The 60,948-nt window shown below is 48.7% G+C and overlaps 1 protein-coding gene across 1 annotated transcript; it reads right to left on the bottom strand.

The window, feature by feature from the left end:
* Window positions 1-13,934: 13,934 nt before the first annotated feature.
* On the bottom strand, window positions 13,935-43,804 carry LOC137901266 (complement component C6-like). Its single transcript, XM_068745282.1, has 18 exons — window positions 43,691-43,804; window positions 43,095-43,268; window positions 42,829-42,988; window positions 25,025-25,169; window positions 24,758-24,899; window positions 23,629-23,767; window positions 22,852-23,058; window positions 22,469-22,712; window positions 19,613-19,735; window positions 19,350-19,516; window positions 19,023-19,248; window positions 18,270-18,438; window positions 18,046-18,157; window positions 17,616-17,748; window positions 17,307-17,501; window positions 17,107-17,194; window positions 16,750-16,994; window positions 13,935-14,719 (listed from the first exon to the last, which is right to left on the bottom strand). Exons 1-18 carry the CDS (start codon window positions 43,693-43,695, stop codon window positions 14,538-14,540), a joined length of 2,856 nt encoding a protein of 951 aa, XP_068601383.1. The 5' UTR covers window positions 43,696-43,804; the 3' UTR covers window positions 13,935-14,537.
* Window positions 43,805-60,948: the final 17,144 nt, after the last annotated feature.

Here is a 60,948-nt window from a genome sequence, read left to right as displayed (position 1 = left end):
TTAATGGAGTGGACTTTCTCCTCCAGAGTGCTAATGCCCTCACCACCCAGCTTGTGGCCCAGGAACTCCACCACCCTCCTCATGAAGTGACATTTGTCTGGGTGTAGCTTGAGGCCTGCTGCAGCCACTCTCCCCAGCACCTGCTTCAGGGACTGCAGAGCAGCATCAAATGAGGCCCCGTGCACCAAGAGGTCATCCAGGTAGACCAGGCACTGTTGCCGTGGGACCCCAGACAGCACAGAGTCCATAAGATGCTCAAATGTGGCCGGAGCGTTACACAGACCAAAGCTCAGGACCCGGAACTGCCACAGCCCTCTGGTGGTGTAAAATGCTGTCTTGGGCCTGGACTCTGGGGACAGCGGGACCTGCCAGTATCCACTTCGCAGGTCCAGGGAGGAGAACCAAGAGGACCCCGCCACCAAGTCAAGAGACTCATCGATTCTGGGGAGGGGGTAAGAGTCCTTTATAGTGACTTTATTCAGTGACCTATAGTCCACACAGAAGCGCATCTTTGAACTATTCTTCTTAGGCACCATCACCACAGCAGAGGCCCACGGGCTGTCAGATGGCTCTATGATGCCTGCCTGCAACATTCCATCCAGCTCTCTGTCCGCAGTCTCCTGATAAGCCAGAGGGAGGCGGCGGGGCCGTACTTTAATAGGGTGAGCATCGCCGGTGTCGATGGCGTGCTCAACCAGGTGTGTCAGACCCACCTCACTCTCTTTATGGGCAAAAATATCTTTGTACTCCAGCAGCACCTGCCAGAGACTCTCCTGCTGCTGATGGGTCAGCCCCTCACAGTTTCTGGACCAGATGTCCTTCAGTGCAGACATCCTCTCGTCCTCTTCCGCTGTTGGTGCTGCAGGAATCTCTGAGGATTTAACAGCTATCGTGGTGGCTGCTGAGTGTGATACGGCAGGGGTTAACTGAATCTGTTCTCCGCTGGGGAGTATCAGCAGGTCTTTACCCATGTCCAGGACACCGCATATGGTACACAAAAAATCCCTCCCGAGGATGCAGGGGTCCTGTACATCAGCCACCCAAGCAGCATGGGACACAGTGAGCTTTCCCACCTTGAACTGGAACACTCCCCGACCTCTTATGGGGGCCAGCTGACCGGTCACTGTCCTCAGCTGCACCTCAGTTAGCTCCACTGCAGCCCCAGCAGGAATGATGTTGGACCCCGTGTCCAGAAGCGCTGTGCAGGGCACCCCGCAGACTGTCGCTGGAATGTGGCAGAAGTCACCAACCTGGGTCCAGCCCACAGCGATGACCAGGCCCGGTGCAGTTGGTGATGGTGTGGGGGTGTTTGTCTCATCAGCCCGTGCATTCCCACCTACACGGGCCTCTGGCCGTTTCCCTGCACTGCTGCAATCCTGGGGCACTGCCTGATGAGGTGTCCTGCCTGCCCACATCCCCAGCAGCTCTGTGGTTGACGCCGTGGACCCGCCCGATGAGCAGGTGACTGGATGGCAGCCGTCTGAGTCACACTGTGTGGCCCCACTGAGCTCTGCTGCTGCTCGATGGGGGCTGACATCGCCCTCACCACCGGCACATCTTCAGCCCCGCCGGTGGCTCCGCTCAGCATTTCTCTCTCCAATGCTAGCTCCAGAGCTGAGCTCAGAGTGGTCGGATGGGCCAGCTGGACCTGCACACGGAGCTCTTTAGGACTGAGGGCCTGCAGAAACTGGTCCCGAGCAAGCTCCGTTTGCACTGCAAGCGGCATGTTGTCATAAGCACGCCGGCAGAGACACTAGATGTCATGAGCCAGGATGCGGAGGGACTCCCCAGGCCGCCTGCGTCTGTTGTGGAACTCAGAGCGCAGCAGCACAGACTGGTTGTACTGGCCAAAGCGCAGCTGAAGTGCCCCGGCCAGCGCGTCATAGTCTCTCCTCTCCTCTCTGTTCAGCAGCAGCAAACACTCCGCTGCATCCTCACACAGACACAGAGCTAGCTGCAACGCTTTATGCTGCTCTGACCAGCCAGCAGCCGCTCAAACTGAGCAATAAACACTTCCCAAGATGTCTTCCCATTGAATTTGGGTGTTTTAATGTTTGCTGGAGCTTGGGCGCCGCCACGCTCATTCACGCTGCGTGCTGCCGTGTCACGTGACGTAGGCTCTGCCTCTCTGCCCTCATGGCGCCGGGCATGCTTCTGCCTAGCAAGGCCGGGAGGGAATCCTGCCTCCGCACACAGCTGCAGTGTCGTCTCCCTCACTTTCTGTGCGGGTGAGAGCGCGCAGACGTCCATCTCCTCTCCCTCCTCCTTAAACTTCGCTGTGAACATGCCGTGCGTGTCGTCGGCGGCAGATAGCAGCGGCTAACGGCGCTAACGGCGCTAACAGCGGCTAACAAGACTCCGACGTCGGTTCGTTGTTAAGCTTCTGACACGAGTGTAACGTCGGTGCGAACCATGAAGCAGGAGAGGAGGATTCATTACCAGGATTTATTCCAGCACTCATAGAGCAGTTAACAGGGTCACTGTTACAGCCGAAACCCACGCCAACTCTAACTCACGTCTGGAACCTTCTGCTGCAGCGGCTACTCTCCGCTCTCGGCTCTCTCTCACTTCCCACTCTGCGCGCGCACATAACGCGTAATTTAAAGGAACAGTACAACACAAACTCTATAATGATAATCCCCTAAGGATCATTACAATACTTTACTCCGTTTTTTATTGTGTTTTTTGGCAAAGAACGGAGGAAATAAATGTTAGCACAAGGTGCTACGGAGACAAAAAAAGTTGCGCACTCACTTAAATTAGAAATCAGAAGCGCCAAAATCTATTGACTTTGTTCTTGTCAAGCAGGATAACAATGAATTAAAAAATTAAGTTTTTGGTTGCATTATGCATAAATTATGTAATTTATGCATTATGCATAAAGTACATAAATGTACAGTAGCATATTTGTGTGACGAGAACTGTGCAGCCGCCTTCGCCCAAGATTCAAGATACTTTATTGTCATTATGCGAACATAATAAAATCGTATGAAGGCCCACGGCTTAAGGCACACATCATAACATAAACTAAATTCTCTCTCTTCTGAAACAATATATATACACACAGAGAGAGTGACAACCACAGGCAGTAGTGCAAAATAGCAACAACAGGGCCGGCATAAAGCGTCCCAGATCGCTACAAGGGAACGACTGCTTTCACAGCTCGGGGGAAGAAGCTGTTCCTGAGCCTCGCTGTGCTGCTTCTTATTGTCCTGAACCGCTTCCCTGATGGAAGCGGGACAAACAGTTTGTGGCCCGGGTGGGTGGGGTCTGTGGGCGGGACAAACAGTCTGTGGCCCGGGTGGGTGGGGTCTGTGGCGATGCGTCTGGCCCTCCTCTGGACTCTGGAGGTGTAGACAGAGTCCAAATCAGGCAGACGGTGACCCACAATCCCCTGAGCTGTCCTCACCACCCGGGATAGGTCCTTCCTGTCCTGCGCCGTGCAGCTGCCGTACCACACGGTCGCACTGAGACACAGGATGCTCTCTATCGTGGCCCGGTAGAAGTTTGCAAGCAGAACAGAGGAGAGTCCAGCCCGCTTCAGCTTCCTGAGGAAGAAGAGCCGTTGCTGGGCCTTCTTCACCAGGTGTCTGGTGTTGAGTGTCCAGGAGAGGTCAGAGGAGATGTGGATGCCCAGGAATTTAATGTTCTCCACACGCTCCACTGCTTCCCCTCGTATGCACAGGGGGGCGTGTTCAGTCTTCCTGGACCTCCTGTAGTGTTTGTGGAGTGGATGCAGAGCAGTCGTGGGTGAAGAGGGTGAAGAGAGCAGGGCTGAGAACACAGCCCTGGGGGGTCCCAGTGTTCAGGATCAGAGGGATGGATGTGGTGTCTCCTATCCTCACCACCTGGGGCCAGTTGCTGAGGAAGTCTCTGACCTAGGAGCAGAGCGGTGGAGACAGTCCCAGGCTGTGGAGCTTCAGAGCCAGCATGTCCGGTGGGACGGTGTTAAAAGCTGAACTGAAGTCCACAAACAGCATCCTGACGTAGGTGTTAGGCTGCTCCAGGTGAGTCAGGGCTGAATGAAGTGTCAGCGAGATGCCGTCCTCCGTGGAGCGGTTCCCCCTGTAGGCGAACTGCAGGCTGTCCAAGCCAGCAGGGACGGCGTACTTGATGTGTTTAAGGAGGATCCTCTCGAAGCACTTCATCACGACGGGAGTCAGAGCAACAGGGCGGTAGTCGTTGAGGCAGACGATGGGTGATTTCTTGGGTATAGGCACAATGATGGAGGACTTAAGGCAGGCAGGGACGGTGGACAGCTGCAGGGACAGGTTGAAGATGTCCAGGAAAACCCCGGCCAGTTGGTCAGCACACGTCTTCAGTGTCCGGCCTGACACGCCATCTGGTCCCGCAGCCTTGTTGGTGTTGATCCTCCTCAGGCTGAGGAGACCTGGTGCAGCTGCAGGACGAGCGGCTGATGCTGCACCTCAGGCTGGGGCAGATCCACAGACCTTCTGCTGCTCGGAGAGTCGAAGCGTGAGAAGAATCTGTTCAGGGTGTCGGGCAGGGTGAAGTCGTGGCTGGCGTGCTGGTCCCTGCGTTTGTAGTCAGTCACAGCCCTGATGCCTTTCCACATGTCACGTGGGTTATTGTTCTCAAAGCGCTCCTCAATGCGCTGCTTGTATCTGTGCTTTGCCTGCTTGATGCCTCTTTTTAGCTCACTTCGTGCCCTGCTATAGGCCAGCTGGTCTCCAGCTCTGTAGGCTGCATCCCAGGCTTTGAGCAGAAGCCGCACAGTGCTGTCCACCCACGGTTTCTGGTTAGGAAAAACCGTGATCGTCTTTGTGGGAAGGACAGCATCAGTGCAAAAGTGAACATAGGAAAGCACAGATGACGTGTACTCCTCAAAATCTGCATCCTCTTTGAATACCTCCCAGTCCGTGTGCTCAAAACAGTCCTGCAGGGCTGAGGAAGCCTCCTCAGTCCAGACCTGCACGGTTCTGATGGTGGGTTTAGTCCTGCAGATCAGTGGTTTATAAGCAGGTATCAGGTTCACTGAGATGTGATCAGTCATACCCAGGTGGGGGGCTGCTACAGCCTTGTAGGCTCCTGGGATGTTGCAGTAGACCTGATCCAAAATGTTGTTTTCTCTGGTGAACTCAAGACTACTCTCTCTGAAGCCCCAGTCTTGGCATACCCCAATGCTCAGCTGCCCTTTATTGTGGACACGGATGCTAGCAACGCCGACGTCGGGGCTGTCCTTGTCACGGCCTAGGGCAGGGTAGGACCCAAATGCGAGGCAGACGAGTGGAAATGCAAACACAGCTTGGATCTGGCGGGTAGGACAGGCAGGCAAACAGATCCGGGGGGGGGGGGGGCGGGGGGTTGGCACAAGGAAGGTCCAACGTCTGCAGCACCTGGACTCCCGAGGAACCTACGCCAGGATCCTGTTTGTGGACTTCAGCTCAGCTTTCAACACCATCCTCCCGGGACTGCTCCAGCTCGACGTGCCCGACTCCCTCTGCTGGTGGATCACCGACTTCCTGACGGAGCGGAGGCAGCATGTGCAGAATGTGACCGTAGACCGTGGGGTCTACGGTCTCGGACACCATGATTATCAGCACAGATCCCCCCAGGGCTGTGTACTTTCCCCCTGGCTCTTCTCCCTGTACACCAACTGCTGCACCTCCAGCCATCAGTCCGTCAAACTGATTAAGTTTGCGGACGACACCACCCTCATCGGGCTCATCTCGGACTGTGATGAGTCTACCTATAGGAGGGAGGTGGGCCGGCTGGTATCCTGGTGTAGCAGCAACAACCTGGAGCTGAACAGCCAGAAAACAGTGGAGATGATCGTTGACTTCAGGAAAGTCACAGCCCCACCGTCCCCCCTCTCCCTCACAGACTCCCCTACCCCCATCTCCAACGTGAACTTTTTCCGCTTCCTGGGCACCACCATCACTCAAGACCTTAGTGGGAGCCGACCATCAGCTCCCTCAACAAGAAGGCTCAGCAGAGGATGTACTTCCTGCGGCAGCTGAGGAAACTCAAGCTGCCAACCCAGATGTTGGTGCAGTTCTACACCTCCATCGTGGAGTCCGTCCTCACCTCCTCCATCACCGTGTGGTACGCTGGCGCCACCACCAGGGACAGACACAGAGTGCAGCGCATTGTACGTGCTGCGGAGAAGGTGATCGGCTGCAAGCTGCCATTGCTCCAGGACCTGTATGTCTCCAGGACTCGGAGGCGTGCGGGTTGGATCACCATTCTCACCCTGGACATGGATTCTTTGACCCTCTCCCCTCAGGCAGGAGGCTACGGTCCATCCGGACCAGAACCTCCCGCCACAAGAACAGCTTCTTCCCCTCGGCCGTAAGACTCATGAACACTTAATAATTCTGTTGCGGACTCCTGAACATTTCATAACTGATAACTTGCACTGTTCCATTTGCAATGCGTGATTACGCTAGTTTACTGCTGCTAGTACACATCTGTGTATCCACTACTGCTGCTGCTGATGTGTCTGTACTTGTACGTTTTTTGTATTTTGTCATTACAGTTAGATGTAGCACGACTTCACAGAGAAACATTCCTTGTCTGTGAACCGTCACTGACAATGGCAAGAAACTATTTCTGATTCTGATTCAACAGACAGGCAAAGGTCGGTACACCGGGTGGTCAGGAAGGTCAGGCAGACAGGTCCGAGGGGGCAGGCACAAGGAAGGTCCAAGAGACAGGCAGGGGTCACAAACCGGGGAGTCCAGGCAGGCAGGCAGACGGATCACAAGGGGCAGGCGAAGAGACAGGGTCCGGGAAGCAGGTAGGGTCGGTACACGGGAGGTCGGGTTGAAGTGCTGGAGAGCAGGTAACATTACTGACAATCTGGCAGTGAGGTGTGGCATGAACAGGGTCTAAATAGGGCGCTGGCTGATTGGAGATGGGTTGCAGGTGCTGACAGGAACACAGGTGCCGGGAATGAACTGATTGGCAAGAGGACTGTGAGGTGAAGACAGGGAGAGACAGTGAGGGAATGACCCCGCCCCGCCTCGAGGCATGACAGTTCTCTCCCAGCAGGGGGAAGAAGGGGAGCGTCTGGTTGCCTACTTCAGTCGAGTGCTGAGCAGAGCAGAGAAGAACTACTGCGTCACCCATCGGGAGCTGCTGGCGGTGGTGATGGCCCTGCGGCAGTTCCGACCGTACCTGCTTGGGAGCCACTTCCTGCACCGTACTGACCACGCTTTGCTCACCTGGCTTCTGAACTTTAAGAACCCTGAAGACCATGTGGCCCGCTGGCTGGAGGTCCTCCAGGGATATGACTGACATCCAGCATCATGGGCGGTGACTTCATGGCAATGCTGATGCGCTCTCCCGGTGTCCATGTGAGGCAGTCGAGTGTCGCTACTGCTGGCGGCAGGAGGAACGGAGCCAAACGACACCAAGCGTGGCCAGCGCCAGCCCCTCCAATGATACAGAAGGGTGGCTCCCGCTGAGCAGCTCAAGCAGCAGCTCAAGCAGCAGCAGGAGGCTGATGTGACTCTTGCATTGGTGGGGGGCTGGCTGGAGGCCGGAAGCCGTCCAAAGTGGGCCGAGGTGTCTGCCCTGGGACCTAAAGTGAAGGCTTACCACTCAGTGGGGCAACTTCGTGGTCCCAGACCACCAGAGAGGCTGGTGGTCTGGGATGTTTGCCCATTTCGGGGTCCCCAACGAGCTCCATAGTGACCAGGGACGGAACTTTGAGTCCCAGGCCTTTGGGGTGATCTGCTGACGACTGGGGGTGAGTAAGACAAGGACAACTCCGCTCCACCCGCAAAGTGACGGGCTGGTGGAGCAGTTTAACCGAACTCTGGCCACCCAGCTTGCCATTCTCTCCAGTCAGAAAGACTGGGACCGTCGCTTGCCACTGGTCCTGTGCTCCTATTGGTCTGCTGTTCAGGAGTCCAGCCAGTGCATGCCTGCTGCTCTTATGTTTGGGAGAGAGCTCCGGACACCGGTGGACTTGGTGTTTGGTGCCCCACCAGAGCCGGAAATGGAGATGGACTACTTTTGCAGACTGAGAGAGCGCCTGCTTGTGGTGCACAACTACACCCGCCAGGCCCAGGCGAACTCTGGCATTCGGCAGAAGAGGGGCTACGATGTCCGTTGCAGAGGATGGGTGTTCATGCCAGGGGATAAGGCGTGGGTCTACTACACTGTCCGCAAAAAAAGGGGATTTCTCCTAAGATTTGCAGCCACTGGCAAGGCCCCTGTGAAGTCATGGACCGCTTGTCTGAGGTGGTGTATCGACTGCGGATGTCCTGCAAGGGCCGCATGGTGGTACTGCTCCAAGACAGACTCTCGCCGTACCGTCCCCTCGCCCCGGATGCTGCTGGGGAGGTGGGTGTTGGCGGTAATCCGTGTGCCGGCCCCTGTGACGCTCCACTTGTGTTTGGTTATGATGAATATATTTATTAGATAGAATGTTAGGGTACAAGTACAGTCACACAGTAGCATGTATCCATCCATCGTCACCCGCTTATCCGGGGCCGGGTCGCGGGGGCAGCAGCCTAAGCAGGGAAGTCCAGACTTCCCTCTCCCTGGCCACGTCCTCTAACTCTTCCGGCGGGACCCCGAGGCATTCCCAGGCCAGCAGAGAGACAGTCTCTCCAGCGTGTCCTGGGTCGTCCCCGTGGTCTCCTACCGGTGGGACGTTCCCTGAACACCTCACCAGGGAGGCGTCCAGGAGGCATCCTAAATAGGTGCTCAAGCCACCTCATCTGGCTCCTCTCAATGCGGAGGAGTAGCGGATCTACTCCGAGTTCCTCCCGGATGACTGAGCTTCTCACCCTATCTCTAAGGGAGAGCCCAGCCCCCCTACGGAGGAAGCTCATTTCAGCCGCTTGTACCCGCAATCTTGTTCTTTCGGTCACTACCCAAAGCTCGTGACCATAGGTGAGGGTAGGAACGGAGATCAACCGGTAAATCAAGAGCTTCGCCTTTCGGCTCAGCTCTCTCTTCATCATGACGGATCTGTGCAGAGTCCGCATCACTGTAGACGCTGCACCGATCCGTCTGTCGATCTCCCGCTCCATCCTTCCCTCACTCATGAACAAGACCCCGAGGTACTTGAACTCCTCCACTTGGGGCGCAGGATTTCCTCCCCGACCTGGAGGGTGCACTCCACTCTTTTTCAGTTGAGAACCATGGCCTCGGATTTAGAGGTGCTGATTCTCATCCCGGCCGCTTCACATGCGGCAGCGAACTGATCCAGTGAGAGCTGGAGTGCACGGCCTGATGAAGCCAACAGGATCACGTCGTCTGCAAAAAGCAGCAATCCAATCCTGAGGTCACCAAACCGATCCCCCTCAACGCCCTGGCTGTACCTAGAAATTCTGTGCATAAAAGTTACGAACAGCCCTGACGGAGTCCAACCCGCACTGGAAATAGGTCCGACTTATTGCCGGCAATGCGGGCCAAGCTCTGGCACCGGTCATATAGGGAGCGGACACCCCGTATCAGGGGGTCCGACACCCCATACTCCCGGAGCACCCCCCACAGGACTCCCCAAGGGACACGGTCAAATTCCTTCTCCAAATCCACAAAACACATGTGGACTGGTTGGGCAAACTCCCATGCACCCTCAAGGACCCTGCTGAGGGTGTAGAGATGGTCCACGGTTCCACGGCCAGGACAAAAACCACATTGATCCTCCTGAATCCGAGGTTCGACTATTCGGCGGACGCTCCTCTCCAGTACCCCTGAATAGACCTTACCGGGGAGGCTGAGGAGTGTGATCCCTCTATAGTTGGAACACACCCTCCAGTCCCACCACCCCGGTCTGCCAATCCAAAGGCACTACCCCCGATGTCCATGCGATGTTGCAGATTCGTGTCAACCATGACAGCCCTACAACATCCAGAGCCTTAAGCGACTCCGGGCAGATCTCGTCCACCCCTGGGGCCTTGCCACCGAGGAGCTTTTTAACTACCTCGGCAACCTCGGCCCCAGAGATGGAAGAGCTCAACCACGAGTCCCCAGGCCCCGCTTCCTCACTGGAAGGCATGTCGGTGGGATTGAGGAGGTCTTTGAAGTAGTCCCTCCACCAATCCACAATCATACACAGTGTTGACCGTGCACTGCTTTCCGCTCCTGAGATGCCGGACGGTGGTCCAGAACCTCTTCGAAGCCATCCGGAAGTCGTTTTCCATGGCTTCACCGAACCCCTCCTATGCCCGGGTTTTTGCCTCAGCAACCGCGGTAGCTGCGCCCTGCTTGGTATGTCGATACCTGTCAGCTGCCTCCGGAGTCCCACAGGCCAAAAAGGCCTGATAGGACTCTCTCACCACCGGTGTCCACCAAGAGGTTTTGGAATTGCCGCCACGACAGGCACCGACCACCTTACGGCCACAGTAGCATGTATTACAGTACAAATACAGTCACACAGTAGCATGTATTACAGTACAAATACAGTCAAACAGTAGCATGTATTACAGTACAAGTACAGTCACACAGTAGCATGTATTACAGTACAAGTACAGTCAAACAGTAGCATGTATTACAGTACAAATACAGTCAAACAGTAGCATGTATTACAGTACAAGTACAGTCACACAGTAGCATGTATTACAGTACAAATACAGTCAAACAGTAGCATGTATTACAGTACAAGTACAGTCACACAGTAGCATGTATTACAGTACAAGTACAGTCAAACAGTAGCATGTATTACAGTACAAGTACAGTCACACAGTAGCATGTATTACAGTACAAATACAGTCAAACAGTAGCATGTATTACAGTACAAGTACAGTCACACAGTAGCATGTATTACAGTACAAGTACAGTCACACAGTAGCATGTATTACAGTACAAGTACAGTCAAACAGTAGCATGTATTACAGTACAAGTACAATCACACAGTAGTATGTATTACAGTACAAGTACAGTCACACAGTAGCATGTATTACAGTACAAGTACAGTCAAACAGTAGCATGTATTACAGTACAAGTACAATCACACAGTAGTATGTATTACAGTACAAGTACAGTCACACATCCTGTCTCAGAGGAGCATTTCTAAAAAGCCCTTGCGGTCTTGTTTCCGTTGAAAGTCCTTCGTACATAAACATCGACATTTAACAATGGGCTGATGGGGTCGCCGGTGACGACTGACCCCTCAGCTGGGGGCTATGTAGCGATCATTGGGCCGGTCGCTAATTTGGACTGTGATGTGCAATTCACCGTGGGAGTTTACTGTTTTGTGTTGTTGGCACCATGAGTGAGGGGTATGTTGCGCTGGGTATCCTCTGGGCAATGTACGTGTCTTGTTGTGTGTGTGTTCCAGTGTCAAATTGAAAGCACCTGCGGGAGGTAGCGTGCATAACTGACATGAGTTCGACCCCAGCGTGGTTCTTCTCCTTGAGCTCCCTACAATATTGTAGGCTGGTGAAATGTGAGTGACAAAAGACACCAAACTACAGATAAAAGGTTATTTTATTTCTTGACTGCTGGATGTATTCCAAATGAAGAGCAGTGTTGATAATTGTGGGTTGGTAGGTTAACAGAGTTTAGTAACCAGGTTTCTCTGCAAGTGTGCATCAACCGGTGCATAAAAGGAGAAACACAATGAAAGGACAAGTGCACAAAAATAACGGCAGTGGGTTGGGTTCCGTACTAGCTTGTGGGTTACAGGGATGTGCGGCAGCTTGAACTGTGCAGGCCCAAGTCAAACAACTTGACTGTGACATTCAAAATACAGATTTAACCTAAAGTTGTATTCATAACAGAAAGAGAAATAACAAAAGAATATCACCTGTGTAGGGATTTCTAATCTCTCTTCCGGTTCTTGTTCTCCGTAGTGGGTGTGTAGTCAATGAGGAGAATGTGGGTTAAGATTAAGACATTTATATAATTAACAGATCAGTACAAGTTAGTTCAGATTATCAGCGCTGGATTCCACCACATTTCTCGTGGCTGCCTCATGGTGGAATGAAGACATTTCCTGCTTCGTCAACACGTCATTCTATCGCCTGAAGGTGGGATTTTGCCCCAGCCAATCTAAGCCCATGTTTATCCGTGTTGTGTGTGACGTCACTGTCGTGAGATGTTCCCTCCCCCTGGGAGCTTGCCATTACTTCCAGGACACGTGGACGTCCATCCCAGGAAACTCAGGTTGAACTCATAAACCGGTGCAAAGGCGTGTCGTGCAACAAAGTGGAAAAATCTAAACATTTACAATGCCTATAACGTATAAGCGTGGGCTAGCCTCACCTACGACGTCCATAAGGGACACTAAAAACCCTACAAGACAGAGATCCAAAGATCCCCACAAGAAAACTAAACTCAATTATCATTACCTCTCCCTGTGCACAGTCACCATGTGTTAGCCTTAGCAACAGTGTGTCATGTAGCATGCAAACCCGACTATAGATGATGTTCTTCTTCCTCATCCTCAGAACCGCTGGGAACATGAACGCCACGTCTCAGGCATTCCCTCAGGTTCCCTCCGGCTCCTCCTTCCTTGGAGCCCCGTTCCAGCCGGGCCTCCTGCTCCATCATCAGGTCGGCGGGGGCATGGCAGCCTCCCCCACCGCTCGATCGATACACCTGATCATAGCTGCCGTATACATAGTACACAACAGCCTCCACCCGTCATAAACATTCCCACAACTGTATCATTAAACCAAAACCCCATCAAACCAAAAGCATTCAAACACATTAATATCCTATAATTCCATTGTTATTCGCTCTAAAATCCTGAAAAGTCTCCGTCTAGAACAACCAGATTAAACATGCAGCGTTCTGTAACAGAACATTAACTTTACCAGCTAGTGATGAATCTCTAAATGTTAGTAGTTTAATGTGTATTATGAGAAGTGCCTGCAACTAGTGATGAACTGACTTAACCCCTGGTAGGATTAGTAAACATCGATCATTTTATTGCACACAACTGATCCGATCATTTTTACTGGATGCTCTCTGAACAATGTTATCCCCCTTCAGGTTAGTTTGTCAGTTAGTTTTATGGATCTGGTTCTCACGTATGGTATTGATATTGATCGATTAATCGTATTTCCACTGAACCCTTTTTTATCAGACCACAAGTTCATCACTTTTACGTTTGTATTATTGGACTACGTTCCATCAAACAGAACAGCCTTGACTAGATGTCTGTCTGATGGTGCTATTGCTAAATTCAAAGAAGTGATCCCATCAGCATTAAACTCTTTATCAAGCCTTAACATTACTGAGGAGTCGTGTGGTAACTTTAGCCCCTCCCACATAGATCATCTTTAGGTGGTGCTGGGGACTTGATGCGCACGACGCTTGACTCCATCGCCCCCTTAAGAATTAAAAAACTAAAACCAAGAAGGAAAGCTCTGTGGTTCAATTCTGAGATTAGATTGTTAAAGCGAACAGCCAGAAGGGACTGGAGAGAAGGTGGAGCTCCACTAAATTGGAGGAGTCTTGTTTAATCTGAAAAAACTGCCTCATTTACAGGACGACGCTCAGCCACGATGCGCTTGCCTTCTATGAACCCAAACGGGCCCCTCAGGGGTCCTGACACCACCTAAGTCATCCCGGGCCCAACAACGGCAGCACGAGCCCCCCAGGTCACCCCAAGCTGCCACAGCACCACAAGAACGACCCCCGGGGCCCCACCAGAGCCACCCGCAGAAGAACCAGCCCAGGGCCCGAGAGCGACACTCACCAACACAGCCGACGGAAGCAGCAGTACGGTGCATAGCAGGCCGGCCCGGTGCCCCACCTGCACCCAACACCTCACCCCCCACAACCGCCCGCCTCCCCTCCCCTGGTGACAGAAACTGGGTTCCTCAGTGACAACAAAAACAAGATAAGTCATGCAAAAAAAAATTAAGAAGCATTATAATTTACATCGTTGTGGTGGCTTTCGCTAGCAGGCAGAATCAGGTTGCAATATTTATATTTAATGATTTAATAAAAGGAGACCAACTTTCTGTAAAATATTTCAAATATTTTTTATTTATTTTTTGGAAGCAGAGATTTTCTCCATTGATATGTGTTCTATGAGGAGATTCAACCAATGGTTGATGTTTAAAGACTGTTTATTTTTCCAGTTAACGAGGATTGTTTACTTGGCGATGGCGAGGGCTGCGAGTGTGGGGTGCGTATGTTTCTTAGAAATAACGATTTCTGCTAAGTCACCGAGTAGACAAGTGATCGGAGATAAAGGGAACGTACAATCCAAGATGGACGACAGTCTATGTGATACTGCGACCCAGAAATCCTGGACGGGTGAGCACAACCATAGGGCATGGAAATAAGTGTCAGCAGTATTTTGGGAGCATTGAGAACCCATTTTCTTCATCATATACTGAGTAATGTGTGTTCTATGAAGGATCTTATACTGGATGAGTTGAAGATTTCTGTGTTTTGTTTTCACAGTTTTTTTTCTCCTTTAATGACAAATCTGTTATTTTTTCACACAACTTTATTTATTTTTTTATGTGACTATTATAAAAGCACATACAGGTTTTTATTTATTGCTTTTAACTTGGGTTGTTCAATCTTTACTGACTTCTCATTCTATTATTTCAAACATAACACCAAGACATGAAGCAAGGCTGAGTTTCTCAGGATCATTCGGACTCACACACACCTTCGTTCACAGCCTCAAACTGATAGTTTACACATTTGAGGGCAGCCATAGAACAAAGGCCAAAGCTCCGAGGCCTCTGGGACTGGGCCAGCTTCACACAGAACATGTGCTGCTCCACTCTGGGGCAGTCCCGAGCAGCTCTGCACTCACACCTCTTTGATGCTGAGGACAGATGAGTTTACATCAATACAATAACTCCATATTCAGTATGATAATATGTCAGACAGACATCTGACAGCATCATCTTAGTGAGAACTGGATTAGATGAATGCTGACATCAACTATATATACTGCATATGTATGTCTATGTATATATACATATATAAAACTTACTACAGCCAAGGAATGGTTAGAATAGTTGAGGTAAGCTACGTCTGGTCCTTGAATATGTCCTCTGAACTAGATGGTGGACTCAAGTACGGCTCTCTGATTTAGCAAAATGAGTTAACATCGGAGATGGTCGCAGGTTCGTCTCCGACTTGTGCCCGTTCTGTGAGGAGTTTGCATGTTCTCCCCGTGTCTGCGTGGGTTCTCTCTGGGTTCTCCCCGTGTCTGCGTGGGTTCTCTCCGGGTTCTCCCCGTGTCTGCGTGGGTTCTCTCCGGGTTCTCCCCGTGTCTGCGTGGGTTCTCTCCGGGTTCTCCCCGTGTCTGCGTGGGTTCTCTCCGGGTTCTCCCCGTGTCTGCGTGGGTTCTCTCTGGGTTCTCCCCGTGTCTGCGTGGGTTCTCTCCGGGTTCTCCCCGTGTCTGCGTGGGTTCTCTCCGGGTTCTCCCCGTGTCTGCGTGGGTTCTCTCCGGGTTCTCCCCGTGTCTGCGTGGGTTCTCTCTGGGTTCTCCCCGTGTCTGCGTGGGTTCTCTCTGGGTTCTCCCCGTGTCTGCGTGGGTTCTCTCCGGGTTCTCCCCGTGTCTGCGTGGGTTCTCTCCGGGTTCTCCCCGTGTCTGCGTGGGTTCTCTCCGGGTTCTCCCCGTGTCTGCGTGGGTTCTCTCCGGGTTCTCTCCCTGTCTGCGTGGGTTCTCTCCGGGTTCTCCCCGTGTCTGCGTGGGTTCTCTCCGGGTTCTCTCCGTGTCTGCGTGGGTTCTCTCCGGGTTCTCTCCGTGTCTGCGTGGGTTCTTTCTGGGTTCTCCCCGTGTCTGCGTGGGTTCTCTCCGGGTTCTCCCCGTGTCTGCGTGGGTTCTCTCTGGGTTCTCCCCGTGTCTGCGTGGGTTCTCTCTGGGTTCTCCCCGTGTCTGCGTGGGTTCTCTCCGGGTTCTCCCCGTGTCTGCGTGGGTTCTCTCCGGGTTCTCCCCGTGTCTGCGTGGGTTCTCTCCGGGTTCTCCCCGTGTCTGCGTGGGTTCTCTCCGGGTTCTCCCCGTGTCTGCGTGGGTTCTCTCCGGGTTCTCTCCGTGTCTGCGTGGGTTCTCTCCGGGTTCTCTCCGTGTCTGCGTGGGTTCTCTCTGGGTTCTCCCCGTGTCTGCGTGGGTTCTCTCCGGGTTCTCCCCGTGTCTGCGTGGGTTCTCTCTGGGTTCTCCCCGTGTCTGCGTGGGTTCTCTCTGGGTTCTCCGGCTTCCTCCCACCAAAGACATGCAGCCTAGGCTGATTGGTGACCCTAAATTGCCCGTAGGTGTGAGTGTGTGTGTGGCTGATTGTCTGTCTCTGTGTTGCCCTGCGATGAACTGGCGGCTTGTCCAGGGTGTAGCCCCGCCTCTCGCCCATTGACTGCTGGGATTGGCTCCAGCTTGGCCCGCGACCCGATAACGGGTTAAGCGGTTGGGACAATGAATGAGTTAACATCGTCAGAGATTTCCACCATGTTTTCACTGACAGGGGGCACTAACGACTTTGGGGAAAGTGTTTTATATATATATAAATATATAATAAAACCTCCATGTTTTAAAAATGGCTGTCTTTTTAATTGGGTGTATTTTATCAGCAGTGATATGCAAAACTTAATCAAACCTGCTACAACATTAATCTGCTTTAGAATGACTGCTGAGTGATTGTTTTGTAACATTGGAATGAAACCTTTTATATTCTTAAAACATATCAGAGAGTATTCGAGCAGCTCTGATCTAATCTGCAAAAATAAAAATTTTTGCTTTCCAAATTGTTCAAATTCATGTGCATTCACACACGTTTTCTTATGATTTCAATGATATCATTTTCCTGGAGATTTCTTTTCAGTGGACGTGCCCAAATAGTTTAACACCAAACTCACCTGAGCATGTCTCCCATTCATAGCAGGTGTCAAGGCCGCAGGGCTCCTGGACAGAGCTCTTAGAGGACATATTGGCTCTGAAGATGGCCCATTCCAGTGTGGCAGAGTCCTCTGGATCACACTTGCCTTCCTTTACAAAGAAGAGAGGATCTTTGTGACAACGGCCTGCATGGAAGGAGCAGAGCGACATCGGCACGGTGACTCCGACATCGATGTTCAGGACACACAGAGTCCCCAGCTGTGAACTGCATAAATACACACAGAGTGGTTTAGTCATCTTCTGGTAGCTTTTATGAATTAAATTCCCATGTATTCACTAACATTTCAAAAGATAATCAAATTAATTATAAATGTTACATGCAGCTTTCCCGTTGAATGCAAACACATTCAGAGTGCTGCAGTTCCTCTGCTGGACCGCACTGTCCATTGGCCACAAACGGCTCCTCTGAATGCAAGAGACAAGAGACACCACTGAGTTGTTTCCCACAAACCTGTCATTTGTAAGTAAAAGGAAGTTGTGTTTTCTTAATTTCTCGTGACTACTTAGTGTCCTGTACCATCTGTGCATCTTAGGTCAACAGGTACCGGGGGCTCCCAGGTGAGACTGGAGCTGCACTTGTAGCGGCCTGGTGGCAGCGGGAACAGGCCATTCTCCTTGCAGTTCAAGCCCACCAACTCGCCAACATTGTACTCATCTTTGTCAGGGAACAGTGTCATGCTGTCAGGGATTTCAGGAGGAAGACACAGTTTCCCTAAAGGAAGACAAAGGATTTTAAGCCAACAAAGGCTTCAGGTACAAATATTAACTGTGCTTGATGAGAAAGCTTCTCTGATCCTTGTTCCTTTGTCTGGTGTGAGAGACTTACTGATGCATCTTCCATTTGGCAGACTCCATGTCCCATCAGGAAGACAGGCGACGAACTGAAAACCCTCCAGCTCAAATCCAGAGAAGCACTGGAACTCCTCATCGTCACCAAAGGCATAATACTGCTTTGATTTCTGTAAGTTAATGCATTGAAAATAGTTCATAAGATAGGAAATGTCAACATTCCGCGAACACGCCATCCTCCTTCAAATCTTCTACACCCTTTGGTTTTTCCTTCTTTCTTCTTGCATTGCTAATACTTGGTTGTATGCTAATAAAGAAGAAATTCCATCATGAATAAACGGTTAAACCCATCCAGCCAATGGAGACTTGAATAACAGGAGACAAATTATTTTTAACTGCTCTTTTTGTAGCATATTATATGTTCTATCCCTGACTACATGGTGGTGGCTGGGGGGGTTGGTATTTACCCTGAGGAAACTGTTGGTGGGCCTCGGTGGCCTCGGACATCCCTGTACACCAGGAGGCAGCTCATCCGTCCAGCCTACAGTAAAGTCGTCATCATTGTCACATGTCTCCTGTCTACACACACAAATAAATTACAGGTGACGTCTGGAGATCAGCGGTCGCACAAATAAGCATATAATTGGTACCAACTTCAAAAAATGTCAAAATGTCAAAAGGTTCACCTTACTTTTCGAAGATGGAGATGTAACATGGTTCGTCTTGTCTGCCAGCACCCTCACACGGTTGGCCTCCTCTGAGAGGGGCGGGGTTGTTGCACTGCCTTGTTCGATGTCTCCTCATTGTGGCTGCACAGCGAGTCCATGGCCCCCAGCAACTCCAGTAACCATCCACAAGCTCTGTGTTGTTACACAGTAAACTAGTGAGAACACAACCAACCTCAACACAATCAGTGTCATCGTAGTATTAAATTAATGCCCATCGTCCCTCACAAATGGAACTGGCATACAAGAAGAGCAGGCAGCAGCCATTCTTCACACATCACACAGTCGTGTTTGAGTCATACTGGTGGATCTGCAAGTCTTAGAACATTCCAGCCAGTAATGGTGCGGATACAAGGAATGTCAGGGGGTCATTAAGAGCAAAAGGTGGGTACGAGTAGAAATCACGGCCTGCTGGTGGTGATACAGGAATATTTGGTGACAATCAAAATCATCAGGATTTATTCCATGCAGAGAAAATGTTGATCAAAAAAGCAGGTAAAAACAGCAGTGCGTGTGTCAGTCAGTAAAACAAAATGCTAGTAAACGTTTTTAGTTTCTAATAATTCTCAATAATAATAATAATTGTTTTTATACTCAGGAAACTGGAAAAATACTTCTGGAACTAGTAGCCCCTCCCCCTATCTTGCCTTAACAGTTTTCACATTCATCATCCACCTTCAACAATCACAATATTGTGCTCTGCAGATGTCCTGCTGTACCTGAAATGTAGTCAGGGGCTCGTTTCTCACAGTAAATGCCAAATGTTCCAGTTTGGCAAATACACTTGCATTCAGTGCCAGCGAGAACTGGCCTGGCATTGTTGGGGCAGGGAGCACACTTGCAGGTATCAAACTCGTCCGAGTACTGGAGCAGGGCCTTCCTCAGGTGTCGTCTCTTTGTAACAGCACATGGGATCCCCCGAACGAGATCTATGATGGAGTTTACCTGAGCACAGACACAGACAAAACCCCAACATCAGTTGGTCGGACCTTAATTTTTTAATTAAGTGCAGGAAGACATTGGCAACTACGCTTGATTTTTGAGACCTTGCTCTCAACCATAGCAGGGTTGTCAAGAACAGACTTGGCCCAGTTCTTGAAAGATGTACGATCGGGAGCTGGACCCTGCCTCTCCCAGGCCAAAGCTGCTGCCTCTCTTGTTCGACCTCCTTTCACCATAGAAAAAGACTTTTCTGCTGCCTGAATGTAAGAGCCTAGACCAAAGGGATGGGTAGACCAATGTAACGATAAGATCTTCGGTTCTTCGGTGTAATAGTAGCAACAGTGTAGAAGATGGATTTCCGCGGTACCTCGGTATTTCTCAGTTGTCCTTGTGTCAGTGCATCGCTCTACACTCCTGTGTTCCGTGTAGAGGATGATGCTCCAAGTGATGTCTTTAGCCAGGCAACCTTTGAAGTGCTCTTCTGTTTGACCTGTTGGTCAAAACATTGAAAAAGACTTATATGTGTGGTCATTGACAGTTTGAAGTAACTTGCATTCCAACAATGTCCCAAACAAACCATTTCAGTGTTGTCTTTGCTCATGATAAGATTCTCCATTATTTATTATTACACAAACTAAAAAATGAAACTAAAGTCACACAAAATGATTAGAGATTATAAAATGTTTGATGGCTTTTATTGTATTGTGCATGATTTATCTGTCATGGAAAATTTCCATTTGATATCTGATTAATGAAAAATACATCGCTCAAACTTTACCAGGAGAACATTTTTGCTTCATCTCTTCATTTAATTTTTTCTCCGGTGGACTCACCACCTGCTGAGGGAACCATAGGGGACAGGTGCATTGGGTGGCAGTCAACGACAGGGGGCTCTACGACCCGATCCACAGAAACAGAGACTAGCTCTCGGGACATTGAATGTCACCTCGCTGGGGGGCCGGAGCTTGTGAGGGAGGCTGAGAGATACCGTCTAGATCAGGGGTCGGCAACCCAAAATGTTGAAAGAGCCATATTGGACCAAAAAAACAAACAAAAAATATGTCTGGAGCCACAAAAAATTAAAAGCCTTATATAAGCCTTATAATCAAGGGAACACATGCTGTATCTATCTATATTAGCTATATTAGCCGACTATCAATATGACTAAGTTGGTTACGAATACATAATGAGCCTTCATGGTTAAATGTTCATTTTCCCTGCAGCGCATCCTGTGGAGAATGACGCATCAAGTTTAACGTCAGTACATTATTATTATCTCCCGGGATGCAACAACACTTGCAGCAGCAGTCGAGTTTGGAGATGCAATCCACTTTTTAAATCTATTTAAATCTATCAGCCTCAATTTGAGATTTTAAAGGTACAGTACACGCTGCAGGAGTCAATCAGCATGATCCATGCAGTGATGCGATCACACTTTTTCTCTCACTCCCAGCTGGCTACTCGGCTGCAAATGTAGCCTTTCCCTGGAAATGTCTTTCCACATGACTCTTTTCGTTATTTGACAACTTCTCGCTACAGAGCAAACATTCAGGCAATCCTTCCGCATTGGCAACGAATGCAAATGATTCGGTCCAAGAATCGTTGAATCCTCTGTTCTCCTCAGTTATTTTTCTCTTTTTACCCTCGCCGAAGAGGAGACGAGGGTATTGCAATTGTGTCATGTTTGTCCTCCTACAGAAACCATATTTTTTGCTTCCATTTTTCAATTTTAATTTTTCTTTGAAAAAGCACCAGGGAGCCACTAGGCGGCGCTAAAGAGCCACATGCGGCTCCAGAGCCACGGGTTGCCGACCCCTGGTCTAGATATAGTCAGCCTCACCTCCACCCAGAGCTTGGGCTCTGGAACCCAACCACTGGATAGGGGCTGGACTCCACATTTCTCTGTCGATGAACATGGTGAGAGGTGGCGGGCTGGTGTGGGCTTGCTATAGCGCCACAGCTCAGCCACCATGTGTTGGAGTTTACACCAGTGAACAAGAGGGTTGCTTGTCTGTGCCTTCGGGTAAGGGACAGGTGTCTCACTGTTGTTTTGGCCTATGGGCCCGAATGGCAGTGCATAGTAGCCGGCCTTCTTGGAGTCTTTGGGAGGGGTATTGGATGGTGCTCCGAGCCAGGACTCCATTGTTCTTCCTGGGGATTTCAACGCTCACATGGACAGTGACAGTAAGACGTCCAGGGGGTGGTTGGGATTAACTGCTTTCCCAATCTGAGGTCGAGTGGTGTTCTGTTGTTGGATTTCCGTGCTAGACAGTTTGCCCATAATGAACACCTTGGTCACGCACAGGGATGTCCATAAGTGCAAGTAACACCACAACACCCGAGGCTGGAGGGCAATGACCAACTTTATTGTTGTGTCATCATACCTCTGGCCACGTGTCTTGGACACTCGGGTGAAGAGAGGGACAGACCTGTTAACTGATCATTACCTGGTGGTGAATTGGATCTAGTGGCAGTGTAGGTATTAAGAGAGTGTTGGAAACATCTGGCAGAGCCCTCTGTCAGTGTGGTCTTTAACTCTCACCTCTGGGGGAACTTCTCCCCGATTCCAAAGGAGGCCAGGGACATTGAGTTTGAGTTGACCATGTTCCCACCTTGGAGCTGTGGTCCGTCAAGTTGAAGATGGAGTCTTATTGAGTTCTGTTGACTTGTGGAACTCCGGAGCCAGCTGACAGGTACAGACAGGCCAAGCGTACCGCAGCCCGACTGGTTGTGGAGGCAATAAATTGGGCCTGAGAGGAGTTTGTGTTGAGAGGAGCCAGATGAGGAGGCTCGGGCATCTATTCAGGATGCCTCCTGGACGCCTCCCTGGTGAGGTGTTCAGGGCACGTCCCACCGGGAGGAGACCACGGGGAAGACCCAGGACACGCTGGAGAGACTATGTCTGTCGGCTGGCCTGGGAACGCCTCGGGATCCCCCCGGAAGAGCTAGAGGAAGTGGCCGGGGAGACGGAAGTCTGGGCTTCCCTGCTTAGGCTGCTGCACCCGCGACCTGGCCCCGGATAAGCGGTGGAAAATGGATGGTGTTTGACTGTACTTGTACTGTAATACATACTATTGTTTGACTGTACTTGTACTCCTCAACATTCCAGCTAATAAATGTATTCATCATCATCATGGATGGATGGATATATGCTAAACCCTTTGCAAAGATTTGGCTTGAATCTACACTTTCATATTGTAACCAATTAGATATGTTGTTGTACCTGATTGGGTGATCTCCTCTCTTCTGTACTGGTATAACAGGTCATAGTGACCTCCCAGTTTCCCTGTGCTGTAATAGTGTGTCCCAAAGCGCTGGAAGATTTCCCTGTAGAGGGCATAGTTGTACTCAAGAGGAAGAGCATGAAGGAACTGCAGAAAAGGCTGTGACAGGACAAGGTCTCTTGGGTCCCTTACTTTGAATGTGGACACAGGAAGAACTTGGTGGACCCGAATAAACTTGGAATCCTACAGAAGGAAAAATTAGAACGAGAGGAGAACAATGAGGAAGGTGGCTGTTATTGTTTGGTCACATCTTTTTGTTAAAGGTTAGGTCTTCAAACATGCATCACTACAAATATGTGTCTGCAGACTTTGAGTTGCTCACCATTATTTTTGATGCTTCAAAAGCCTCCTTGTTAGATCTGACAAGTGTCATGGATCTCCCACTGGAGAAGAACATGGGCAGGAAAATGGGGATGAAGAAGTACTTTTCACTTTGTTGGCTGCGCTGGGATGGACTGGGCCTCATCACGGTGATGGACTCACTATGCAGTGGGTGGGGCTCGGTGCTGAAGTCCTCCAGCACACCAACCTTTACAACCAGAGGCACAGTTGTAAATACGGTACCTGTAAGATCTCAAACCACCAAGGCAGACAAACCCTTTCTTGAGCTGTTTGTCTATACTGGAGCATCACTCAGTGAACACAAGGACGACTTTGAAACACTGCAGAACCTGGACCTGTGGCCTCAGCGCTGATGTCCACGTCACTAGAATTAGCATTTTGTTTTTGTCTGCTCCTGCTCTGTCTCGCTATCACTTCCCTATCCATCTCCTTGACTCGTCTCCGACCTGCCATTCTCTCTCTCTCTCTCTCTCTCTCTCTCTCTCTCAACCCAGCCGGCCAGACAGATGGCCGTCCACCATGAGCCTAGGTTCTGTCCAAGGTTTCTGCCCGTTAAAAGGAAGTTTTTCCTTGCCTCCGTTGCTCTTGTGGGTCAAGTTGGGTTCTGTGTTTCCCTGCAGGTCTTTCCCTGCTAATCCTGTAAAGTGCCTTGAGATGACTTCATGTTGTGATCTGGCGCTATATAAATAAAACTGAATTGAACTGAATTGAACAGGTCTAAGATGTTTTCAGACCAAATTGAGGTTAATAATGCTACCTTAATGTCAAAGCTTTCAAAGTTGTGAGGGATCCGGTGGTAGAGCATTGTACTCTGAGGCCTCTTCAGTCTGCAACTTCCTCCCATGAACATGTTGTCCAGGACAGCTGCCCTGGGCTCCTCTGCCAGAGCGTCAAACCTTCAAACACAAATAAGTCAAAGGGTAGATCTCGCATTGTCTTTAGAAATAGCAAACACCCCATCATTGCATCAACAGACTAACCTCATTGGTTGAATAAAACTAATTAGAGAAACAGTAAAGAAGCAATGACAGGAGAACAATGAATGTTTTATTGGCAGCACTGAAATATAACACACCAATTACCTTTAATGTTGTTTAATGCATTTGATTCAGAATATCTTCAAAATCTGTCTTTTATTTACTTTTAGCCTTATTTTTTACAGTACATTATTTCTAAAGCTATTATATTAGAAGGGCATTTTCACATTACCTGCCGTGCTTACGGACCTAGAGCTACAGTGAGTTACAGCATTGGACAGTTCGGCTTGAGAGATATCTACCCTCTTCTTAAAATATGCATCTTGGAATACTGTATTTGAAAATGAGTGTTACAATGATAACAGTGAAAGCATGTCCCTCAGATGAACTTGACACCAGCAGGCCTCTCAAGCTTCATTCTGTGCAGCGATAAGGAACAATAATCGTTCTCAATCTTTGATTTGATTCACCAAAAGGAAGTCCATCATCTGACTGACTTCTATTCAAAATATGACTTTTTCTTATTTTGGGGTTCATTATTACTAATAATACATTTTATTTATACAGGACTTATTGAAATACTTTAATACATCTTTATCACCTTATAAATATTATTTCATCAGTTTATGGAATTAAAAAAAGCTGAAGGTAGTTGATGTATTTTTCTTGTTTTAAAGCATTTATTTTTAACAACTGATAAATCTCGAAATATCTAAAATGTACAGTCATAAAGCACTCAAAGACCATTTGTTCCATGTATGTTAAAAATAGAAATTATATGTCTTTTGGGAAAGGAACACTACAGTGCACGACAGAAAGGTCTAGGAACGCATTAGGAAGGAATGTCGGTCAGCTTGAGTGGAAACGGAAGCTGCAAACTCCGCAGGGACGCTTTGGCATCAAGCTTACCCGTTTCCCACCAGGTCAGCCCCAAAGGCGACTCTCTTCTCTGCCGGACACACAATTTTGAAGGCGTCACAGTGTCTCTCATCGGAGTTATCCACACAGTCGTTCTGTCTGTTGCACGTTAGGGTTGAGTTAATGCAGCGTCCTGCAGCAGAAAGGCGGTTCACTGGCTCATAACATGCTGATGCATGTCCTTATTTGGGCGTGTGTGGTGAGATTGGTCTGAGGCTGTTTGATTTTCTTCATTTAAAGAGTAACAAGTTTACTCACCATTGTCACACTTAAAGTCATCTTTGCAGTCGATGGGCGCCGACTGGCATTCTCTGGAGGGGTGACACGGCCTCTCCTCGGTCAGTTCCACGCTACAGGCCGATCCTCCAAACTGGGACGGCCTCAAAACAGAACGTGTTCGAAACTGTGGCAACGACATTTGATTTCACTCATTTTGATTACCAGCATTAAGCATGCACTTCCTGTACTGAATCAACTACTAACTGTGATGCTGATACAGGCGTGACAGAACATTTTGTGAAGTCATTTGTTTAGGTTTATTCATCGTGTGATAAGTTTATTCCTGTACTTTAACGTCAGAACAGTGAGAGCCTGATTCAAGTTAATAGTGTTACAAAACATCATATCTATATATAGCAGCATCGTATCTATATAAACCTGCATAATATCTATATAAACCTGCATGTGTATATAGTTTTCTTGTTGAAATCGGTCACAAAGTGTGTTAATGTTAATAACGGATCATTATCGCTCTGGAAGAAGAAGAAACTTTATTTGTCATGTGTACGAAATAGACACAAACAATGAAATGCTATTTTACTGTGGGCCCCTCTAACAACCAGCACACACACACATGGCTATGTAAACCTGTAGCATACAGAGCGGGTGTAGGGTGAGGGGGCTCGGTGCCTGGAGGTGAACTGGCCCCTCTAATGTCATTAATGTCTAGAAAATGTACCCGATTTTCTTATACTCTAAGATTTAGAAACCTGGAACATAGTAATTATTATTTTTGGATTTTGTCTGAGACAAGGATGCAGCCATCGCCAGCATCTGCTATAGAGCTCCTGGGACTGATATGCAATACCTGAATGACGTGTGTATGAATTGATAGTTACAGATGTGAATGGTGATATATGTTTACTTGGAAATATGAACATAGAACGTGGTTTTTGAATCAATGTCCAATGAAGCAAAAAATGGTATCTCAACTCCGATGGTCTCTCAACCGACCAGAGTCTTTACTAATAGGGCCGGCCATACTTCTGCCACTTGCTGTCACACCTTGAGGTGGGCCTGTATCCTTCCCCCACTAACTCTCCCTGTCTTCCCCTCTCCTCTGCTCCCGCAATCAGTTCATTCCCGTCACCTGTACTGCCATCAGTCATCAGCCCGGACTCTACATATACAGTAGTCCCTCATTTTCCGCGGGGGTTACGTTCTAAAAATAACCCACAATAAGTGAAATCCGCAATGTAGTCACAATGTTTTTTAATTTAATTTTCACTCCTTTACTTCTGTTTTTAGTAACGTATCAGGTAAAGCATGTAAATTCACTGGCGAGTGTTACGTTGGCAAAAATCCGGTCGTTTTTCAAAATAAAACACCTTTTAGACGCTAATAATCGATACAACGGAAATTGTATAAATTTGTTATTCTTTCTGTACGGACCGGTACCGGGCCGCGGCCCGGTGGTTGGGGACCACTGCTATATGTCATTTTCAAAAATTACTTACCAACAGTTTTGTGTAAATCAACTGTACAAATGTATGCCGATTATTCCACATCAGCTGAGTTAAATGTGGTTTTTATTGGATAACACAGAATAAGCTGGCACTGAACATCTCAAAAACCAAATCAATTATCATAGGATCGAGTCATATACTGTCTTCCACACCAAAAACTAGAAAACGACAATCAGAGATTGCAGACCCCGCCTCCAATAGACTATTTGATCTTGTGAGACAGTAAACAGGGCTTCCGGATCAGAGGGGCCAAACCTGCTCTAGCTTGCTGCTCCAGAACGTACTACAAGACTCCTTCTGGACTCTTTTTCCCCATCATGCCATTCGTGTCCCTCCCTCTTAAAGTGGCAGTTTACAGCACAGGCACAATTCCAGATGTAAAAATAATTCTAGAATCTGAATCCAGATCCGGATCAACGCCATTCTCGGGGAGGACCGAGCCACGGACAGAACCTTGCTTGTGTAAAAATTTCAAGTCGATTGGGTTACTAGTGTTTGAGTTATGCGCTCGGACAGACAAACAAACAAACAAATAAACAGACAGACAAACGCAACCAATTGCAATACCCTCGCCTCCGCTTCGGCGAGGGTAATGAGTTTGAGCTTGTCTGGGGAACCTATAGAACCGGTGAATAAAGTAAAATGACTGGGCACAATGATCGATAGCCAGCTGTCATGGGCTGAACACATCGATACCATAGTGAAAAAGATGGGTAGTGGTATCCATGGTGAGGAAATGTCTTTCTTATGTACCTAAACACATTGTGGGGCAGGTGGCTAAATGTTACAGATGTGAATGGTGATATATGTTTACTTGGAAATATGAACATAGAATGTGGTTTTTGAATCAATGTCCAATGAAGCAAAAAATGGTATCATTAATTGATGCTTGTAAACGGTCTCCGATGGTCTCTCAACATTAATTTTAATTTTATGTCACCTGGATTATTGTGCACCTGTATGGTCCTCTGCTTCCAAAGGTCAACTAGAAAACAACAATCAGAGATTGCAGACCCCGCCTCCAATAGACTATTCGATCTTGTGAGACAGTAAACAGGGCTTCCGGATCAGAGGGGCCAAGCCTGCTCTAGCTTGCTGCTCTGGAACGTACTATAAGCCATCTTCTGGACTCTTTTTCCCATCATGCCATTCGTGTCCCTCCCTCTTAAAGTGGCAGTTTACAGCACAGGCACAATTCCAGATGTAAAAATAATTCTAGAATCTGAATCCAGATCCGGATCAACGCCATTCTCGGGGAGGACCGAGCGACGGACAGAACCTTGCTTGTGTAAAAATTTCAAGTCGATTGGGTTACTAGTTTTTGAGTTATGCGCTCGGACAGACAAACAAACAAACAAACAAACAGACAGACAAACGCAACCAATTGCAATTCCCTCGCCTCCGCTTCGGCGAGGGTAATGAGTTTGAGCTTGTCTGGGGAACCTATAGAACCGGTGAATAAAGTAAAATGACTGGGCACAATGATTGATAGCCAGCTGTCATGGGCTGAACACATCGATACCATAGTGAAAAAGATGGGTAGCGGTATCCATGGTGAGGAGATGTCTTTCTTATGTACCTAAACACAGACAAACAAACAAACAAACAGACAGACAAACAAACGCACCCAATTGCAATACCCTCACCTCCTCTTCGGCGAGGGTAACTAAAGAAATAGCAAACTGTCCAGAACAGAGCTGCCAGGTTAGTCTTGCACTGTCCCATAACAACAAACACTGTTAGAAAGCACCATCAACTCTCACGGTTAACGGTTGAGAAGAGGCTGGCTTTCAATACGTCTAGATTTTTCTGGAACACTGTTTTTTTGTCAGGTTTATTCTCATTTTACTAGGTCAGCTGATGATGGCTAGATTATTTTACCACGTCCAAAGACAAATGATTTGAAGTGGACTGTTGTTTATCGCTTTGGAATAATTGCACACTGAACATCCGTGAATTGAATAGCAAAGTATTTTTGAAGTACCACCCAAGGCAGTGTTTCCCAACCTTTTTTGAGCCGCAGCACATGTTTTACATTTACAAAATCCTGCGGCACAGCACCAACCAAATGAACACAAAATGACACTCACACACAGTCCATATTAGATTAGATGACTTTTACTATAATACATATCGTTAATAATATAGTTTTCCTTTTAAACTGACCAGAGTTCCTTTCCTCGGATAATCCGCTCCGTTTGGGCCAGTGTGAACGCGCATCTGGACTCTGGAGATCAAAAAAGTCCGCCTGAAAATGAGGGTCTTGGTTCCTTTTGGCGGAGCAAAGGCAGGATCAGCTGTACGTAGTAAATGGACTGGTAAATGGACTGCACTTATACTCCAGTGGGCGAGTGCTGCCAGACCCACTGGGAGCAATTTGGGGTTCAGTGTCTTGCCCAAGGACACTTCGACATGTGGACATGTGTCGAACCACCGATTTACTGATCACTGGACGACCCACTCTACCAACTGAGCCACAGCCACCCGTAGTAATGCTATGCGGTGCGTCTCCGGTAGAGGAAGTACAGCGCACACTCCAAGCTGCTCTGCAGGGGAAGCTCAGTTACCAGAAAAACTAAAAGTGGCGAAATATGTACCGCTGTGTGTAGATTTAATTTACCAAATATGCGTTATAATATTTTAATCTTTTGTTCAGCAGCTCCACAGCGCTTTAACAGTCCAGCGCGGAGCGGAGAATCAGCTGTTCAGCAGCGCAACAGTTTTTCATTCCGTTGTTCTGAACTGAGCCGAAGACTTTACGGATCCCCAGCGACTTTGTCTTTGTTAACGACTAGCGTTGTGTAACATTTATGATTTAAGCCAGAACTAAATGAGATTCTCTCCTTGAACGAGTAGCCGCAACCGCGCACTCAAAAAAAAAAAAAAAAAATTCCAATCGACGAGCGCCCTTTTCAGCCATGCGACGCTGCTCCGAAAGTTCGTTTTGTGAAGAAATCACAGTGGGAATGCAGACCTTTCAAATAATTATAAATGCAGGAATTTGCTCCCAAAGGAACCGGGTCCTCTTGGCGCAGTGGGAAAGCACACTAAGACTGATGATGTGATCCATTTAGTTCAGGAGGCATCCTGAATAGATGCCCAAGCCACCTCATCTGGCTCCTGTCAACGCAAACTCCTCTCAGGCCCAATTTATTGCCTCCACAACCAGTCGGGCTGCGGTATGCTTGGCCTGTCTGTACCTGTCAGCTGCCTCCGGAGTTCCACAAGTCAACAGGACTGAATAAGACTCCATTTTCAACTTGACGGACCACAGCTCCGAGGTGGGAACATGGTCCACTCAAACTCAATGTCCCTGGCCTCCTTTGGAATCGGGGAGAAATTCCCCCAGAGGTGCATGTTTTGAGGGCAGGAGTCAAACAGTTCCACCCTTAGGGGGCAGTACTATAAAAAGATGATTTACCCATGTTGGTCATATAGGAGGGGGTAATCAGGTTGTTGTTTGAGCTCCCTCTAGTGTTGTGGCTGTGAGTGCCACTAAATCTGTGGAGGTGTTTATTCAGGTATGCAGGGATTGAGGGGACTGAGGGCAGAGCTGCATTGACTATTTTAAATGCCAATCCCATTTTGAGTTGTTTAACCCTGTCTTCCTGAGCCATTTTAGGCTAGCAAAATGTCCAGGAAGAAGGTGGGTCATGGGCCCCAGATTGAGGAGTAGCCGAATGAGTTTGTTTGCATCCCCGGTGAAAGTAAATCCAAATGAAAGATAGCTTTCGCAGTATTTCCTCGAGTTCACCATCTTTTCTTCTTTCTTTTGTCGACCACTCATACAAGGGTCTGAATTTTGTCCAGGGTCCTGTCGGCATTTACATTTTCTCTTCTCAAAAACTTCTTCATCACTGTCAATCCTCGTCTTGCTGTGATCCCAAACTGCCACTGAGGATGACCCTCCTCAAAGGGGAACCGAAGCGCTCACAAAGTGTATAGTAGGCAAAAGCCAAAGCATGAAAAACTGGTTTTTAGGAAATATTTGTTTTCTGTTTGTTAATAAATGCAGTTTTTTTAATCTGCCACACTGTAAATGCAGCGCAGTTGCGTGACGTTTATTTTGAAGTGTGTGCTCTTATTTTGTAGTGCAAGGAGGAGTTGCTGTACTAGAGTTAGCGGCAGATAGGAACAGAGCAACACCGTGCTGTTCCCGTGCAAAAGGTTGATACATCGTCCACTTACCGTATATGCGTCAAATGGACAATGTATCAACCTTTTTGACAAAATACTGTGTCCAAAGGGTCAATAATCTGTCCATATGATATATATACGGTAATTGGACAATGTAACAACCCTTTGGACACAGTATTTTGTCCAAAGCGTTAATACATTGTCCAATTACCGTATACGTGTCAAAGTGGTCCATATTGTGTACTGTATATGAGCCTCCAATTCGGTCGGAAAGGTCTATATTCTGTCATATTACCCAATATGTGTCCGAAAGGTCGTTACTTTTTCAACTCACTGGATACAAACTAAATCTGGGGTTGCCTGTGTCCAAAGGGTCTGTACTTTGTCCACTCACCGGATACGAGCCAAATCAATGGTGTCCAGAGTGTCAATATCATGTCCACTCACCGGATATGAGCCAAATCAATGGGTGTCCAGAGGGTCAATATCATGTCAACTCACCGGATACGAGCCAAAACAATGGTGTCCAGAGGGTCAATATCATGTCCACTCACCGGATACGAGCCAAATCAATGGGTGTCCAGAGGGTCAATATCGTTTCCACTTACCTCACATGTCCAAAATCAATGGGTGTCCAAAGGGTCAATATCTTGCCCACTCTTGACCTTTGTGACACGGGCGACCCCCATTGATTTGGGTATATGAGGTAAGTGGACAAGATATTGACCTTTCTGACCGCCCCCCCAAGTGACCACCCCACCAAGACCCATTGATTTGGGTATATGAGGTAAGTTGGCAAGATATTGACCTTTATGACACACGTGACACGCTCCACGTGACCCCCACCACCAAGCCCCATTGGTTTGGGTATATGAGGTAAGTTGACAGGATATTGACCTTTATGACCGCCCCCCAAGTGACCCCCCCACCAAGACCCATTGATTTGGGTATATGAGGTAAGTGGGCAAGATATTGACCTTTCCTCATCATCATCATCATCATCATCATCGGTGTTCTCTCGTAGTCGAGCATGACTCTCCTCCTTCTTGGTCCTTGTGGGTCTTCAGGTGGGCATATAGGCCTATCCTGGACCCAATTATTCTGGTGCAGTGTGGACAGGGGAATGTAGTGGTGGTGGGTTTGGGTTGGGCCTGTTTGGTGGTTGCTCTCTCCTTTCCGAGTCCGCGCTTCTCTTGCGCAGCATGGCGGAGGTCATCGTTGTACTGTGCAGCACCCTCACAAACAAGGTTTCTCCAGGTCGCCCTGACTGTTGCTGTGTCTTACCAAGATTTAAGGTCGATGTGGCACTTTTTCATGTTTGTCTTGATGCTATCCTTAAACCTCTTCTTTTGGCCTCCTGGGGCCCGTTTCCCTTCAACGAGCTGGGAATAGAGGACTTGTTTTGGGAGGCGAGAGTCAGGCATGCGGATAACATGGCCAGTCCATCTGAGCTGGTGTTGGACAATGATGGCAGTGATGGTGGGAATATCAGCCTCCTCCAGGATGCTGGTGTTGGTGTGCCGATCCTCCCAGCTAAGCCTGAGGATTTTTCGGAGGCATTTCTGATGGTACGTCTCAAGTGCCTTTAAGTACCTGCTGTATGTAGTCCAGGCTTCTGATCCATACAGGAGGGTGGGAAGTACCACGGCTTTATAGACCAAGATTTTGGTCTTTGCTTGGAGGTCGCGGTTCTCAAAGACTCTCTTTCTTAGCTTTGAGAATGCTCCACTGGCACAACTGAGGCGATGGTGTACCTCGTCATCAATGATAGCCTTTGAATTTAAAAGGCTGCCAAGGTATGAGAAGTGGTCCACATTTTCCAGTCTGATGTTGTCAATGGAGATGTTTGGGGGTAGGACAGGCATACTGCTGTCTGGTTGTGGTTGGTGGAGAATTTGTGTCTTTTTTTATGTTGATGGCTAGACCAAGCTGTTTGTATGCCTTTGCAAAGGCAGAAAGCATGCACTGTAGGTCCTCTTCTGAGAGGGCTACGAGGGCGTTGTCGTCCGCATACTGCAGCTCCATGATGAACGTGGTGGTGGTTCGACCTTTAGCCCTGAATTGGTTGATGTTGAGGAGTTGACCGTCGGTTCTATACATAATTTCGACTCCCCGTGGCAGATGCTTGCTTATGAGATGGAGTATAGCAGCAACAAATATGTAGAATAATGATGGAGCGATGACACAGCCCTGTTTGACTCCAGGAAGGGTTCCGATTCATCTCCACCGCCACTGAGTACCGTGGTTGACATATTGTCATGCAGCAGTCTCAGTACCCGGATGTATTTGTCAGGGCAGCCAATCTTTGCCAGAACCAGCCAAAGGGCCTGACGGTTTACCGAGTCAAAGGCTTTGGTGAGGTCTATGAAGGCCATGTATAGTGGTTGATTTTGTTCCCGGCATTTTTCTTGCAGTTGTCCAGCGATGAAAATCATGTCTGTGGTTCCTCTGCTTTGGCAAAATCCACTGAGACTCAGGAAGGATGCTTTCTGACAGGGGGGTGAGTCTGTCGGCCATGACCCGAGCAAGGGCTTTCCCTATGGTGGACAGGAGAGAAATGCCACGGTAATTCCCGCAGTCTGCCTTGTCTCCCTTCTTGAATATGGAGACAATTAAGGCATCCCTAAGCTGGGCAGGGATTTTCTCTTCTTGCCATATGTTGAGAAGCAGGGCATGGACGTTTTTAAGAAGATCGGGCCCACCTTTCTGCAGGACTTCTGCTGGGATGCCGTCTGGCCCAGCAGCCTTGTTGTTCCTCATCTTCCTGATAGCATCCTGCACCTCATCCAGGCTAGGTGGTTCTCCCATGCTTTCAACTATGGGCTGTTGAGGGAGTTTGTTAAGGGCCTCCATCTCAGGAATCGTGCCTCTGTTTAAGAGATCCTCATAATGCTCTTTCCACCTTTTAGAAATTGCCTCCTTGTCCTTCAGCAGCATAAGCCCATCTTTGGAGCAAAGGGGGGTCAGGCAGCGTTAGCTGGGGCCATATACCGCTCGCGTGGCATCGAAGAAACCTCTCGTATCTCCAGAGTCAGCAAGTTGCTGAATCTCCAGAGCCTTCGTTGTCCACCACTGGTTCTTCAGTTTCCTGACGAGCTTTTGGACAGATGCCTTCGCTTTAGCATGGGCTGCTCTTTTAACCTTGCAGTGGATGTTATTCTGCCAGGTTATGAACGTTTGCCGCTTGATGTCAATGAGCTGTTGAATTTGTGTGTCGTTCTCATCATACCAGTCTTGATGTCTCCGCTTTTTGTGACCGAGGATGTTTTTACAGGAGTCCGTGATGGCAGTGGAAAGCGTGCACCAGTGTGTTTCAGTATCCTCTGGATACTGTTTGGGCAAGGAGAGCGTCCTGCAGCCGTTGTCGGTAGGCGGTGTCATCCAGCCGCTCGAGGTTCAGCTTCGGCCGGCTCTGCCTTTTCTGCACCCTCCTTTCTTGCATTAAGCGGATAGACATGATGGAGCGAATAAGGCGGTGGTCAGTCCAGCAGTCGTCTGCACCGGTCATTGCTCTGGTGTTGATGACATCACGGCAGTCTTTGGAGCGGACAATGACATAGTCGATCAGATGCCACAGTTTGGAGCGAGGATGCATCCATGATGTTTTGAACTTTGTTTTCTGACGGAAAAGTGTGTTGGTGATGACCAGATTGTGCTCTGAGCACTTGGTTAGCAGTAGTAAGCCGTTGGAGTTGGTATTTCCAATCCCTTCTCTCCCCAGCGTACCCCTCCATAGATGGTGGTTTCGACCCACTCTGGCGTTAAAATCTCCAAGCAGGATTAACTTGTCCTCCTTGGGCACTTCTGATAGGATTTTGTCCAGGTCAGCGTAGAAGGCCTCCTTTACTTCGTCCTGTGCATCAAGCGTTGGGGCGTAGGCACTAATAACAGTGGTCATCTGACTGCTTGAAAGCATCAGACGTACGGTCATCAGGCGCTCGTTGATGCCCACAGGGAGTTCATGGAGGTGGTTGATGAGGCAGTTCTTGATAGCAAAAGCCACACCATGGATTCGTGGCTCATTAGCAGGCTTTCCTTTCCAAAAGAAAGTATATCCGCCTTTCTCCTCCTTCAGCTGCCCTTCATCAGCCAGTCGGGTCAGGGAGAGTGCTGCGATGTCGATCTGGAACTTCCTTAGCTCTCTGGAGATGATGGCAGTTCGCCTTTCAGGTCGATCACTGGCTTGGATGTCCATGAGGGTCCGAACATTCCAGGTTTCAATATGTAGACAGAATAAGTTGACAGGATATTGACCTTTATGACCGCCACCCAAGTGACCCCCCCACCAAGACCCATTGATTTGGGTATATGAGGTAAGTGGGAAAGATATTGACCTTTATGACACACGTGACACGCCCCACGTGACCCCCACCACCAAGCCCCATTGGTTTGGCAAATATGAGGTAAGTTGGCAGGATATTGACCTTTTGGGAACCACCTGACCCCCCCCACGTGACCCCCCCCCACATGACCTCCCCACTTGATCCCTCCATCAACACCCCAGTTCCAAGCTGAGTGCTGGCCCCTGAGAGGCTGTGGGGGAGGGGTGGAAGGTTAGAGATTGGAATGTGCTTGTTAAGGGTGTGAAAAGCCCCCACACCTGGTGACAGGGCTCTTTAACTCTGAAAAATTAAAATTAAAGGTCCCCAATTTATGTATTTGTCTTTCTTCTAATGTTAACTTATTATAACTACTTTATTAGGCCTATTTAATAATATTATTAAAATTATATTTGTTGTTTTTACACCTTTTGTTCCGGTTTTTTGCACGTCACAAGGCCGTGCCCGGTTGTAGCGACACGGGACCACCACCATTGGATTCGTCTCGGTCCGCTGATGCGTTTTGATGTTTGTCCCGTTTCGCACTCGCAAAGCGGAACCTTCCTCCAAAACGGACAGGGGCACACTGCTCAAAGCCATGCCCAGAAAGGTGCACTGCGCGGCGGGTAGATTTACAGCACGAGGGGGGGGGGTCATTTAGGGGCCCGTGGGGTCACCTTCCGGGCACCCAGAAGGTCGTGCCTGGTGTCAACGGATACCTGACAGTCCACACAATTACTCCCAGCACACGTGTCATGCGTTTCATGTGAACTTTGAGCATGGCGGCTCAAAAGGACACTTCCGGACAGTCTGAGGTCAGAGGTGACCCACAGTGGGCCCACTGCCTCACCTCTGTTTCCTCTAGAGCGATTGGGCTGAAATTTAAATATGTTATTCTGCGCCTGAGGAAGACCGGGCATGAGGTTGTTTGACCCCTCTCAGCCTTTTCGTTTGCCCGTGGCGGGGCGTTGCTCTTTGAAGTTTTTCATCCCACAGGACCCGCTAAACTCGGCCCCCGTAGCTCCGACTGGGGTCAAACTTTCAGGGAGCCCTCGTCTGCCGCCTCTGAACCAGATCCCAGAGTTTGGTGGAGCTGGCCCTCTGCGAAGGGCCCTTCCCGTACTGGACGGGCCCGCGCCAGGCTTTCCCATGCTGTTGAGGAAGACCAATACACTCACGCACACACACACCGACACTCAACAGCACACACACACACCCCGACACTAAACAACACACGCGCACACACACAGAGATCCTCAAACACAAGTTGACGAGCGCAGCGAGTCAACCGTGTTTCTAACTGTCTTCCGATGGGCGACCAACACACATACAGACACACACAAACACGAGTTTCTTTTCTTTGTTCTGCTGTTTAAACAGCAATTTGACCCCCTGAACATGCTCGAAAACTCACCAAACTTTGAACCAAGCTCAGAACCGGCAAAAAATTAATTATTTTATGTGTTTCAAAATTGGGCATGAAAAAGTGGCGCGCAAGCGCCACCTACAAAAATCACAATGCATTGTGCCTATGGGGGGTCCGTTAAACTTTGTCGGACAGCCACGAAATTCGGTACACACATGCGTCAAGTCAGGGCAAAAAAATATATATATTATGGCCACGCCCCCAGACACACTGGAAGGCGGCCATATTGGATTGAAAGTTAAAAACTGCTGAGTCAGCCTATGGGGGGTCCGTTAAACTTTGTCGGACAGCCACGAAATTCGGTACACACATGCGTCAAGTCAGGGCAAAAAATATATATATTATGGCCACGCCCCCAGACACACTGGAAGGCGGCCATATTGGATTGAAAGTTAAAAACTGCCGAGTCAGCGTTTGCACACACACACTCCAATCCAAACCAAATTTTAAACACTTATTGACCCTCCCTACCTGGACACTTTAAAAGTGAAACTTTGACAATCGGCCTAACAGCGCCCCCTACAGAACAAGAACAAAAATTAAATGGGAAGTAAAAAAATAGTTTGCCAGAAATGATTGAAATTTTCCAGAAAATTCCCTCATGTGGTCCCGATCAAAAAACACAATTGTAACCATGTTGTTCTTTTGACGGTGTTGCCGTGGCAATGGCCGGCATTCCCCATGTTAATCAAATGAGTGTGACACAGAACAATCACCAATCTTATGAAAATGACATTGTCAGGGTCCCAAACGTACGCCGACTGTGTTTCCGCTCTTTGCCCACCAGATGGCGGCACGGAGCACGGGAGATGGCCTGAGACCGGAGCAGCTGCACCACATCACCCCTGATTACACTGCCTCGATAAAACCCCAGGTCCCACCAGTGCCGGGTACTCGGATATCATCATCCATGCCGTCACCAAGTCCTCCGTCCGCCTATTGCCTTGCCGGCTCCCTGGTCCTCGGTGAATCTCCCGTGCTCCGCCTTGTTTGCTCTGACCTGGTCGTTGATTCCACGGTTGTGTACCTTTCAGTTTTCTCCTCTGGCCCCGCCACCCTTTTTGCCTTTTGTCCTTTTGTTTGGGTGTTCTCCTTAGTTGTACCTTCTCTGTTCTGTTGCTACCCTGTAGGTTCCTTGGTTGTTACTTTTATAGAAGAGTCCTTGGTTGTTTCTGGTTTCCGTTTCCTTTATTTTTGGGTAATAAATTTATTATTTGTTATTTCCGCCTCTGCCTCCGACTTCCGGGCTCCACCATCCGGGCCAGGCCTGACAGACATATTAGCATGGAAACTTCCCAAATTTGCCACACACATTCTCACACACATGCCGGTTGAAAAGGCAATGACACCCAGGCTGCATTTTTTACGCTGTTGCCATGGCGATGGCAACCCCTCCTATGGGTAGGGGTCCGACGCCAACTTTGTCGGACAGCCACGAAATTCGGTACAGGCATGCGTCAAGTCAGGGCAAAAAAAAAAAAAAGTATTATGGCCACGCCCCCAGACACACAGGAAGGTGGTCATATTGGATATAATTTTAAAAACTGCTGAGTCAGTGTTTGCACACACACACACTCCAATCCAAACCAAATTTTAAACACTTATTGACCCCTCCTACCTGGACATTTTGAAAGTGAAACTTTGACAATCAGCCTTACAGCGCACCCTAGAGAATAACAAAAATTGAATGGGAATTTAAAAAATACTTTGCTAGAAATGATTGAAACTTACCAGAAAAGTCCCTCATGTGGTCCCGATCAAAAAACCATGTCGTTGTTTTTACAGTGTTGCCATGGCAATGGCCAAAATGTCCCATATTATTGCATTACAGTTTTGACTGAACTCAACAGCGGCGTCGGCGGGTCAGCTCGTCGGCCTGTCGGCAGGCGAGGGCCTACAACGCTACTCGCGGCTTTAATGATCATTCTTTCCTCTGGAGCGATTGGGCTGAATTTTTTATATGTTATTCTCTGCTGAAGGTGGAGTGGTTGTGCACTGGTTTGACCTCTCTCAGCCTTGCGCTTTGCCCGTGGCAGGCCATTTTGGGTGGGATTTGGCGACTTTTGGGGCCGCGTCTCTCGACCCCCGTAGCACCGAACGACTTGCAACTTTCAGGAGGCCCTCGTCTGATGCCTCCGAACCGGAATCTAGAGTTTGGAGGCGCTGGCACATAGGGACGGCTAAAAAAAAAAAAAAAAAAAAAAACAAAAAAAAAAACATAGGGACGGCTACTTCCTGTGTGTGAGGGGCCAGCAACACGCTTCCTCCAGATCCTGATTCTACACCTCAGGGAGATGCCCCGGTGCTGTTTCCTGGCCGGCAGCTGCATGGGAAGCCAAATGAGGCCCAAAAAGCAGACTGCTCGCTGCGAGGTCAAAGGTGGTGGGAGGCCATATTTGAGGGGAAAACAGACATTTTGAGGGCACGCCGACATTGTCCCTGTCACGTGAAAGCACACCGGCACCGCTGGATCCGGCTCGACGAGCAGATGTCAGCCGATGCCTCGTTTGGCCCCGAAATTAAAGGGAGGTCACGTGCTAAAACGCCACACTATGCTACATTCCCTTTTTTTCCCCCGCCGCGCGGCCGTGCCTTGTCCTACAGACACGTGGCCACCACCGTCGGATTCGTCTCGTTCCGCTGATGTGGTTTGATGTGCTGTTTTCCCCGGTACGCGTTTTAAAAGCGCGGGGTGACCTGGGAGAGCGCTAGGCCCAAAGCCTTAGCAGAGGCTTAGTTTTCGCCCGCCGCGCGGCCGGGCTGCGTCGTAGCGACACGGGAGTGCTACCGTTGGATTCCCCTCAATCCGCTGATGCTGTTTGATGTGCAGTTTGACCTGGTACACGTTTGCAAAGTGGAACCCTGGTCACAAAAGTCTCAGAACAGTGAATTGCTAGCGGGGTGATTCACAGGCCTGCCAGGGTCAATTCCCATGCAGGCAGAATGTAAAGCCAGGTGTCACTGGATACCTGACAGACAGGAGAACACACCTAAAGTCATGTTTGGTTCCTGCAGGGTCATGACCTGCATGTAAAGTCTGTCTGTTCACTCGGCCTTTGACCTGGCAGCATCAGGCCGAATAGCAAAAACTCTCCCATTTTTCACGGCTCACAGGAAGGTCGCGAAGCTTTGAGCTTGGGCTTGTTGCGTCCGGCTCGGTCTGGACATTGTATCCCCCCCCAAGCCAAGTCAAAATCCCTAAAGGTCAGCCCCCCAGAGGGGTGAACATGCTGACCCCTGCAGCCAGAGAGAGGAGCTCTCAGCTCTGGGTGCATGTAGACCAAGTTCAAACACTTCTCACGGCTGACAGGAAGGTCGTAGCCCTTAGTGCCTGGTACTGCTGCATCCGTCTCGATGAGGAGATTCTAGCTGATGCCTCGTTTGCCCGCGGGGTCAAAGGTCACCTTTAATAGCGAATGAAAACCTTCCGTTAAGGTTTTTCACACGCCACGCAGCCGTGCGGCGTCGTACCGTGAGAAGACAGATACCGTTGCGTCCATCTCAATGAGATGTTAACCGACGCCTCGTTTGCCCGCGGGGTCAAAGGTCACCTTTAATAGCGAATGAAAACCTTCCGTTAAGGTTTTTCACACGCCACGCAGCCGTGCGGCGTCGTACCGTGAGAAGACAGATACCGTTGCGTCCGTCTCAATGAGGAGATGTTAACTGATGCCTCGTTTACCCGTGGGGTCAAAGGTCACCTTTAATAGCGAATGAATACCTTCCGTTAAGGTTTTTTACACGCCACGCAGCCATGCGGCGTCGTACCGTGAGAAGACAGATACCGTTGCGTCCGTCTCAATGAGGAGATGTTAACCGACAACTCGTTTGCCCGTGGGGTCAAAGGTCACCTTTAATAGCAAATGAATACCTTCCGTTAAGGTTTTTTACACGCCACGCAGCCATGCGGCGTCGTACCGTGAGAAGACAGATACCGTTGCGTCCGTCTCAATGAGGAGATGTTAACCGACGTTTGCCCCAGGGGGTCAAAGGGGGGCTGTAATAAGGAGCCTAGACTGTCCCGTTACGGTTATATAATGCTTTGTGGTAGAGCACGGGTCGGGAACCTATGGCTCGCGAGCCATATATGGCTCTTTTGATGATCGCATATGGCTCGTGCTCAGATTTTAAAAAATAAAAAAAATTTCTTTTTTTTTTTTTTTTACTCGCCTTGCCCGTGCTGACCCCAGCTGGTTTCCGCGCCCAGGTTGTGTGTCGTGTTTTTTGTTGTAAGTAACTTGTTCACTTGTCTGGATCTTATGTTCCGTTTTCTTTGCGGCACCAGCCGGTCGCCGTCTGTTAGTAGAGCTTGTGTTGCATTTTATTGTGAAAAATCAAAGAGCGGAAGCACGCTGTCACGGTTACGCCCTGAACCTGGGCTGCCACTTTAAAAGTAGGCCGTCATTCTGCCATTAGAGGTGGGTGTGGCCAGCTGTGTGCACGGTGGCAGAGTGGACTTTGTTTGGCTCCACCTTAATTCCAGATTCCTGGCTATTTTAATGTATTTTTACCTGGGACCTTCTTTTGGAATAAACGTGTGAAAAAGACGGGGCCCTGCGTTTGCTTCAAGAGGGCATCACTTGCTTTTTGGTTTTCTCTCGGCTGTGTATTATCGTTGGGCTCCAGCCGCCCCTCGTCCTGTGTGCAGCTCCAGGTGTAAATGATAAATTCAACCATCGCACTGTCTCTGTTCTCTGCTTTCTGGGGTCCGCTCACGTTAGTCCGTAACGTTCAGAGGCCTATTATACTAGTTTTATTACCTGCTTACCGCTTATACTGACATTTAGTTGAATTCACGTTTAAAATATATTATATGGCTCTCGCTGAAATAAATGTCCAAATATTTTGCTTTCATGGCTCTTTTAGGCAAAAAGGTTCTTGACCCCTGTGGTAGAGCCACGGGACTGGTACCATTGGATTCGGCTCGATTTGCTGATGCTGACCCTTTTATTTGACACATATTCGGTAAGTTGCCAAAAGATGTACCTAAATGACACCTTGGACCCCCCCCCCCCGGTGACCCCCCCCCCCACCAACCCACATTGATTAGGCATATATTAGGCAAGTTGCCAAAATATGTACCTTCATGACACCTTGGGACCCCCCCTCCCCAAAGTGACCACCCCGTGACCCCCCCCACTAACCCCCATTGATTTGGCACATATTAGGTAAGTTGCCAAAATATGTACCTTCATGACACCTTGGGACCCCCCCTCCCCAAAGTGACCCCCCCCCCGTGACCCCCCCACTAACCCCCATTGATTTGGCACATATTAGGTAAGTTGCCAAAATATGTACCTTCATGACACCTTGGGACCCCCCCTCCCCAAAGTGACCCCCCCGTGACCCCCCCACTAACCCCCATTGATTTGGCACATATTAGGTAAGTTGCCAAAATATGTACCTTCATGACACCTTGGGACCCCCCCTCCCCAAAGTGACCCCCCCCCCCGTGACCCCCCCACTAACCCCCATTGATTTGGCACATATTAGGTAAGTTGGCAAAATATGTACCTTTATGACACCTTGGACCCCCCCCGAAGTGACCCCCCCGCCCAAGTGACCCCCCCCCCCCCAGCATGACCCATTGATAAGGCACATATTAGATAAGTGGTCAAAATATATACCTTTATGACACATTGGACCCCCCCCAAATGACCCCTCCATCAAAAGCCATTGCTTTGGCACGTACGAGGTAAGTTGACAAACTGTGCACCCTTTGGACAGAGGTGACCACCCCTCACTTGCTCCACCTGGTGACTGAAAGCTGGAAATGACCATTAACCCCATATATTTTGAGGGGGGCCCCCATCCGGGGGGGGCGCATTACAGGGGGGGGGGGGCAACCCCCCACAATCGTCGGGGGGGTCGCCCCCCAATTTTTACCCCCCCCCCCAAAAAAAAGTAATCTGGAGATCAAGCGGGTGGTGCCATCGGCCACGTAAACTGCCTTGACCGGACACCGTTTTGAAAACAGTTGGACTAAGGTTGGGAAACACTGCCCTAAGGATGCACAATTTAAATATTTAAGTGTGTGAGTAGGGAATAAAAAGACCTAATATATGAATGTAATAATGAAATACATAACTTTTCTTAAAAATGTCTGATGATGTTTATAATTATATCATGTTTTATTGCTTTTAGATTATTATTGTTAAGTGAATTGTGCATTTTATGTATTGTGTGTATAATGTTTTGTGTTGTCTTTCTGTGTGGACCCCAGGAAGACTAGCTCGCCACTTTGGTGGAAGCTAATGAGGATCCTTGTAAACAATAAATAACTAGATGATGACATTGCCCCCAGCTTTGAGCAGCTCCTCCGTTTGTCCACTGAGCAGCTTGATGCCTGATTCATTTCTCTCTTCGCTTGAGTGGATGGACTTGAGACGCGGCTACGAGCGGGGACATGTCTGCAGTGTGGTGGACGTCTCCTGCCTGTTTCTTGGCGCAGGGCGAACAGTCAGACCAGGAGCCGAACTCCGTCAGCTGGCAGTTGATTGGGCAGTTCTGCTCATTGCAGGCTCTCCTGTCGTGTGTCTTACACAGCTGGCGACAGCTGCTCTTCCAGTAATAACCATCGTCATAGATGAATATCCTGTCATGTAAGAAAATAAAAGCACAATCAACAAGTCATGACCCCGCCTACCTACCTACACCTAATACTGGCATCAAAATCCCAACTGTGCTTGTCTCAATCTCACCTATTTCTTGCCTGTGTTCCATGATTGCAGGTTCTGGAACAACTGGACCAGGATCCCCACGGGTACCGCTCACAGAAACAGGCCAAGCCAACGGTTATGCAGCTGAGAAAGTGAAGCAGCAGGACCAACCGTCCAGAGAGAGCCATCGGGATCTTCAAGCTGGTTCCGCCTCCACTAAGAAACATATATTCATATATATATTCGTCTTCATGTTCATTTCTGTTTCTTTGGAATTTTTTTTCCAGGCAAATAAATCAATTTCATGGATACGAGATTTTCTTTTAACTTTTACACATAATTTGTTGCACTTTATAAGCAGGATCGTCAAACAAATACACGGATTGAAGCCCCTGCGCGCTGCCTGCATTGGCACCAACCTCCACCACAGTATATTTGTGAAGCACAAAAAAGTGATTCAGTGTATAAATCTTACATAAAAAGCCACGAAGGAGACAAAAACCCTGCACAAGTAGAATTATAAAATACAAGCAATGGTTCTGGTGTGGTTTCATATGACTTTTAATGACATTTTTATCCCTGCAACATTTATTTTCTAAAGTTCGGCTGCTGTGAGTTTCAAGCAGAAAGTGACTCACCACATGTACCGTTGTCCTCTTCAGCAGATACCGAACTCCAGGAGCCGCTGAGCGTCTATGTTGGCGACGCAGTGTCTCACGAAGACAACTCTGTGCTGCAGGGAGACATCAATCTGACCCGAGATCTGTCTCTGGGAATCCAGCAGCAATATAAGACCTCCCTTTTATTTCCCATGGGACAGCAGTTGTTTTTGCCTAATCGGTTCAACAGCATCTCACACCAGAAACTGTTTTTGCTTCCAAATAATTAGAAGGATAAAACAGAACGTGCTGACCTCACCCTTCGGTCCTTCACCCTTACGGGAAGCACAGAGTACTGGTTCTTCCCAGCTGCAGAGACACAAACCAGATGTTCCAGAGTTGACAGTCGGAGATACGGAGAGATCCCATTTTTCTCAAGCCATCCAAGTAGTTGTGCAATCTGCGAGGGGGGGGGGGGGGTATTAAGAAAGGGAAAACAACACTTTATGCTGAACACAAATGCTGAAAAGAAATATATGGAGACAATAAAACATTGTAAAATGTAAATGTAATTTTCATGTCTAAATGTCAATTAAAATAGTGAAACATTCATCCATTCATCTTTTGAACCGCTTTGTCCCTTACCTGTGTAACCGGTTCATTAATAAGTGTTTATAATTACACAAAATTGTCCGTGTGTCATGTTTCTATTATACCTAGTGTGTCATATGCGTGCAGACTTCAGGTCCTCCAACTACTTCTTCTATGGTTTTATTTCTTCTTCGTGTGTCTGTGTGTCTGTTATAAATACTGAGTTCTCCCGCTGCCTCTTCCCTTTTCGTATCTGATCGCGGAAGAGGTCAGTCGTCCCCAATGCCTTGTGTGTGTGTGAAGTAAGTGTGGGGAGATGCTAACTGTTGCATTTCTTCCCCCCCTTTAGTTTGGGCTGGACTGTATGCTAGCGACGCATATCGATGTTCTTTTATTTTATATGTCAACCAGGTATGTTTGTACGCCCCTTTTCGTATCTGATCGCGGAAGAGTTTGGGCTGGACTGTATGCTAGCGACGCATATCGATGTTCTTTTATTTTATATGTCAACCAGATTAAACGGACAGTGCCTCCAAAAGTTCCCGCTGTATCCCGTGGCTCCTTCCTGCATCACACGCTGCACGAAATTACACAACGCAGAAGTCCACCGGTCACACTTGGTCGTGCTGGAGCCGATCCCAGCAGTCAATGGGCGAGAGGCGGGGTACACCCTGCCTCAAGCCGCCAGTTGATTGCAGGGTGACACACAGACAAACAATCATTCACACACACATTTACACTAATGGACAATTTAGCGTAACCAGTTCACCTAAGCTGCGTGTTTCTGGTAGTGGGAGGAAGCCGGAGAGAACATGCAAACTCCTCACAGAACGTGTGGCCTTCTTGTTGTGAGGCAACAGTGCTAACGACTGTGCCACCGTGCTGCCCTAGTGAGAAACACATACACTGATGAACATTCCATTTACTTTGTGACTTTTTGAGGATTTTATTTTCCGGTCATGACAGATCAGTCCAAGTTTACTGAGATCTCCACGGCAACGAGAGATTGTTGAGTTAGTCTCATCATCATGACAAAAGAAGAGGCAGGCAGATGGAGAAAAGAACAAACATCTCCTGAATGGAACTTCCTGCAGGATCACTATTTGAGCTTGTACCGACTGTGGTGTGTTGATAATGTAGGGAATTCCCGTATTAGATGGGATTCCACAACGTGATTCCACGCCGACATCACAACAGTATTATTTTCACTGATAACACTTGAACGTCTCATTACTGATGACACATAATGACGCTAAATAACAGGGGGTAAGATTGACTGGGGCGGGCCCCACCCGCTCAGGGGATGGGCCCATGGATATGTACACACGGAAACAGAGGGCGGCCCTTTGTTCGGACTTGAGACGCACACAAGGAACAGGATCGAACCGCAGCGCTGATAATCTAAACCAATTTGTACTGATCTGTTTGTTATATAAATATTTTAATCTTTACCTACGTCCTCCTCATTTACTACGCGCCCACGAAGGAGAACAAAGAACCGGAAGAGGGTTTGGTAAAACCCTACAATAACGAGCCTCACAGATGATGTCGTTTATTTCTCAGTTTCAAAGGAGCCAGGTTTGTCATGGCCTAAGGCAGGTAAGAACCCAAATGCAAGGCAGACAAGCGGAAATGCAAACACAGCTTTTATTGTTGGCTAGGACAGTCAGGCAGACAGATCCGAGGGGGCAGGCACGGGGAAGGTCCAAGAGAGAGGCAGAGGTCACAAACCGGGGAATCCAGGCAGGCATTCGCCTACAGGGCAAACCGCTCTACAGATGATGCCATCGCCACATCGCTTCACACTGCACTGAGTCACCTGGACCACCGGGGGCACTACTTGAGGACACCACCGTGGTCGGGTTCATCGCGGGCATACAGAGATGAGGTTGATAAACTGGTGGCGTGGTGTTCGGTGAATAACCTTTCATTGAACGCCACGAAAACTAAAGAACTCATCATGGACTTCCGGAAGCGCAGCCCAGACCCGGCTCCCCTGACCATCATGGGGGGCTGCGTGGAGAGGATCCACTGACCCGGCTCCACTGACCATCATGGGTGGCTTCGTGGAGAGGGTCCCCTCATTCAGGTTCCTGGGCATCCACATCACCGACGACCTGTCCTGGTCTGCTAACACCACGGCGGTGGTGAAGAAGGCCCAGCAGCGACTCCACTTCCTGAGGGTGCTCAGGAGGAACCACCTGGAGGAGAAGCTGCTGGTGGCCTTCTACAGAGCCCCCTGGAGAGCATCCTGGGTACTGCGTCACGGTGTGGTACTGCATCACGGTGTAGTACTGCATCATGGTGTGGTACTGCATCAGTGTGTGGTACTGCATCACGGTATGGTACTGCATCACAGTGTGGTTCTGCATCACGGTGTGGTACTGCATCACGGTGTGGTTCTGCATCACGGTGTGGTACTGCATCACGGTGTGGTACTGCATCACGGTGTAGTACTGCATCACGGTGTAGTACTGCATCACAGTGTGGTACTGCATCACGGTGTAGTACTGCTTTACATTGTAGTACTGCATCACAGTGTGGTAGTGCATCACGGTGTAGTACTGCATCATGGTGTGGTACTGCATCACGGTGTAGTACTGCTTTACATTGTAGTACTGCATCATGGTGTGGTAGTGCATCACGGTGTAGTACTGTTTTACATTGTAGTACTGCATCACGGTATAGTACTGCTTTACATTGTAGTACTGCATCACGGTGTGGTAGTGCATCACGGTGTAGTACTGCATCACGGTGTGGTACTGCATCACGGTGTAGTACTGCTTTACATTGTAGTACTGCATCACGGTGTGGTAGTGCATCACGGTGTAGTACTGCATCACGGTGTAGTACTGCATCACGGTGTAGTACTGCATCACGGTGTAGTACTGCATCATGGTGTGGTAGTGCATCACGGTGTAGTACACAGCAGCAGAGAGGAAAACCCTGCAGAGAGTGACCAACACAGCCCAGAAGATCACCGGCTGCTCTCTGCCCCCCCTGGCCTGTACCTCCGGCTCTAACTACCTCAGCAGAGCTACAAATCGTCAGAGACTCCTCCCACCCTGGACACACCTTGTTCAACCTGTTGCCCTCCGGGCGGCGCCACAGGTTGAACAAGAGCAGGACCAACAGACTCAGGGACAGTTTTATACCGAGAGCCATCAGAACAACAACCAGGACTAAACAGGAATAACAAACGTATACTATTAACATTTGCAAAACACTGGTCAATCTCTCTGCATGCACTGTTCACTTCAAACTTTAAATTATCCTGCAATTACTGGAATGTTCTGTTATCATTTGTATTTTATGTTGTCTTTAGACACCAGACGGGGCGGCACTCCTAATCTCATTGTGTAGCTACAGAGCATCTGATGGCACGGCGTCTGGGGCCTTCTTCCGGTGCAGGCTAAGGCAAAGCGGACTCATGGGAGACTCAGAAAAAGAAATGTTTTTTTTTTCTTCTCTCTAATTTTTGGTCTGCATTTGTGCTCAAGAGTGACAACATACATGACGTCAGTCACTGCTAGAGGTCTTTGCAATTTATTTTTATAGTGATTGTGACCGTCACCTGCCCTCTTGGCAGACTAGCCCAGTGTTTCCCAACCTTTTTTGAGCCGCGGCACATTTTTTACATTTACAAAATCCTGTGGCACACCACCAACCAAAATGACACTCTAACACAGTACATATTAGATTAGATGACCTTTATTATAATACATATAGTTAATAATACAGTTTTTAATGTATTTATACTTAGTGTGAAACCTGGGGGTGTTTCGATGAACACAAAATTGATATTCTGGCAGTAATGGTAGAAAGACACACACGAAGCTCTTCCTCAGCAGCTCTCAGTCTCTCTCTGTTTTTAGTTTTTATCGCCGTCAAGCTTGAGAAGCTCAGCTCACACAGATATGTGGTTGAAAACGGGAGCAATGTCAGAATAGCTTTGTTGGCTAGAATGGGGAACTCCTTGGCAACAGATAACCAGAAACTGTCCAAAGGAAGATCAGCAAAGTTTAGCTTTAAACCACAATCTTGTTTCAGTTCAATGAGTTCTTCTTGCTCCTTTAAAGTCAGGTCCGTTCCAGCACCGGATGCTGAGCTGTGTGGGTTCCTAACCCAGTCAAGGCATTCTGTGGAGGCTGAATAAAAATAAAATGACAACTTTTCCTTGAGAGTTTGCAAATATGTGCAAATCACCTCGCTCATTGCAGCAGTGTTGCCATCATGCAGTTTCTCTGAGTGGGAACATCTCAAGGTTGCCACGCTGCACATGCTGTTGCCAGAGCTGCACCTTTAAATGGAATCCGTTCATTTTATCAGTGCTTGTAAGCAGGTTTTCATTTCGGCCATTCAGTTCATTCAGATGATGAAATATATCAGACAGGTACGCCAGCTTTGCACACCACTCATCACTTGCAATCAGCTTTGAGTAATCGGACCTCTCGTTTGTCAGAAAAACTTTAAGTTCCTCTCGTAGCTCGTACACACGGGCCAGCCACCGGACCTCCGTGTGGAGCAACAAGACTTTATGCTCCGCTCCCACTTTAGCTATCTCTTTGGCCGCGTCAGGGCTGAGCATCTCGTTTCCAATGGCTTTACAGCACTCATTTGATTAACATGGAGAATGCCGGCCATTGCCACGGCAACACCGTAAAAACATGGTTACGATTGTGGTTACGACATGACGGAATTTTCTGGAAAATTTCAATCATTTCTGGCAAACAATATTTTTAATTCCCATTCAATTTTTGTTATTGTTCTGTAGGGGGCACTGTAAAGCCGATTGTCAAAGTTTCACTTTTAAAGTGTCCAGGGTCAATAAGTGTTTAAAATTTGGTTTGGATTGGAGTGTGTGTGTGCAAACGCTGACTCAGCAGTTTTTAAGATTCTATCCAATATGGCCGCCTTCCTGTGTGTCTGGGGGCGTGGCCATAATAATATGTTTTTTATGCCCTGACATGACGCATGTCTGTACCAAATTTCGTGGCTGCCCGACAAAGTTGGCATCGGACCCCTTTCCATAGGCCCCAATGCATTTTGATTTTTGTAGGTGGCGCTGGCGTGCCACTTTTTCATGCCCAATTCTGAAACACATAAAATAATTAATTTTTCGCCGGTTCTGAGCTTGGTTCAAAGTTTGGTGAGTTTGAGCAAGTTCAGGAGGTCAAATTGCCGTTTAAACAGCAGAACAAAGAAAGAAAGAAAGAAGAAAAAGAATTTTAGCAAAAACAATATAACTTTTTTTCTGAGTGCCCGATTATTACACAAAATACATTTTCGGAATGGTCTCGACGAGCGCTACGCGTCTGTGGGGGCACACAGACACACACATGTCTGTGTGTGTGCGTGTGTGTTGTTTAGTGTCAGGGTGTGTGTGTGTGCTGTTGAATGTCGTGTGTGTGGGTGTGGGTGTGGGTGTGTTGGTCGCCCGATGGTTGACGAGCGCAGCGAGTCAACCATCGGAAGACATTTACAAACACGGTTGACTCGCTGCGCTTGTCAACTCGTGTTTGTGGATGTCTGTGTGTGTGCGTGTGTGTTGTTTAGTGTCGGGGTGTGTGTGTGTGCTGTTGAGTGTCGGTGTGTGCCCATTACCCATGAACCTCTTGGGTGAGAGACCTATTCTAAGTGGTCGCCACACACCCCCGAACACCCAGAGGGAACATCTGGATAACCCATCTGACAGAGGGTTTGATCAACCTGCCGTAACGGCTGCGTTGTCCGACCGTAGGAACCTGTAGCTTCAGGCGTCCACTCGGACCACCGTCAGGTGTCACAACATCAGCAGAGGGCCTTCTTGCAGGACCTTCCGCCCGCTGGGACACCCCAGTGTGTCTGGACGGGGGACGACCCCGACGGGGAACCTGGGCCGGACACACCTATTCGTCAACCAGCACATGCGCTGGCTTAAGCCGATCTACATCTCTATACATCCCCCCATGTCTATGACAAAATTCTTCACGCCCGTCTCGAGCACACTAAATGGGCCATCATAAGGAGGCTGGAGAGGATGTCTCCCTTCCTCTATGAATTTAGCCATTCCGTTTCCGGAATGGTGGCGCGTACACACGCTGCGGCCCGAGGCTCCCGGCTTTTCGTGCTTGTTTTTGTAGACCTGGCTGGACGCCAACATCCCCGACGCAGCGGTGGAGCTAGCAGGCCGCTCGCTGCTTCGCGCCGACCGGACTGCAGCTTCAGGCAAGGCCAAAGGCAGAGGTTTGGCGCTGTACGTTCACGACTCGTGGTGTTCTGCTACGAACGTGATCGGAACATTCTGCTCCCCCGACCTGGAATATCTTGCAGTGAAATGCAGACCGTTTAAACCGGCTAGAGAACTCAGCTCCACTGTGATCGTAGCGGCCTACATACCACCGCGTGCTAATGCTAAGCTAGCGCTGGAGGAGCTGTACTGCCTGGTTAGCAGCCAGATGGACGCTAATCCAGAGGCCGCTGTGATTGTAGCTGGGGACTTTAACCACGTGGAACTGAAAGCTGTGCTCCCCAAATTCCACAGATTCATCACCTTCCCCACCAGAGAACACAACATTCTGGATCAGGTCTACTGCAACATCCCGGGGGCCTACAAGGCTGTAGCAGCCCCCCACCTGGGTATGTCTGACCACATCTAAGTGAACCTGATCCCTGCATATAAACCACTGATCTGCAAGACTAAACCCCCCTCCAGGACCGTGCAGGTCTGGACTGAGGAAGCCTCCTCAGTCCAGACTGTTTTGCAGGACTGTTTTGAGCACACGGACTGGGAGGTATTCAAAGAGGATGCAGATTTTGAGGAGTACACGTCATCTGTGCTTTCCTATGTTCACTTCTGCACTGATGCTGTCCTTCCCACAAAGACGATCACGGTTTTTCCTAACCAGAAACCGTGGGTGGACAGCACGGTGCGGCTTCTGCTGAGGGCCCGGGATGCAGCCTACAGAGCAGGAGACCGGCTGGCCTATAGCAGGGCACGAAGTGAGCTAAAAAGAGGCATCAAGCAGGCAAAGCACAGATACAAGCAGCGCATTGAGGAGCACTTTGAGAACAATAACCCACGTGACATGTGGAAAGGCATCAGGGCTGTGACGGACTACAAACGCAGGGACCAGCACGACAGCCACGACTCCACCCTGCCTGACACCCTGAACAGATTCTTCTCACGCTTCGACTCTCCGAGCAGCAGAAGGTCTGTGGATCTGCCCCAGCCTGAGGTGCAGCATCAGCCGCTCGTCCTGCAGCTGCACCAGGTCTCCTCAGCCCTGAGGAGGATCAACACCAACAAGGCTGCGGGACCAGATGGCGTGTCAGGCCGGACACTGAAGACGTGTGCTGACCAACTGGCAGGGATTTTCCTGGACATCTTCAACCTGTCCCTGCAGCTGTCCACCGTCCCTGCCTGCCTTAAGTCCTCCATCATTGTGCCTGTACCCAAGAAATCATCCATCTCCTGCCTCAACGATTACCGCCCTGTTGCTCTGACTCCCATCGTGATGAAGTGCTTCGAGAGGATCCTCCTTAAACACATCAAGGACGCCGTCCCTGCTGGCTTGGACAGCCTGCAGTTCGCCTACAGGGGGAACCGCTCCACGGAGGACGCCGTCTCGCTGACACTTCACTCGGCCCTGACTCACCTGGAGCAGCCTAACACCTACGTCAGGATGCTGTTTGTGGACTTCAGTTCAGCTTTTAACACCGTCCCACCGGACATGCTGGCTCTGAAGCTCCACAGCCTGGGACTGTCTCCACCGCTCTGCTCCTGGGTCAGGGACTTCCTCAGCAACCGGCCCCAGGTGGTGAGGATAGGAGACACCACATCCTCCCCTCTGATCCTGAACACTGGGACCCCCCAGGGTTGCGTTCTCAGCCCTGCTCTCTTCACCCTCTTCACCCACGACTGCTCTGCATCCACTCCACAAACATGGTTGTGAAGTTTGCGGACGACACCACTGTGGTGGGTCACATCTCCAACAACGATGAGACCCACTACAGAGAGGAGGTCCAGAACCTGATGCTGTGGTGCTCGAGTAACAGCCTTGTTCTGAACACCAGCAAGACCAAGGAGGTCATAGTGGACTACAGGAAGTCCAGGAAGACTGAACACGCCCCCCTGTGCATACGAGGGGAAGCAGTGGAGCGTGTGGAGAACATTAAATTCCTGGGCATCCACATCTCCTCTGACCTCTCCTGGACACTCAACACCAGACACCTGGTGAAGAAGGCCCAGCAACGGCTCTTCTTCCTCAGGAAGCTGAAGCGGGCTGGACTCTCCTCTGTGCTGCTTGCAAACTTCTACCGGGCCACGATAGAGAGCATCCTGTGTCTCAGTGCGACCGTGTGGTACGGCAGCTGCACGGCGCAGGACAGGAAGGACCTATCCCGGGTGGTGAGGACAGCTCAGGGGATTGTGGGTCACCGTCTGCCTGATTTGGACTCTGTTTACATCTCCAGAGTCCAGAGGAGGGCCAGACGCATCTCCACAGACCCCACCCACCCGGGCCACAGACTGTTTGTCCCGCCCCCATCAGGGAGGCGGTTCAGGACAATAAGAAGCAGCACAGCGAGGCTCAGGAACAGCTTCTTCCCCCGAGCTGTGAAAGCAGTCGTTCCCTTGTAGCGATCTGGGACACTTTATGCCGGCCCTGTTGCTGCTGCTGCTATTTTGCACTACTGCCTGTGATTCTCACTTTCTCTGTGTGTATATATATTATTTCTTAAGAGAGAGAATTTAGTTTGTTATGATGTGTGCCTTAAGCCGTGGGCCTTCTCACGATTTTATTATGCTCGCATAATGACAATAAAGTATCTTGAATCTTGAATCTTGAATCTTGAATATCTCCTTGATCCTAAAAAAAAATAGACCATCAGACGAGTGTGGGTCCTACAGGCCTGTTAGCCTTATAAATGTGGACAGCAAGATCCTCTCTAAGGTACTGACTAGGAGACTGGAGAATTATTTACTGTTACTTATACATGAAGACCAGACAGGATTTATCAAGGGGAGGTTTTCGTACTCTAATGTGAGAAGACTTCTCAATGTTGTACAGTATTCCTCACAGGAACAACATCAGGTATTAGCCATATCATTGGACGTGGAAAAAGCATTCGACAGGGTTGAGTGGGGGTTCATGTGGGATGTCCTGGCTAGGTTTGGATTAGGAGAGGATTTTATAAACTGGCATGGCCATGGCAGAAAGATCCATCCCCAGATGCACAGGACAGACCAGCATCCGTCGTGAACTCTGAAATTGCTGCCAAGTGGCGCTGCTGGCGAGCAGACCATGGCTCGGTCACCTTGGACATAGCAAAAGTGAGCGGTTTATGATCCACATAGGCTGTGAATGCTCGGCCCTCCAGGAGGAAACGGAAATGGCGCGTCACCAGGTACAACGCCAGCAATTCACAATCAAAAACGCTGTACTTGCGCTCATTGTCTTGCAGTTTACGGCTGAAAAACGCCAAGGGCTGCCATGTGCCAGCCACGTGCTGCTCAACCACGGCGCCCACAGCCACGTCTGAGGCGTCGGTCGTCAGAGCAATGGATGCTGTGGTCGAAGGGTGTGCAAGTAATGCTGCGTTAGCCAGGGCAGATTTAGCCCCATCAAAGGCCTTGAACCGTTCTGGAGTCCAGTCGACCTGGTCCTTAGCCTTCTTTCACCTCAAAGCCTCGTACAATGGCTGCAGGAGATGAGCTGCGTGAGGGAGGAAACAGTTGTAAAAATTCACCATGCCCAGAAACTCCTGTAAGCCTTTAACAGAAACTGGGCGTGGAAAATCTGCTACCACCTGCACCTTAGAAGGCAATGGAACTGCGCCCTGCGATAAAATGCGGTGGCCCAAGAAATCCATCACCGGCAGTCTGAACTGGCACTGACCTGGGTTTACTATCAGGCCATGCTCGTCAAGGCGCTGAAAAACCTGTCTCAGATGCAACAGGTGCTCCTCCGCTGAATTGCTGGCCACCAAAATATCATCTAGGTAAACAAAAACAAATGGCAGGTCACGTAACACTGAGTCTGTTATGTCTTTAACCTCTACGGATGGTCGGAAGGAGGAGACGGATTCAGGAACAAACCATTCTTTTTAATGAGGCGCAGCCGGTCACGGAACTACATATTACATTGGCGCACACAACAAGCTAACATGCCTACGTCATCACGTAACTACGGCATCCAGGCATGGACCAAATACATTACATCTCCTCCCTTCTTACATTAGATGTAGGAACAAACAAAGGTACTCAATAAACATGTAACACTAATAAATCAAATACATCAATCTCTTAACTCACTTGTGTTTATAAACTCTTATTATAACCATGTAGAACACTGCTTATAAGCAAACTCTTTTGTCTTGATCTGCTCTACAAATTCAGACGTGTAGGTGGTCGTCTTTCACAAGTAGGGTAGCGACGTTCAAGAGATACATCCGCTTGTGCTACTGTTGGACTAGATTCTGGTATCAAAACAGTTTCCATTACAGTTTCATCTGAACTAGGAACAGCATGTCTCACTGGAGTTGATATTGGTAAAGGTACATCACATGGTTCAGATACATATGTGTCAGCTGGTTTGTCAACGTCCAGAGTCACTGACAGTTCAGGGTTGGTTCGGGGTGTTTTTAACAGTTGATCCACAAACTCCACCAGTTGTCTGAACGGTGTAAGATACCGGGCCAGTTTGGGCAATAACAGTGCCCTGAATCCATTTGGCTTTGCCTTGATAGTTCCTGGCGAGCACTGAGTCTCCTGGTGCAAAAACTCGATCCTTTGCGTGAATGTCTCTGTGCTTCATTTGTCTTTTTTGACTCGCCTGAACAACGTCCCTCACAGGTGGGGGTTTGAGAAGATCCAAGTTTGTCCGCAGTTCTCTGTTGAACATGAGGTTTGCTGGAGATGTCTTTGCATAACAGTTTGTGTAGTGGCTGTAGCAGTGATGCTAGGTTTGGTATGAACCTGCCATAGTAGTTTAACAGCCATAGAAAAGATCTCAGCTGACTCACATTTTCTGGTGGGGGTGCATCCATGATGGCTGTGATCTTAGAAGGTGATGTGTGCAGTCCTTTTGCATCAATGACATGTCCAAGATACTCCACCGATGGTTTCAGGAATTCACATTTTTCCTTATGAACTCTGAGTCCATACACTCTCAGCCTTTGCAGAGTAGCATCCAGGTTGCGAAGATGCTCTTCATCGTTTGCTCCTGTACAAAGAATATCATCAAGATAGCATTGTACATCATTTAATCCACTGAGAATTTGATCCATGTGTGAGGATTGTGAGTTTGTGAACCAAGACACCCCCACACTCTTACACATTATTATTGTTACTGGTTTGGGATAAATGTGCAACACATGGCACGCTGAAAAAGTGCTGGAGCCGAAGTGATGCCAAAAGGTAATCTGCAATATCTGAAAAGTCCCTTGTGAGTGTTTATTTTCAGGAACTCACGTGATTCTTCATCCACCTGCATCTGTAGGTACGCCTGATATAGGTCGATTTTACTGAACTTCTGTCCTCCACTGAGTCCTGCAAACAGATCATCAATCAGGTATTGCTCTGCACTTAATACGGGATTTACAGTCACTTTGAAGTCTCCACATATACGTATTCCTCCATTCTTTTTGGGTACTGGCACAATGGGCGTTGCCCAGTCACTTGTTGTCACTGGTTCTATAACTCCATTTTTAGCTAAAGCATCCAAGTCAGCTTCTACTTTTTCACGTATGGCATAAAGCACATTCCTGGCCTTCATGAATACAGGTTTGCTTCTGTCAGGTTTGTGACACTGTAAAAGAGAGAAAATCAGAACCAAGCCCCAAAGATTCAACCCAATAACCATTTACTTGCGGTAAGAAACGAGACTAGTATCTTTCTTTCAGCAAGGGAGAATGGAGCTGCTCTCTAGCTGTGCCATCGACTCTCCCAGCAAGGGAGAGTGGCTGCTGCTAGCCTCGTCCTCGATTCTCAGAGAAACAGCTCCCCCTGCTGGTTTTATTAGCAGATAAGAATGTGTACGTGCATAAATCACCCAGACATGAAGACTCCAACCTTGGGCAGATAGCTCTTCCAGACAACACAAAGTGTTCACTTCTTCAGTCTAGTCAGCATAACAGATCTACGATTGTCACATACTTTATGAGTATCTTGAGTAAGATTATGAAGGATAAATGGCATTAAAAGAACCATGACATAACTACTGCTACTCATTGGTGAATTAATGATAAACACATTTGCAGATTTATCTAACAGCTTCCCTGTTTGATATGTAGCTTGACAGTGATATCTTTCATGCTGCCCAACTCCGCTCTGAAAACCTCCTCATTTTTGTCTAGGATGGCTTGGAGTGGGTAAGATCCATTAGACAGCCGCCGAACGTCTTGCCAGTCAAGACGTAGTGTTTTCAACCAAACATGCCCCATGATGGGTGCAAAGTTTCCCCTGGTGACATACACTGGCAGTTTAGCCTTTTGACTGTTGCACTGGACGGATATGTGAGTCATCCCTTTTATGTGCACTTTGTGTCCTGTGTATGCCTTTAAAACCGTGTCAGATGGTCGTAAGGGGAGATGTCTCAGGTATTTCTTAAATATTTGATAAGACACTAGTGATGCTTTGGACCCTGTGTCTATCTGCATTTTGACTGGGTGCCCCTCCAAGTTGGTTTTGGCCCAGTAACAATCAGAGTTTTCATCCACAATCATGATGCGTACTGTATTCACAGTCAGGTCTTCTTCTGACGAAGAGCTCTTGTCATATTTCAACGTATGTACTTGCCTTTTCTTTCTGAATTTATCATAGTCTCTTTTATTCTGTTTCTTGTCTTTCTCCGAGGTTTTCATGTTTCGACATGCTCGTTCCACATGTCCTCTCTTCCCACATTTACGGCAGTCCATTTCTTTACACCAGCAGGTCGATGCAAGATGACCTTGTTTGCCACAGCGAAAACAAGTTCCTTGTGTATTGCTTTGATTGCATGCAATGTTATGCACCCTGCCAGTAGCATTCAGCTGTTGAGCTGATATTAATGTCTTTCTCCAGGGTTAGATCACTCTCTGTTAGCAAGTTCTTCTGCGCTGCTTCATTCCTGAATCCACATACTAGTCTGTCTCTCAGCGTGTCATTAAACACATCTCTAAACTCACAATACTCGGCTAACTTCCTCAAAGCTGCTATGAACATGGTGACAGATTCTCCTTCTTCTTGATTCCGCTTGTGGAATCTGAATCTCTCGGCTGTGACAAGGAGCTTGGGTGAGAAATGGCTTGCAAGAGTGTCCACAATCTCTTTACACGTTTTACTGCCTGGTGTTGCTGGATGAACTAAATTACGGAGCAAATCTGTGGGCCTATCACACTCAAAAACATGGGCACTTTCCTTTCATCTTTGATCCCGTTAGCTTGGACAAAATACCCAAAGCGTTCTGTATACGAGCTCCACTGCTCCACATTCTCATCAAAGGGGCCGACCGAGCCGATAACTCCCGCCATTCTGCGCCTGGTTAATCATCTTGCCACTTCTTTCAACTGCCGTATTCTTTCAGCTTCCACAGTATGTTGTACAAGATCGCCTTCACCTCTGTGTTGCTTTTTCTTTTCCACCGCTTTTGCCTTCACAGCAAAAGTCCCCTCCGTGAACCGCAGCGCTGTCCCCGCGGCCCCGTCTATCACCTGGAGCTCTGCGATCCGTTGAGAGAAAAATAAAAATAAATCCGCCACAGCACCGCCGTAGGCTCAGATGTCCTCGTCGCCAGTTTTGTTATGTCTTTAACCTCTACGGATGGTCGGAAGGAGGAGACTGATTCAGGAACAAACCATTCTTTTTAATGAGGCGCAGTCGGTTACGGAACTGCATATTACATCGGCGCACACAACAAGCTAACGTGCCTACATCATCACGTAACTGTGGCAACGGTGACACAGTGGTTGAGAGGGTAGTCCTATGATTGAGAGGTTGGCGGTTTGATCCCCGGCTCGGGCACGTGTGTACGCTGTTGCTGTGTCCTTAGGCAAGACACTTCACCCACATTGTCCGGGCGCATGCGCACGCTGCGACCAGCAGCAGAGTAACTGCTGTAAACCAAATCTACCTTCAGGTACGAATAAAGTCACCTTTTACCTACGGCATCCAGGCATGGACCAAATACATTACAGAGTCCATGAGTCTTGAAACGTCTGTGCCACCCCCCTCAGACCAAAAGGCATGTGCATGAACTCAAAAAGCCCGAACGGAGTAATGACAGCGGTCTTGGGCACATCTTCTGCACTGTTAAACCTTTCCGGTTCTTGTCTCCGAACCTTGGTTGGGGCACATCGGGGAGACGTCTTCTCCAGGGCCGGAGGCAGCTCGTCCTCCGGGGTTAACCTCCCGACTTCTTCACGCTGGGGAAGAGGGCTGAATTGCAGCAATACAGGACGCCAGACGTGCTGAATTACTGAAGCTGCTTTATTTTCTTTGCACTCAGAACAAGACTCCTTCGCGCTCCTATCGATATATCTCTCTCTGTCGCTTCCTCCTCGTTCTCTTTCTCTCTCTTGCCCACTCACTCTCCTTTCGCTCCTCGGAGGGGGAAGGGCGCATGCCCCAGCTGGGCGCACACACACACACACACATCCACATCTCACAACACTACCATGGACTGGCTACATGTAATAAGGCCATTCCATCCAACTAACTGGTACACAATCTCTATATATTTAGGCCTAACACCTGAAGAGATAGCAGTGTCCAAAGCGACTGTATAGGCCTATACAGATGGGTAGGTCACAATATGGCAACATGTCTACGCAATGAATAGAATGCAACTTCCTGTAATAAACGAAAGAGGTTATTAGGCTCACTACCCGTTACCCAATCCACAGCGACCAGGAGAAATACTGAGGTAGACAACATGCATTCAAAAATGGAAAGTGCAATCATGTAAAAGCATTGTTGCTTCATCTTTTTTTTTCTTTTGAACAATGAACACTGAAAAAGGTAATTTGAGTAGCCAAGTATAAACCTTATAAAACTAGACTAGAGTATAAAAAATATAAACCGTAAATCTCTAGTGCTGAAACATCTTCGGTAACTCATTCAGTGACCCAGTCTCCGTACCGGTTCGGTGCTCTGCGCTGACGTCTGGTCCGAGACACGTGATGAGTCTGATTGTGTGGCTCTCCCACCACACCCCCACCATGGTCAAGCATCACATGGGAAGGAGTGGATGGAAGAGACCCGATCACAAGGGGGTCGTCGGCAGGTGACGCGGATGGCCGGGCGTCCCTGGAGCTGTCACTGGAGACAGCAGAGAAAAGGCTGTGCAAGCCGAGGTCCTCGTCCGCTGGGTTGTTGTCGACAGCTGGTGGGACGATCTCAGCAGGTGTCCAGCCCTGGGCTTGATCCAGGGCCCAGGCGTTGTCCAGTGGCTCACGGCTGCGGTAGTGTTTCAGTTGATCATGATGGACGACTTTGACTCTGGCTCTGGGGCTCTTTTGAATCCGACAGACAAGATCGTCTAACTGTCCCATGACAAAGAATGGTCCTTCATAGGAGGGAAGGAACTTTTTGACTTTGTTTTTAATGTGTCGTGTTCCTTTGATGAGGTACCACACTGCGTCTCCAACGCTGTAATGGGTGTGGCAAGCATTTTTGTCATATTGTCTTTTTGCACGCGTGACTGACTCACCGAGGGCTTCTCTGGTGATGTTATGAGCCAGCTCCAGCCGCTCACGCATCTGTTGCACAAACTCTGGGGCTGAAGGTGCACGGTCACAGTCCGGGGGCAAACCAGCCACAAGGTCCACTGGCTCGCTTATCTCGCGGCCAAACATCATGTAGTTGGGTGTGAAACCGGTAGCACTGTGCTTGGTCGCTCTGTAGGCCATAACTGCATATGAGATCATCAGGTCCCAATCCCAATGACAGCGTTCAGCAGTCGCGGCCAGGATCTTTTGAAGGGTGGCGTTGAAACGTTCGACTTGGCCGTCAGACTGCGGTCTGAAAGGCGTCGTGTGAGTCTTCTCAATGCCGAACAGACGACACATCTCTTGAAATACCCCTGATTCAAAATTGCGCCCTTGGTTGCTGTGCAAAGAATGAGGCATTCCGAAGCGACACGCCCATTCTGTTGCAACAACCTGCGCCACAGTCACTGCCTTTTCATCTGGAAGTGGAAATGCTTCCATCCATTTTGATGATGATGAATATATTTATTAGATAGAATGTTAGAGTACAAGTACAGTCACACAGTAGCATGTATTACAGTACAAATAAAGTCAAACATCCTGTCTAAGAGGAGCATTTCAAAAAAGCCCTTGCGGACTTGTTTCCGTTGAAAGTCCTTCGTACATAAATCATCCACAATTAACAATACAAGTTTAACGATACAAATAAAAATAAAACCAATATTAAATTACTCAATTGATGCAACGTAACATTAGAAAAACAAAAATAAAATGATTTTACACCGCCAGTGCAAACTAAAAATTAATCTAAAATAAATTACACCACTGATGCGAAATGACAATGAATGACAATAAATAACTTACATAAATTACAATAAATTACTAAGGCAATTAATATGTGCAACGTAGGTGGACAAAAAAAAGGAGGGGGGGGTTTGATCCGGAGAGAGTCGTGATGACTATCTCCGTTTCTGTCCCCCTAAAAGGTGTATTTTTAGGGCTTTTTTGAAGGAGGCCAAAGAGGTGCATGTTTTGAGGGC

The sequence above is a fragment of the Brachionichthys hirsutus genome, chromosome 11 (assembly GCF_040956055.1).
Source record: "Brachionichthys hirsutus isolate HB-005 chromosome 11, CSIRO-AGI_Bhir_v1, whole genome shotgun sequence".
NCBI classification, from domain to species: Eukaryota; Metazoa; Chordata; class Actinopteri; order Lophiiformes; family Brachionichthyidae; genus Brachionichthys; species Brachionichthys hirsutus.
This window is presented reverse-complemented; position numbering and strand designations above follow the sequence as displayed.

Coding starts and splice junctions, on each gene's coding strand:
- LOC137901266 (XM_068745282.1), bottom strand. Junction 22,713..22,851: donor TTGAAGCATCAAAAATAATG/GTGAGCAACTCA, acceptor TTCCTTCTGTAG/GATTCCAAGTTTATTCGGGT. Junction 19,517..19,612: donor GACAACTGAGAAATACCGAG/GTACCGCGGAAA, acceptor CCTTTGGTCTAG/GCTCTTACATTCAGGCAGCA.